The sequence below is a fragment of the Lemur catta genome, chromosome 16 (assembly GCF_020740605.2).
Source record: "Lemur catta isolate mLemCat1 chromosome 16, mLemCat1.pri, whole genome shotgun sequence".
Lineage (NCBI taxonomy): Eukaryota > Metazoa > Chordata > Mammalia > Primates > Lemuridae > Lemur > Lemur catta.
In genome coordinates, this window is record NC_059143.1 from 56,309,438 (window position 1) to 56,381,526 (window position 72,089).

At 39.2% G+C, this 72,089-nt stretch overlaps 1 long non-coding RNA gene across 5 annotated transcripts; it reads left to right on the forward strand.

The window, feature by feature from the left end:
- The first annotated feature begins 2,814 nt into the window (after positions 1-2,814).
- Positions 2,815-31,632, forward strand: LOC123621787. 5 transcript variants are annotated; one of them, XR_006729254.1, is made up of 4 exons: positions 2,833-2,850; positions 14,577-14,772; positions 24,503-24,637; positions 31,460-31,632. It is a non-coding gene; the product is annotated as an uncharacterized LOC123621787 (long non-coding RNA). The 5 variants fall into 5 exon arrangements; XR_006729255.1 differs by lacking the exon at positions 14,577-14,772 and having other exon boundaries at positions 2,815-2,850; XR_006729257.1 differs by lacking the exons at positions 2,833-2,850; positions 14,577-14,772 and adding an exon at positions 22,340-22,360.
- Positions 31,633-72,089: the final 40,457 nt, after the last annotated feature.

The following is a 72,089-nucleotide window of genomic DNA, read 5'->3' on the forward strand; positions in this document are numbered from 1 at the left end:
GCAGTCTCCGGGCGCCATGGGTGGTGGGAGCCGCGGCGCAGGGTTGGGCCGAGGCCAGGCGGGGGTCCGTGCCTGTCCCGGGGGCTGCGGGCGATCCCGGGGGTGAGGCCGCCGCTGCCTCAACGGGTCCTCGCAGGCCTCCGGGACTGTCCCGTGGGGTCCGCCGCCATCCTCCCGCCGGAGCTCTGGGGAGAAGCTGCCGGGCCGCGCTGGGACGAGGGGGCTCCTTGGGGACGGCCGGGCCGCGAACTGTCCTTTGCTCTGTCCTCCCTCGCGGTTTTCTTCAGAGCCAGGCTGTGGAGGCGCTTTGCGGTGTGTGCACAGCACCTGGTGTTTTACACGACGTCCTATGCGGGGTTGTATGTGGTGTGTACTCAGAGTCATGCTGTGTGTACACGGCATCCTTGTCCTTAAGCTGTGTATGCAGTACCGAGTGTCATATAGGGTACTACATAGTACCCAGTGCCATATACAGTGTGTTCATAGTACCTAGTGTTCTGTACTGTGTGTACACACTGTCCTTGTCACGCTGTGTATGCAAGCGCTACCGGTTGTCTCATACAGTGTATACGAAGTACTTGGTGTCATATACAACAGTGTATACATAGTTCCGCATGTCATACATGGTGTGTAGGGAGTATTCTCGTCACTTATGCTGTGCATACGGTACTCAGTGTCATAAATAGAGTATATACATAGTACTTGGTATCATGGGGTATGTACATAGTACCAAGTGTCATATAACGTGTAGATGGTATCCCTGTCATGCTGAGTACGCAGTATACAATGTATCGTATATAGCATATACATAGGACTGCTGTGTATGCAGTATCTTTGTCATGCTGGGTACACAGTACTCGGTGTCATATACATTATATACATAGCATCTGGCATCACATACAATGTGTACATAGTACTTGGTGTTATATACAGTGTGTACACAGTATCCTTGTCACTTTTGCTGTGTACCCAGTTCCCATTGTCATATACGGTGTGTATGCAGGACCCACTATTCTATACATTGTATATGTAATAAGTGTTGTCATATATGGTGTGTACCCTGTGTACATAACCAGTGTTATATACAGTGTATGTGCAGCATCTGGTGTTCTATGCTGTACACATACAGTACCAGTGTGCATGCAGTACCCAGTGTCATATACAGTGTGTATGCGGTACCTGATGCTCTATGCAGTGTGTACAAGGTACCCTGCTGTCATGTACAGTATGTATGCAATACTCAGTGTCATACAGTGTGTACCTAGCACAGTACCTGGTGTCACATATAGTGTGTCTGTAGTACCTGATGTCATATTTGGTGTGTATGTAGTATCCTTGTCACATAAGCTGTGTACCCAGCACCCACTGTCAGATGCAGTGTGTACACAGTCCCCAGTGTCCTATCCTGAGTATGTAGTACCCTATGTCATACAAAGTGTAAACATTGTCCCTGGTAATAAGGATGTTTGTGAGGTTGGAAGTGATGCCCAGGTGGCCCCCTCAAGGAGCGGGCATCCTACAGGCAGGCTGGGTTTTTAGGAAGGTCCTGGGTCCTTGCTCTGCCTCACTGTGGCATTCTGCACCCCACAGTCACTGTGTCTCATGAGGCAAGACAATTCTTAAAAATAATCTAATTTGTTTGTCCACAGGCAGAAAATTAATGTTTACTTGTTTACTTTTAAACTGAGAAGCACAGTAGTATCAGCTTACTAATAATGGAACATTTAAACTTTTCAGATTTTGGGGTCATTGGTTCTAATTAATGGTCTGAAGTTATCAGAGAGAGAATGTTGGTTGTACTTTAAAAGTTTAAAGGTTTGAGTGCTTTCTGGTAGGCAAGGTCATATTTGTAATTCTTCTGAATGTCTGATTTGTACATGCAGGAGATAAAATATGATTTTCTGTACAGGCATATTATTTTACTTGTCTTTGACTAATTGATGCAGATTACATTACAGTCATTATTTTTGGTTGACTCATCTTTATAAGATGAACAGGATACAGAATCAGATCAGAAGATATAGTTTGTAATTATGACAGAATCAAAATATTTTTCTTATTTAAGTATGAGATTAAGAGGATTTCTGTATTTTACAATGTCTTTGTTTTCTGTAGAAATTGCTGATGTGAAAACTGAATCTCCCTTTTACATTCTCTAAATTGGGCACCTTATTTTTGCAATTACCATTTGTGAGGTATTTAAATAAGCATACATGTCCTTCCAGCTTTACAAAGAAAAATCAATTAAAATGTTAAAATTTAGCTCTTTAGTTCATACTAAACATTCCTAGGATGTGGTTATGTTGGTGCTTTGAATAGATATCATCTTGCATGCTTCAGTAAATGACATATGTTTGTTTGAACTCTTACCGTTTTGTAACCCCCCCTTTTTTCTTTTTAGGGTTGCTCAGATAATGTATAATATGGGCATTCATACCCTTTGGCATACCTTAATTGAGACACTAATTGGAGCGAACTAAGAATTTTAACATTTGTAATAGAAGTATGAAATGCTGCTCTAACTTGCTTACTTAAAGCCCTAATGCTCTGATGTCAGATTGTCTTTGTCTTCCTTGTCCTTCAATTGAATTCTACACAGAGACCATCATTACATTTAAGCAAAGAGGCTGTGTCTTAAAAAAAAAAAAAAATGGAGAAAATAGTCTTATCCTTGATAGTTAAAAACTTTTCACTGTTTGCAAACCTTAACTTGGATTTACTATTTAATTTTTTTTACAGGGTGATAGGGGTTTTTTTGTTCGTTTGGCTTTTTTTTTTTTTTTTCCTTTGTCATTAGAGGTAGCATGGCAACATGATGAAGAGCACAGACTTTGAGACACAACAGCTCAGGTTTGAATCTCTCCTCTGTCCTTTACTAGCACAGTGACCTTGGGCAAATCACTTTAACTTGCCATGCCTTGTCTCAGTTTCCTTATATGAAAAACAAGGGGGATAGTAATTGCAGCAAACTCATAGGGTTATTGTGAAGATTAGATGAGGTACCATTTTTAAAGCACCTGAAACAGTGCCTGGCTCATAATGAGCACAGCAAAGATAGGTAAACACAAGTTGAGCTCCTTCTTACAATACATTAATTTCAAGTTGATTTAGGAAACACAGATCCTCAACCTGTAGTCTCAATAAAGGTATTTCCGTACTGTGTTCTGATATAGGCTGTCTTGTGTTCCCAGTGACAGTCTAACCTTAAGAATTCTTTCTAAATTTATTTGTTTTTTCTTCATTCTACTAGGAGAAGGAATATGTGTAATGCATGCCCGTCACTATTTTTTAAAAGCTGCCAGTATAAAAGTTGCCTATTAGAAATGGTAGTTTTAGTATTTGGAGCTCAAGTACCATGTACCTTAGGTTTTGAAACCTCATGTGCCCAAAGCATGGATTTAAATGAAATTCATAAATAACCTAAAACCTCATTCATCATTGATTTTGACTGTTGTTTCCTATGATAGAAGTTAGACAGTTTCTATGTTTAGTTTGCTTTGTTTCTGCTTTGCTTTTCCTAGTGTGCTCTTATTATTTTTTTATAAGTCATATTAAGAATAGAAGGAAGAAGAAAATGGACTGTCACATACATAGAAGGTACTCAACGTGGTTTATGAGTCAAATCTAATTCAGGAAAATAGTAATTAAACTAGTGTGGAAAGGGATGAGATCTGAAATTATGGTATGATATATTCACATACGATATGCCTTGTCTTATTAATTTGTATTTAACTCTCATGACATACATCTGAATCTCTGCTTTTGCACAGTAGTTATCTCAGAATGTTGGAAAATAAGCATTCCTTACACTCCTGAGGGCTTGTTTACCTGAAGCAATTTTAATGTTTTTTATCATGACTCAATCTTTGACGAATAATACAAATATCTGAAATACGCATTGTGAGAGTTCTTATTTTAACCATTAGTTTTAAATTAATATTTCCCCCCACATCTGTCACCCTGTCTGTAATTGTTTCAGGTTGTATGTTTTATATTTGTTTGAAACAGACTTTTTGAATAAAGAAAATCTTTGTCACCTCTTCATTTGATCGTCCTTAATCCCTTACCAACATTTTTACTAGGAATTTTCACAAGAAGTAAAAAGTAACTGATTTGAGTTCAGTGTCTACCTGTATCTGTCATGTAATAACTTTGAGTTAGTTACTTGCAGTACCACTGTCACATTTCAAAACAAGTATGAATCTGCTTTGGTGCAGAGACTTTGTGCAGAGGTTGCACTGCAGGTTATCAGTGTTTTGCCCCCCAGTAGTCTTGGTTTTTGAAATGTTTTGGTGTCTACAATTTTATAACACAGATGAGTTATAATGATATATATTAATATCATGTATTGTCCATCTACTGTATGTCAGCCACTGTGCAATTATTTACATACATTATCTCACTTAAAACCCTTATGTATTATCATCTTAAAAGCATAGCAGTCCTCCTTTAAGTTATGGAAGGTTCACCTTGTAGCACACCCCTCATCCCCTCCCATTGCAGGACAAACAGAAAAACACACAAGCAGAAGAGAAGTGGGTGAATCAGATGTTTTGAGAGAGAATGTGATCCATGTCACATGAAAGTTTGAGAATCCCTGGAATAAGAGGTAAATGATAGAAATGAAGATAATGGGAGGGACATAAGACTCTAAATCTAAATACTCAATAAAATAGTCTTTTTGAGTAATCACGGCTTAACTTTAATTTTTAAAACATACAGAAATGAATTATTGCTTTAAAGAAAGAGCTTATGTGTGTGTAGGTACCTGCTGTTATGTTTTTTCTGTAGGAAATTCATAAAAAGTTATTTAGTTTGTATTGTGAAAATGCTATATAAGCTTTAATATCAAAATTAGTTACAAATGGAAAGAAATAGTCTATAAAATAAAAATTATTTGGAATTTTTTTAGTACTTGTATAATCCATTACATATTTTAGCAGGGAAATTTAGCAAATTAGATATTTAACTCAATTCAACAAATTATTTAGATATTTAGTTAATCTTTGTTTTTTGTATATTTTCTATTTCAGAGTAGTATTCTGATTTTTAACACAGGTTTCTTTTAGGGGAAATTTAGCATCTTGGAATGTATTTTCACAATTAAGGTGCAGGGTAAGATCTTTTAAATGTGTTTGATCAGATAGCAGTAGAAATACCCTTATGTGCAAACACTGAAGTAATTTATTCACACTATTAAGTCATTGGAAAGTTACGTTTGCACTGGGTATGTGGCAGATTGCACTTAAAGTTGGTAACATCAGCAATTGTCCAGAGTGTTTGCTCCATAAATGGCTAAAAGTTTGTCTTTATGTAAAATTAAAAAGAGAAATGATGAGGGTAATAGAATACTGTTGCATCAGAGTTTTAAAGGAGTCATATAGACTCTTATCTATGTGTTCTTCAGAGATGAGAGTGATATATTTCCAGATCACATTATCTTATACATTAGTTGGAAAATGTGTTGCTGAAAACTTGTACACAAAGTTTTATTTTTTAAACTGAATAATAAGGCCGGGCGCGGTGGCTCACGCCTGTAATCCTAGCTCTGGGAGGCCGAGGCGGGTGGATCGCTCGAGGTCAGGAGTTCGAGACCAGCCTGAGCAAGAGTGAGACCCCGTCTCTACTAAAAATAGAAAGAAATTATCTGGCCAACTAAAAATATATATACAAAAAAAAAATTAGCCGGGCATGGTGGCTTATGCCTGTAGTCCCAGCTACTCGGGAGGCTGAGGCAGTAGGATCGCTTAAGCCCAGGAGTCTGAGGTTGCTGTGAGCTAGGCTGATGCCACGGCACTCACTCTAGCCCGGGCAACAGAGTGAGACTCTGTCTCAAAAAAAAAAAAAAAAACAAATAAACTGAATAATAAGTATAGTAGGTAAGCTAGTTTTATTTTAAATAAATGCTTTTATAGTTCAAGTTGCTTCATAATTAAATCTTTCATAAAATCACATTAAAAATTGCATTTTTGTACAAGTAGAATATATGCAATTTTAATGTCTTAACTTCATTTATTAATACATTGTTATTTATTGGAACTCTGCTATGTGCCATACACTTGCTAGGTGCTGAGGTGAACAAGATAAGAGAGTTCTTGCCATTGCAGAGTTTATAGTTCAGAGTAACACAATTACTGAAGGAAGCACAATAAAGTGTAACAAAAGAGAGTAAGTGCAGGGTACTGTGGAACAGAATCTGAAGTAAGATACATTGTATTTGAGTTAAGATTATTTGTGAGGTGTTACCACTGATGACTTAAAATTTATTCTAATTTGTAACTTTGAGATTTTACCGTATTAACCACCTGCGGGTTTTTTTGTTTTTTTTTTTTTTTTTTTTTTGAGACAGAGTCTCACTCTGTTGCCCGGGCTAGAGTGAGTGCCCGGGCGTCAGCCTAGCTCACAGCAACCTCAAACTCCTGGGCTTAAGCGATCCTACTGCCTCAGCCTCCCGAGTAGCTGGGACTACAGGCATGCGCCACCATGCCCGGCTAAATTTTTATATATATATTTTTAGTTGGCCAGATAATTTCTTTCAATTTTTAGTAGAGACGGGGGTCTCACTCTTGCTCAGGCTGGTCTCGAACTCCTGACCTTGAGCGATCCACCCGCCTCGGCCTCCAAGAGGGCTAGGATTACAGGCGTGAGCCACCGTGCCCGGCCCACTTGCGGGTTTTTAAAAGCAACTTTCTTTCTTTCTTTTTTTTTTTTTTTTTTTTTGAGACAGAGTGTCACTCTGTTGCCCTGGCTACAGTGTTCTGGCATCAGCCTGGCTCACAGCAACCTCAAACTCCTGGGCTCAAGCAAACCTACTGCTTTAGCCTCCCAAGGAGGTGGGGCTGCAGGCATGTGCCACCATGCCCAGCTAATTTTTTCTATATATTTTTAGTTATCCAGATCATTTCTTTCTATTTTTAGTAGATCCGGGGTCTCGCTCTTGCTCAGGGTGGTCTCGAACTCCTGACCTCTAGCAGTCCATCTATCTCAGCCTCCCAGAGTGCTAGGATTACAGGCATGAGCCACCACTTCAAGCCTAAAAGCAACTTTCTTATGTTAATTTTTTACAGTACTCTGTTAAAAAGTAGACCTGTATTAAATATCAAACATATGTTCTCCAGATATTATCTGAGCATTTAAGTGAAACATAGACCCATTTAAAAGTTTTAGTGCTTTTTTTTCCAGTTTGGTCAGCTTGTATGTTAAATAAATTTAAAATATAATTCAAAGAATGTAGGATCTTCTTTCTTAGTTTAAGCATTTATCATATGGACATAAAAGCAAGATATACAAATATTTTTCAATGGATTTCTGTTGAGAGTTTGTCACATTCTCATAAGTGGAATTAAAAATACTATTTAAAAAAATTCAGTTAGATACGATGGTTTATAGCAAGAGAATCTGACTTATATACATTTTAATTTGACCATGCACATTAGATCACTTTGCAAGTCCACTTTGCAAGCAGTTTCTAGCAAGCTAAGTTTTATCACAAACAGTGCCTGTGGCACTACGGTCTTTTTTTAAAGATGTCCATCATTGAGCATCTTCCATACTAGGCAATGTATATTTTCCATTTAGTCTTCACAACAGCATCATGAAGGGAATGTTGTTACAATGATTTTACAATAAGGGAAGAGACACAGTTAAATTGCTGGCACCCAAGTTCACACAGAGATAATCAAATTGGTTTCAATCCATGTGTATGATGACTACCAAACCTGTAGTATGTTATGCTACTCTGTCTCCCTAAAACCCATCAACCTCTTGGGTCTTTGTACTGATATGCCTTCATCTTCCCAATGTATCTTTATAAGTCTGCAAAAGTATGTAATATTAACAAAATGTAAAAACTATGCTCATTCTACCTACAGAAGCAGAAGGTGGAAAGGCAGGGATATTAGGAAACTCCTGATAATCAAAACATTCCTCACATAAAATTCTGGTTAATTCCAGTTTCACTGGTGATGATAGCTGGCAATCTAAGAACAAGTGTGGGTAATTGGCTCATTTTCTTGCTGTCACTATGGTAGCTCATGTTATAAAGATAACTTGAGGCAGGAGCAGTGGAAGTGGGGAGACCTATGATCTTTATTTTAATACTTATGTAATGGAGAAAAATGTTTGAAAACACTTGGAATTAACTCCAACATTAAAGCATTCTTGTCTTCAAAGGGGAAGTCATTGTCTTGAGGAATCTTTTAACATGCCTTCTACTGGATAAGTTCAATTTAGATTGAAATAGCTAATTTCTTGAAAGCTGCGGTAAATGCTAAGGCTTCAGAATTCCATTAGGTGTGCACTGTCATCTAAAATAAAATACCCTTTCATGAGAAGCATGTGGTGAAGAGAGTAACAGACCAAGTGAGTTATAGCATCCACAGATCCAGAGCATCCTGACAGCCATCAATAGCAATGTTCCAGTGGGTTATTAAATGATTTTCTCATATTTGATAGCTATGGAAAGATTTTTAAAAAGAAATTTTTTAACAAAGGCTAAGTATAGAGAAGCTCTCTGAACTTGAAAGCTATTATGAATTTTTTACTTTTCTCTTTTTGTAGATTCTTGATTTACTTGCTTATTGTTTGTTTTTTGTATCTCAAAAGTGCATCTGAAAAATGCTGTTTGAGAGAGCAAGTCCTTAATTTTCAAATGAATTTTGACATGGGGCACTTCCCCAATTAATATAAAATATGCCTGTTTTAACTTTCCAGTCAAAAAATAAGAATAATTTATTTGGGGTTTCCATTGATGGCAAATTTAATAGGTTTTGGGAGGAGGTGTATTTACCATTAGAGATGTTGTCTTTTTAAATTATAGACAATATAAAGTCTAAAGTAATTTTTTTCTACTGTACTTATAATTTATCATTTCTCTTATATGTTTGGAAATACCAAGTTTAATATCACTTAATATCAACATACCTGAAATGTTTCTTTTGAAATACCTACTTATTTACCACTCTTCACATATATGTTCTACACAATCTTAAGAAGCCTCTTACTTGTGATTAATATTCATGTTGGTTTGTTTCAGGCAAGAAACTGCCATTTCAATCATTTGAAAGTTAAATTTTATTTTTTTTAAGGACTATTCAAATAAAATTAGTTTTAGTCCTAGTTACTTTGTTTTTTTTGTTTGTTGTTTTTTTTTTTTTTTTTTGAGACAGAGTCTCACTTTGTTGCCCAGGCTAGAGTGAGTGCCCTGGCGTCAGCCTAGCTCACAGCAACCTCAAACTCCTGGGCTTAAGCGATCCTACTGCCTCAGCCTCCTGAGTAGCTGGGACTACAGGCATGTGCCACCATGCCAGGCTAATTTTTTTTCTATATATATTTTTAGTTGTCCAGATAATTTTTATTTCTATTTTTAGTAGAGACGAGGTCTCACTCAGGCTGGTCTCGAACTCCTGACCTTGAACAATCCACCCTCCTTGGCCTCCCAGAGGCCTAGGATTACAGGTGTGAGCCACCACGCCCGGCCAGTCCCAGTTACTTTCAAGTGACTTAAAAGCCAAACGACCAGCACTCTAACATAAAGTTGGACTTTCTCTCGGTTCATCTGCATTTTTAGACAAATGCTGATTAAAAATGTACTATTGTAAGCCTTAGTTACAGTAGTATTTGTACCATATTGTTTTAAATGAATTCTTTGGGATTTTAGGTGACAGTGCTACACAAGTCACATTAGGAAGAAACAATATTTAGCATGCTGGTTCTCAATCATGAGTAAGCATCTAAATTGCTTTTTAAATTTTGTTTTATAAAAACATTAAACCAGAATCTCTGGGGATGGATCTAAGCTCTAAGTTTTAAAAGTTACACTTTTTTAAACGTTTACATTTCAAATTTTTTATTTTTCTAAGTGGTATTCATGCTTTCTTTTTAAATATTTCTTTTTGGAATAGATTATAGAAAATGGTGTACCCTGGGACCTTTAGCTCTAAATCTCAGAAATTCTCTTTCAAGAATCAGATCAATTAAGTTTCCTAGGGAAAAAAAGACGATAATCAAAACAACCTGGGGGGAAAAAACACAACCTGAAAAATAAGTGCATCCTGGAAGAAAGCCTTAAGTCTTTTCAGGTTCCTCGGAAATGCTACTGTGTTGCTAGGTAAGATGGATAGCAAAAGTATCATTGACTGATGTTCCTTGATGGGCTCAGATATAGCTATAATCACAGGTAAATACGTACCATATCTTGAGGTAGGTAATATTCAGGAGATAGGCTGACATCCAGTTTGAATGTCTGGGCATTCCAGTAATTGGACTGAAAAGCAGCAGTGTGGTGTTCCTGCCCCTTCTGCCTCAGTGCTCTGGATTCCTCATAATCCTGTACGAAAATCAGAAAAGCTTGAAAGCCTTTCCCTAGGGCAGTCAGACCAGCCGTCTTGGGGTCACATCTGCAGTCCATGATGAGACAACCTCAGAAAGTTTTGCAGGCTCTGCCCTGCTCTCTGGCTAGCCCCCTCTTTTCCCTGGCATTTGTCTGGGTTTCAGATGATTCTTCCTGTCCCTTCAGGTTGGGGGTGGCATTTCCACCTACAGGTGGTTCAGTGGGTATGGCCATCCAGAGGAGGAGACTCAAAGTCTTTCAGCTGAGCTCTAGAAGATTACTTACTTCCTTTGCCCTGGGAAGAAGTCCTTGAGCTGCAAGACTTACTGTGGCTTCAGCCACTACTGGACAATATCTGTGTTCACTCCTCACTAACTGTATTTCTCATACAAGCATTTTGAGGCTTCATAGTGATCCTAGGACCTAGACAGTTGTGATAATTTCCACAGGTTTCTTTAATTCCTCTTTAATATAGGTTCATAATTCTCCACCAGTTTCACAAAGTCAAGGTGCATGGCAGATGGGTTTTAAAGGAGGAGGGACATCTGGGAAGTGACAGGGAAGCCTCCCTGGGCTGGCACTGTTGACAGGGTGTTCAGCAGAGTCTGGTCCGTGTTCTTTATTTGCTTCTCCCACTGCATGACATGGCCCTTCCCCAGGTGGCTGGATTCCCAGTGGTGTTAGTGTTCTGTCTTCTCAGTTTGCCTCGGGGATAACACACAAAGTTCTGTGTTTTTAAAGTGTGTTCAGTCAAATTTTCTAAATACACATCATTTTCTCAGTCTCAGATTATCAGATACAGTCAAGAATTATATTCTTAATTGCTGCTGTTAGAATTACATTTTAAAGAGAATATTTTTATAAAATTTGATCTTGAACAGAGTAGAAAATGTTAGGTGGCTATACTATTGTGAGTCAGTATTCTTAAGTAGGTACCATTTCATAGAATTATCCTAAATATTGTAAATAATAGGAAAGCAAAAGACTCTGAAGTATTAATCATAGAAAATAATTGGCTTTGAAAAATCTGAATTCTCTGAAAAAAGGCTAAACTGAAAATTGGCCACTTCAGTCTCTGGTCTCTGTCTCTGCAACTCAGTCCTCAGACTCCTTTTGGATTCTCTGTCCCTGCACTGTGGCCTGAGAACTGCTTCAAGGCAGTAAACTGGTTATTATTTTAAAAATATAGTTTACATTTGGAAGAGCAACACACTAGTAAAGTATAACTAAATATATTCGGTTACCTTGCATTTTAAATATTTGTACTCTACATTCTGGGTATGTTTTAGTGTATATGGGGATGGATTTTATACTTTATCAAGCCTTACCCTTTAACTAGACATTATATCACTTAGGAGAATGGCACTTTATTGTGAGAAAGGACAAAAGCTGAAACAGTCTAACGACGTGCATTGTTTTCACTCTTTCACTTCCTTTTTTATGGAACCCTGCTCCTTAGGTGATGTAATGGTCACTAGTTACCTTGCCCATCCTATCTTCAAAGATAGTGAAGGGGAAATTTGAGAAATGTCATTGTGAGTGAAGGAAATAGTTTGCCAGAATTCACCCAAAGTTAGCCTGAAAGTGTTACATGACTGGCCCAGCACCATCCTGGCAGGTTTGAGTGATTAGCCATGCCTCAGGCTATGGCCTGGGTCTTGGCAATTTCAGGAAAATAATTTAGATTTAAAATACATGGCACATGTTAATGAACTATTGTAGCACAAAAGGCTTATATAATTCTCTCTACTTTTGTATGCTTGAAAAATGTCCATAACAGATACTTTTAAAAGTTAATAGTAACAGTAACAATGATGAAAACTTTCCTAGAGGGTGGGGGAAAGTCGCAAAGGAAGGGGAGACACATGGAAAAATCAGGAATCATTGAAAATTCTTTGTAAATTGATAATTTTAAATAGAAGCTACAAAAATAATCCTCTGCTGACTCCCCACTTGAACAAAGTGACATGTGAATTGGCTCCAGTGACTTTTTTCTTTAAATATACAGTTCAGTGGTTTCTAGTATATTTACAAGGTTTTGCAGCTGTTACTAGTATCTGATTTTAGAACATTTTCACTGCCGCCAAAAGAAACCCCAGATGCAATATCAGTCGTCTCCCATTCTCTTCTCATCCCAGCCCCTGGCACTCACTGTTCTACTATTTGTCTCTGGATTTGTCTATTCTGGACATTTTATATGTGTGAAATCATATAATATATGACCTTTTGTGTCTGGTTTCTTTTACTTAGAACGTTTTCAAGGTTCATCCATGTTGTAGCATGTATCACTATTTCATTCCTTTTTATGGCCAAATAATGTTTCATTGTGTCAATAATATTCCATCTGATGTAACACATTTTGTTTATCCATTCATCAGTTGATGGACATTTGAGTTTTTCCCACTTTTTGGCTATTATGAATAATAATGCTGTGAATATACATGTACCTGTTTCTGTGTGGAAATATATTTTCAGTTCTTTTGGGCATATATATAGAAGTGGAATTGCTGTGGTCACGTGTCAACTCTGTTTTCTTTTTGAGGAACTGCTGAACTGCTTTTGAAAGCAGCTGTACCATTTTACATTCCTACCAGCAATGTATGAGAATACCAGTTTCTCCTCATCTTTGTCAGCACTTGTTATTGTCCGGATTTCCTGACTATAGCTACCCTGGTGGTTGGGAATGGCATCTCATTGTGATTTTCATTTGCATTTCTCTAATGACTAATGATGTTGAGCATCCTTGTGCTTATTGGCTGTTTGTTGATCTTCTTTGAATAAATGTCTGTTCACATCGTTTGTCCATGTTTTAGTTGGGTTGTCTTTATATTGAATTGTAAAAACCTTTTATGTGTTTTGAGTAGAAGTCTTTTATCAGATGTAGGATTTGCAGGTCTTTTTGACCATTCTGTGGCTGTCACTTTCTTGATGGTGTCCTTTGAAGCACAAAAGTTTTTAATATTGACGTAGCCCATTTTATCCATTAAATTTTTTCTTTGGTTGCCTTTTGACATGATATGATCTCTTTTTTCTAGTTTGTTTGCATTCCACTGTGTAGATGCCTTGCACTGTATTCCACCAGTTCCTTGTGGATTTACTATTACAAATACTGCCATAAGACATGCATGTGTATGTATATCATTTTGTGATTTTGCCAGTGGGATTGCTGGGTCAAAGAGAAAATGCATATGTAATTTTGGTGGTTATTGCCACATTCCCCTCCATAAACATTGGGACATTTTCTGTTCCCACCACTGCTATATGAGAATCCCTGTTTATAGTTTTGCTAGTCTGATAGGTATTAAATAGAAATGCTATATTAGATGTAGTTTAGAAATTGGTCTTCTCTAAGAGAAATTGTCTTTCCATAACTTGACCTTTTGTGTTGTGTTTTCTGTTTGTCTGTATCTTTTGCTCATTTTTTTCATTGGGTTTTTGGGGCTTTTTCTGAAATTTTAGAGGTTTCTTTTTTTTTTTTTTTTAACATACCAAGGATACTAACCCTTAATTCATAATTTAATTTGCAAAAATTTCTTTTACTTTTACCTATCCCATTTGTCATGCATATTTTTACCTTGTTTATGGTGTATTTTGGACATGTAAAAGGTTTTAATTTTGCTTGTTTGTTTTTAGGTTTTGTGGGGTTTTTTTGTGTTTTTGTGTGTATGTGGTGGTAGTCCCATTTTTCAGCCTTTCGCTTGCTTTGTTTCTGGATTTTGAGTCATAGGAAAGGGTGAAGCAGGAGGATCTCTTGAGGTCAGGAGTTTAAGACCAGCCTCAGCCACTTAGCAAGACCCTGTCTCTATAAAAAATAGAAAAATTATCTGGGTGGGGTGGCATGTGCCTGTAGTCTAAGCTACTTAACAGGCTAAGGCAGGAGGATGGCTTGAGCCCAGGAGTTTGAGGTTGCAGTGAGCTATGATGATGTTGCTACACTCTAGCTCAGGAAAGAGTGCAAGACCCTGTCTCCAAAAAAAAAAAAAAACTGGAGTCTGTCTTCTCAATCCCTGCTACTGCTTTATCAATTAAATTTATTAAATCCTTTGTTGTCATTTAAATGATGTTCACTGTATCTTCACCAGGAGTAGATTCTATTTCAAGAAACCACTTTCTTTGCTCATTCATAAGAAGCAACTTCTCATGTGTTAAAGTTTTATCCTGTGATTGTGGCAATTGAGTCACATCTTCATCTTCCACTTCTGTTTTTTTTTTTTTAATTTAAAAGGCATTCTCCATGATTTTCTAGCTTCCAGGTTGCTACTGAGAAATCTGATACCAGTTTGTTTTATGACCTCTCCTGTCACCCACCCTGCGGAGCCTTTCACCTCCTCTTCGTACCACCAGTGTTTGACTTTCCAGGTGGATGTGCTTTGCGCTTCCTTCCATTCATATGCTGGGCATTTCATGGTCTTTGTCCATTTGCAGATGCCTATTTTTCATTGGTAGGTACTTTTCTTGAATAATTTTTCCCGTTTTCATTCTGTAACTCTTGTTATTCAGATATTGTATCGCAAAGTTTTTTTCTCTTATCTCCTATTTGTGTATTTCTTGTCTTTTGTTTCTACTTTGTGCAAGATTGCCTCAATTTTATTTTCTAACCCTTTTACTGAATTTGTTTATCATATTTAAAGTTTTTTGAATATTTCTATTTAGAGTATCCTATTTATGGTTTATACGTGCAATTCCATTTCTTACTTTTCCATGATATCAATTATATGTATTCTGTTTGCTCCATGTGGCCTCTTTCTCTCTTTTGTGGAGAAGCTGGTCTCAAATGTCTGGTGATTCCTGGCTGTCTGTTTGTATTTATGAGTGAGACATTGGGAAGCTAGTTGGACATTCTTTGTGTGGGTTTTACTGTTGGGATGTCAGGTGGTCAGATGGCTTTTTCTTTAGGTTCCTTCAAATGTCAGTGTCTGAAAATTCTTTCTCTGGGATCATTTAATTTCTCCAGAAAGGTACTGTTTGGTCTCTTGTCTGCGCCTGAGATCAGGCAACTGGAATTTGGTGGTAGAAAGGGACTTTACCTGTTCATGATTCATTAGGTAGCTTTTCCCTTAAAAGCCCCCCGATGCCCATCCCACCCACTCCAGCTTAAAATCCCCACCTTGCTCACCTATCGAAATGGTATTAAGCCCAAGCTGCCCACAGTCTGCCTTCAATCCTGCGTGGCCTGATCTGAGTACAGTTCTCCACCTCCTTCATACTGATTCTCCTTATTCGCCACACTCCCGCCACTGTCCTTTCTCAGTTATGTCTTTGCATGTGTTTTCCCCTTGGTGTGTCTAGCTCTTTTTCATCATTTAAGTTTTACTTCATTTATGATCTCCCTAACTTTCTATGATAGGCAGGATTGGTTAGGTTGTGCTCCAAAACAAGCAACCTCAAACCTCAGTCGTCCAAAAAATGGGTCATGCTCATTCTACCCATCCATCATGGGTTAGTGGGAGCTCTGCCTCGAATGGTCCTCATTCTGGTAGGAGGCTGACAGCAGCCACCATTGGGGCATTGCCACTGCCTGTGGTATATAGAAAAAGCATAGCAAATCAGAGTAAGATTCATGAATCTTCAAATGCCAAGTGTCATAAATCACTTTTTTAGGGTTGTGGGGAAGTGTGACAACCCAAATAGGTGGCCAGGCAAAGATCTCAATCAGTGGAGGGTTACGAAGCCAAAGTTCAAGGACAAACCACAGAAGCACCTGTGCTATCTGAAGAGGGATTTGGAAACTCAGTATTTAAAGAGTGAGGGCATATAGAAAGAAAAAAGGGGAGAGGGTGGGCCATGATGCAAATGGTGACATTCTTGTGTTAGTGCCAGGAAATCTTCATTTTACACAAGATTAGGTAAATGTTTGAAGAGAAAAGGGAGTAAAGGAAGAATCGGTTATGCAGATGTCCCTGGGTAGCTGGAAGAAAAAATGGTCTTGTCTCTGTTCTGCACTTGGGAAGATAAACTTGTAATCCACATTATTAGTGTGGAATCAAAGTGGACTTTAGTTTTAGGAGCTAGAGTTAGCCTGCAGACCTGGAAGTTACAATTTGCATGTCCTCATTGATGGGCAGCCAGCAAACAGTGTCCTTATGGATGATCTGTGGGAACTGTCCATGTAGATGCCTGAAGCCTTTTACCTTTCTGTGGCAATCTGGCTAGTAGTGTTAGTAACAGCTGTTCATTTGCAAGAGGGTGTTGCATGACTCAGCATCTGGGCTTGACCTTCCCTTTTGGCATAAGGAGTTGGAGGGTCCTGAGGTTTTGATTTTCCTTTACAAGTGCAATACTGCTGTTGCTTAGGACAACTAGAAGTATTTAGTGAACAACACTGATGACCACCACAGCAATCTTGACCACCCAATCTAAAGTGGCACTCCCCATTGCCTGCTGTTTTTTTCCTTTTCTTTTCTTTTTTTCACAGGACTTGTCACTATCTGAAATCATCTTTTTGTTTTCACATTTATTGTCTGTTCCCCCAATAGCCTCAAATATTAACACTAAGCCATATAAGTATAGGAACCTTTCTGAATCATTCACCACTATATCCTGAGTACCTAGAGCAGTGCTTAGCAAATAGTAGGTGCTCAAAAACATTGGATGAATGATTCTAGGTTAATTTTTGAAATAAGCAAAATTTTACACTTCCCACTAACGGGAATACGCACTTTAATAGAACTGGGCCCTTTTCCTATTTTCTTTAATGTCCATTAAACAAAATTAGGTGTGCTTTTGATATGAATTGCTATAGACAACTGAGAGTAATTTTCTTTGATAGTAATAGTTATTTTTTAAGTATTCAAAAACATTTTAGGAAAAGTCTTTAGAAATCACCATCATTAATCAATACAAACCAGAAAGTTATCGCAAAAATACAATGTATTATGCTTATAATTCCATAAACTTCCAATTGCAGTATTGATTTAGATCACTGGTAAAAAACTTCACTGGCCCAACAACGTGGAGTGCAAAATGATGCAAAATTAGTAGTGTTGTGTAACAGCAAATATTTTCAGCTCTTAGCTATATTTTTATGAGAATACTTGTTTATCTTTGCTGAATAGGGAGATATTTATGTTATATTTAATCATAATTTTACATGACAAGATGTAAAAAAAAAACCACCTTTTAACTTCCTTCTAGTTCTTTCTGTCCCTGCAGAAATGAATAGTCACTAATAATTATTACTCCCTTTTGCTTGTAAATGACATTCTTCCTTATGAAAGAGTTTTTCCTTCCTGTGAATAAAGAATTTTTTACATTTTGAAATTTTAGCTTTATATACTTATAGGCTGCTTTCTATTAGAAGTGTAAAATATTAGAGTTTTTAATGGAGGAAGTTTGTAACTTAATATTTGTTAGGTTTGGACACATAACCCACTTTGGATAAAACCAAAATAATTTATAGCAAGTAGAGAAACTAACAGCCTAGGTTTCATAATGTAGTTCTAAAATTTTTAGATTAACGTGATATACCCATCTTTTTAATGTAGTAAATTGTTGATAAGCTATTACAACTCAAATCTCTTCCATAATTTATGATTTTTTGTAGACTTCCATTTTTATGGAGAAATGTGTAGACAGCAAACTGCTTTAGGTCATTTTTGTATGTGATAGTGTTTTTGACATGTTCAGAATGCAAAAATTTGGCTCACACCTGTAATCTTTGCACTCTGGGAGGCTGAGGTGGGAGAATTGTTTGAGGCCAGGAGTTCAAGACCATCCTGAGAAAGAGCGAGATCCTGTCTCTACAAAAAATAGAAAAATTAGCCAGGTGTAGTGGTACACGCCTGTAGTCCCAGCGACTCAGGAGGCTGGGGCAGGAGAATCGCTGGAGGCCAGTAGTCTGAGGTTGCAGTGGGCTGTGATGACACCACTGTACACTGGCCCAGGCCACATAGTGAGACTCTGTTTCAAAAAAAAAGCAAGCAAAAATTTGAATTATGCAATCTGCACCCAAAATTTCTGTTTATATAGATTTATTTGCTTCCCCAGGATACAGTGTTGTACAGTGTTTTGGAATTATTAAATTCAGACTTTTCCATGTTAAGCTTGGATCCCATGCTGAATGGTGTAGGGTCTCTGTCCCACAGAATGTAAAGAAAGTGTCAAAACAAACTAACTCTTATGGGAACTGTGCTGTGCTCTGGCAGGTACAGTGCAGGTTGTATAGGTACATAGGACATTTTTATGCATCAAATACTTGAGGCTAACAGAGAAGCCCTTTATAGTTCCCCACTCTTTATGATTAAGCAGGAGAAAATTGAATACTTTCTTTTCACTATTCTTTTATATTGATTTCAATAATTTTATGGCATATTCCTGAATTTCTATTTAGGAGAAGATAATTATTTTCCTTAGGATTCTTTAGATTTATAAATATTAATAAATTTTTTCAAATATGGCCAAAGTTATTAATTTGCATGTGATATACTTTTTTTGTTCTTATTAAAAACTATGTTTTCTCTGGCTTGAATTTGATCTTCTGGCTTTAAAAAAAGTTTATGTATGTCTTTTCTCTCTTATATAGTCAACCTCATCCTCTCAACTGAATCTTTTTATAGGATCTCAAGCATTTTGAAGCCTTTAGTATTTGAAATGAATCCTTTGTTGAAACATGATTAACTGAATGTGCATTCTTTCCTGAAACCCTATTGAAATGAGTGTTGGGGTGTGTGTGTGTGTGAATCCATATATAGAGACAAAAAGAATGAGATAGACTAGAGTGTAGAAAAGATGACATTTTGGAAACTGGAAAGAAAGTGGTGGAAGTGTCTTTTGATTTAGCAGGAAAGGTAAGTGCCTGAGAGGGAAGGTCAAGGAACATGCCAGTTTGAGCCTCAAAACCATGGAAATCTCAAGAATTAGAGGCACCAGGTCCCTCTGGGGGTGGGGAAGTGAAGGGCCTGAGAATGGGGTGATTTCTCCCAGTCTGTGGTAGTTACATGCGCAGAGTCCTTCCCTAGCACCTGCAGCCAGCTCGCTACCTTTTTCTATACTGCAAAAGCCTTGAGGTGTGTTTTCTGAAAAGGGCAAATGAGAACAGTTCTCATTTAGACTGTCTTGAAAGTGGGTGATGCCCTTCTAGAAACAGGGGTACTAGGAAACAGTCTAGACTTCTACTTCTGGCCATGGCAGAGCAACTGCTAATGGACTTACATTCCCACCATCCATGATGAAACTGGGTAAAATACACGAGGCTATTGTTTTCCGGCACTGGGCAATAGGCAGTATAAGACTGCAGTCCCGAGAGGAAGTAAATAGAGGAGATGAGCCCACAGTTGCCCTGCTCTGTGTCTGGGAAAATGTCTTGACTGGGTCTTGGGGCACTGGAGATGCGATAAGAGTTCAGAGCAGTTGTGAGTGTCAGCACGTAGTCCTGGTAATTAAAACAGTGAATGCTGGGCCGGGTGCGGTGGCTCACGCCTGTAATCCCAGCCCTCTGGGAGGCCGAGGCAGGTGGATCACTCAAGGTCAGGAGTTCGAGACCGGCCTGAGCAAGAGCGAGACCCCCATCTCTACTAAAAATAGAAATAAATGATCTGGCCAACTAAAAATATATATATAAAAATTAGCTGGGCATGGTGGCGCATGCCTGTAGTCCCAGCTGCTCGGGAGGCTGAGGCAGTAGGATCGCTTAAGCCCAGGAGTTTGAGGTTGCTGTGAGCTAGGCTGACACCAGGGCACTCACTCTAGCCCGGGCAACAAAGCGAGACTCTGTCAATAAATAAATAAATAAATGAATGAATGAATGATAAATAAAAACAGTGAATGCTGGTTTAATTAGAAAGTCGGGTATGACTTTATTGAGAAGATAAGAGGAAGGATAGTGTATGTGCATTTTTGTTGGGGGTGGGTGTATGTGGAAGAGATTAATTGACTTGAGGTAGGACGTCAGTAGGTAAGGGTAGGGCTTATAAATACAGAGGTAAGTACCAAAAAACAAAACTAAAATAGAGGGCAGGGATTGCCGTAGGGTAGCAGCAATAGAGGTACAGGGTTTGGGATTGTTTGATTTTTGAAAAATCATATGTACGTATTTGAATTAAAATGAGGATAAAATTTGCATAACCATAGACCTTCCTGTGCCTTCTCATCTCTTTCCAGGTCCTTTCCCATCTGCCTCCTCCCTTTGTTCAGTCTGTCTTCTGGGAAGAGCTCTATTTCTGTTTCAGTTTGGGCACCTGTCACTCACTCCTTAACCCACCCTGATCTGATTTGGAACAATATTATTTCAACAAAATAATATTACTCTTGCTAAAGTCACCAGTGACCAACAGTTTGCTAAATCTAGTGGACTTTTCAGTTCCTTTTGCTTTTTGACTTTTCAGTGATACTCTGCACTTTTTGAAACCCTATCTTCACTGGATTTCTATAGGATAGCTCTCCTGGATTTGCTCTTAGTTCTTGGGGCCTAGGTCTCTTTCTGCCATATTCTATCCTAGGGAAGTCAAATCTGCATTTATGGTTTTGGTTACTATTCTTGGGTGTCTCACAGATCTTCATCATGTGCTCTCCTGAACTCCCCAGCTGTATCTCCACATAGCTGCTTGGCATCTTCCCTTGGATTTCTAAAAGGCATCTGAACTTGGTCTGCCCCAAACTGAACTCAGCACACACACGCACACACCACTGCCTTCTGCAAACTTAGTCTTCATCCCACAGTCCTTACTTCAGTACCCCGTGTAAGCCAGAAATGGAAGCTTTGTCCTTGAGACTTGCCTCTCCCTCATTCCCTGTCCAAAATTAAGTCCTGGTGATGTTTTCTCTAGGCTTTTTTTTTTTTTTTTTTTTTGTAAGGCAAGCATGGAAATGAGGTTTATTGAGGAGAGAAAGATAGGATTATAGGGCAAGAGCAAGATACAGGTTTACAGAGTGTGATACATATGCCACAGATGACAACCAGACCCATTGTCACAGCAGAAAAAGAGAGCTAGGCTTTTTTTTGCTTGACTTGTTTTATGACGAAATTAAATAAAAACCTTATATGAGTTAACTCCAGAAGAACTCTCTGATACATAATCCTCTTGGGATCATTGTACTTTATTCTTGATCCTAATATAAAAATATATGAAGAAAAGACCTCTTAGGACTTTTCTGGCCCCCCATGGCTCTTTAACAGTAAAATTTAGTATGTAATTAAAAAATAGCGTCCAAGATTCATAGGTCTTAATATATTTAGTAACTCTTATCTATCTTTATAAATTCTCTTCCTTTGTGCATGACTTATTTCTTATTAGCTTCATGCTCTTATTTTATACTGACCTTGAATTAAATTGCTGAAGGGGATGTTACAATAGGGTTATTAAAAATATTTCAAAACTGTTAAAGTGGAAATAATTAAACTCTTCAAAACAGTTTCAAGAACAGTACAAAGATATCCTGTGTTCCCTCAGCCTGATTTCCCAGTTGTTAGAAATTTACCATATCTGCCTTATCACTCTCTCTTTCTCTGTAGATACAAGCCATTTTTTTTGGAACCATTTGACAGTAAGTCACAGATATGATGTCACAGGACCCCTCAATACTTCAATGTCTGTTTCCTAAAAAATAGAGACACTTTTCTACATGAATCACATTATGCCCATCAAAATCAGGAAATTAATACAATAGCACATTCTAATCCACAAACCTCATTCAAATTTTACTGATTTTCTCCAATAAAGTCTTTTATAGATCCAGAATCCAATATAGGATCACATGTTGCATTTAACTGTCATGTCTCATTAGTTTCCTTCTATCTTGAACAGTTCTGAGTCTCTCCTTCCTTTCATGACCTTCATATTTTGGAGAGGACAGGCCAATTACTTTGCAGAATGTCTATCAGTATGTGTTTGCCTGATGTTTCCTCATGACTGGATTTAGGACATGCATTTTGAAAGGCAGCTGTGCTCACCACTATACCACCAATGTACTCAGGACATACATTTTTGGCAGGAATACCACAGAAGTGATGCTGTGTTCTTCTCAATGCATCTTATCAGAAGGCACATGATGTTGATTTGTCCCATTGCTGATGACATTTACTTTTATCATTTGGTAAGATGATATCTGCCAGACTTTGCAATGGAAAGTTAATGAATAAATATTGTCTGGAGATATTTTGAGACTATGTAAAAATCCTGTTCCTGATCACACTTTCACCCATTTATATTAGTATCCAGTTTTGCTCCTTGACCAAAACAATTATTATAAGGGTTACCAAATGGTAATCATCCCTTCCATCATCGTTCTACATTTATTAGTTGACCTTGTATTGTAAGGGAAAGCTTTCCTGCCTCTGTATCCACCCCCCATTTATTTATTAATTGATATCAGTATGGGCTCCTAGGTTCCTATTTTATTCAATGGGTTATAGACAATTGCTCTCATTATATCATTTCTTTGATGTTCAAATTGTCCCAGATTTAGCCAGTGGGAGCCCCTTGGTTAGCTCCAGTGTCATTTTGACATATCTCCATGATCTTTTGGGAATTTCCATACTTTATGGCACATGATGTTCTAGGCTTATTCAATACTTTCCCTGCCTGAGCCCTGAAATTAGCCATTTCTCTGGTTCCTTTTGAGGAGAATAGTATTTAGAAACCAAAGTCTGGATGTCTGGCATGCTCATTGCTGCTGGTATACTCATCTTTGTGTTTATGTGTATATGTATGTATGTGTGTGCATGTATACATACATACATACATATACATTTGTTCCTTGTTCCTTAGTGGGGGATTCGGTCCAGGACCTCCTATAGGTACCAAAATCCATGGATGCTCAAGTCCCTGATATAAAATGGTGTAGTATTTGCATATAACCTATGCACATCCTCTTATCTACTTTAAATCATATCTAGATTACTTATAATACCTATAATACCTAATGCAATGTAAATGTTATGCAAATAGTTGTTACATGGTTTAGGGAATAATGACAAGAGGAGAAAGTCTGTACATGTCCAGTACAGATACAATTTTTTTCTCAAATATTTTTGATCTACAGTTGGTTGAACTGTGGGGTTTACTTGGGTTTGTCAAGGAAAGGGAGGACTGAGGGGGCTGTGAAAGGAAGTGTGGAGGTGGGGAAAGAGGAGATTCACAGGGCTCAGTTGCAATCATGGAATACAGTGAAGTGCTGAGAATGAGCTTCCCTCACTCATTCTCTTCCCTTATGGGACGGGAAAGGTCCGGGCAAGGAGATTTTAGGAATCCCAGAAGCTTTAATGTTTACTGTATTTTTAAGGCCTAGAATTTAAACAGTATTATAATCTGTAAGATTTAGAGATATGTTTCAGTTGTTCCCAAATGCTGGGGCTCATGATCTAACACAAGGTTCGTGGTGAAGGTTTCCTAGGCTCATGCTGTTCCTAACAGACGAGTCCCTCCAAGCTGAGTCAGGAGAGGCCTCTTCTGTGAAACCCTCAGTCATCAGACACCCGAGTGTAGCCCCAGGGTTTTCCCCAGTCTTGCCAGGCACAGGTGGAAAATCATCTGGAGGTCGGGTGACTGTTTTCTTCTGTTAATCCAGAATACTGAAATTTGAATAAAATAGCAATGTTGTTTCTTAATAATGTAATAAATACCCCTGAAACTAACATCTATTCAAGAATATGATTGTTCCTAATAATTTGTGGCCCTCTGGTATCCTGTTTGCCAGCTTTTCCCATCTTACCCCAGAAGTAACTATTAATACTTTTTGCATTTTCTGTTCATGGTTTTATTTTATTGAAATGCTTTCATTTATCAATATATGCATATACAATTGGGTTTTTTAAGCCATGATTATAATAAACCAAAGTACAAACAATTAGGGCATTTAAATTCCATTTTCTATTGATCAAATTACAAACAATGCATTATTGATAAATGTTGTCTTGTAATATTTCTGTGCATTAGAATAAAACTTAAATTTATTTAAAAAAACATGTTGGCATAAGATAGCCATTTGTTCTCCTTGGGAAAACCTTAACGCTTTCATTTTTAGACTCTCACTTTTTATGAAGTAATGAAGCAAATGGTAACTTGTATGAAGAAAGTGGTGAGGCAGATGGTAGGGAATGAGGCAGAAAGTTGGCAGAGCTACCTGCTACCTTGGTATGATCAGTAGTCAAGAGGCACTGATGATGTTACTCGCTTGTGTTAATAATAATTCAATTTGTAATCTTTTTTTCCCTTATGTTTTTATGTATTACTACAGCTAAAGAAGTAAACAGCTCATGGCACGTTTAACAAAAAGATGACAGGCGGATACAAAAGCTATCCAGCATCTTTGGGCAGCCATTGAGATTACACGGAACCAGAAGCAAATTGCCAACATTGACCGTATTACCAAGTAAGTAAATTTAAACAAACAAACAAAAAAATCCTTGTAAAATTTCATGTGAGACCTTGGGGGAAAAGTCCAAAAATACTTTATTATGCTAATCAACATATATTACAAAGGACTGAAGTCACTTTCTTTGCAGGAGTATATAGTTGTTAGAAAAACAAATATAGAAACATACACAAGCAACTTGTGTTTATAAAATAATTATTAGATAAGTAAAATATCAGTATGTACTATTTATAATAGTTTTGCAGTTATCAGAATTTTTAACTCTTGGTAACTTTATTTAGGTCTTTTATTAAAATGGATTTTAGTTAATCATTTGCTTTTATGTAGTGAAGCTGTCTAAAAATAGTATACTGTTCATTACTCATTGTAATACAGCACAAGCATGGTATGCGCAGTAAGTAAATAACATCTTGGCTGTGTGCTCACGCTTGTAATACTAGCACTTTGGGAGGCTGAGGCAGGAGGATATCACCTTAGCCCAGGAGTTGGAGGCTGCAGTGAGCTATGATGATGGCACTGTACTCTAACTGGGGCCACAGAGCCCCTCAAAGACCCTCAAAAGAAAACAAAGCAAAATTGTATTAGGTCAAAGCCCACTGACAGCATTTTTAACAATTTCATTCTATATTTTAGAAATTATTAAATAAACCACTCGGTTTTGGTTTTTTTGTTTTTTGAGACAGAGTCTCACTCTGCTGCCCAGGCTAGAGTGCCGTGGCATCAGCCTAGCTCACAGCAACCTCAAACTCCTGGGCTCAAAGCAATCCTTCTGCCTCAGCCTCCCAAGTAGCTGGGACTACAGGCATGCACCACCATGCCCGGCTAATTTTTCTATATATATTTTTAGTTGTCCATATGATTTCTTTCTATTTTAGTAGAGATGGGTCTCGCTCTTGCTCAGGCTGGTCTCGAACTCCTGAGCTCAAACAATCCACCCGCCTCGGCCTCCCAGAGTGCTGGGATTACAGGCATGAGCCACTGCGCCTGGCCAAACCACTCAGTTTTTAAAAAGAAATTTCCTCCCCACCCTAGTTTGTAATGCTATTTATATTGGTAGACAAAGATTCAGGATACAAAAAAAAAAAATCAAACTAATTCATGACTCTTCTATTTACTTGTTATATACTAATTATAAGGATGTCTTAAAATAAGAACTTGGTTTTATTTTGTTTCTCTGGGTATTTTTAAAGGAATAAAGCCAAACTTATCCTAGCACTCTGGGAGGCCGAGGTGGGCAGATTGTTTGAGCTCAGGAGTTTGAGACCAGCCTGAGCAAGAGCAAGACCTGTCTCTACTAAAAATAGAAAGAAATTATATGGACAGCTAAATATATATATAGAAAAAATTAGCCGGACACGGCGGTGCATGCCTGTAGTCCCAGCTACTCAGGAGGCTGAGGCAGGAGGATTGTTTGAGCCCAGGAGTTTGAGGTTGCTGTGAGCTAGGCTGATGCCATGGCACTCTAGCCCGGGCAGCAGAGTGAGACTCTGTCTCAAAAAAAAAAAGTCAAATTTATCTTTTTAAATGTTTGGAGGTTGGTTTTTTTGTTGTTGTTGTTAATTTAGATAAAATTTCTTTATACCTATTTCTCCATATTCTTTAAATGCTATTTGTAAAAATGGAAACAGATAATTTACAAAAGCTCACTTAAACACTTTTTGTTGGCTTTTGTTAATAAGTAACAAAATTGAATTCCATATATTTTTGTCCCTTCCCTGTATTCTGGTGAAGAAGATCATAAAATTACCTGCAAGGGAAGGAACAGAAGATGGAGAAAGGGTTCGGGCTCTGTGTGGCTCTGACTCTACGCTCACCCTCAGAATACTTTGACGCTGACCATGTTCAACTCTTAGCTCCTGTAGGTTAGTGGAAGGAACAAAATAATACTGTATGGAAAGTAAGAATAAAATAAATAGTACATTGTTTTTATTATTATAGTTTTAATTAAAGCAAATAATTTGAGGTGTGGTAGCTAAATACAAATTACAGAGAGGTGATGTTGATAATAAAAACATTTAAAGAAATCTCAAAGAATAAAAAGTATTTTCTTATGGTTGAGACTTTTAAGAAAACAGTTTTTGTATATCAAATTGCTCATAGAAGACCGCTGAAATAAAATACTGTTCTTTGGATTTGTTTTTAAAAATTAAAATCATGTAAGCTTGACTGAAACATTTCAGTTTTTCAGACTATTCCTTTTTCTCACGTGTAGCATCTTTCTAGATCTCACGTGTAGCATCCTTCTAGAAGCTCTAGGGATGTTCCCTAGGAAGCTGTCAGACTCTCCTAGTAAATATTGCTGTTAGATTGTGACCACCTGCTGTGTGGGAGTCAGAGAATTAACCCCACAGTGCCGGGTGCAGACGTCTGTTGGATTATCGCAACACTTATGTGTGTACGTGTGTGCGCAAGTTAAACTGTGACAAAAGATGGGAAGGTTGTTAAACAGGGTTGCACACACCTTCTCCTTTTGTATCGCGGCTTGTCGTTAAGTGTTCCTTTCTCTCCTTGCTTCATCGGTATAGCCTTAAATGATGCCAAGGCTTATTTTCCTTCATGTTGTGAGGTCCATAGTTCCTAATTAAATATCAATAAATTTATTTTACCTAGTAAATAGTCTTAGTTTTATTAGTGTCATCTAAAGATAGATGAAAAGAAAGGAAGAAAATCGGAGGTTAAGTGCTCAGGAGGGGTTCCCCGTGTGTCCTCTGCCTCGTCCCCTCTGAGAGCTGTGCGGTGTTTCCTCCCATCGCAGTGGCTCACGTCTCAGCGTTCTGTGCTTTTTTCCCAACATCAGTCACAGTCGTAACTATTTCCCTGCTGGACAGTTGGCTCCAGGGGGGACTGTGCAGAGAACTGCCTGACCCAGTGCCTTTGCTTCTTGGTTAACGCCAACTTTCTTGCCTGTTGCGCTTGCCTGAGGTCAGTTAGGAAGTGGCGTGGGATGAGGACAGGCACTCTGATCTTTTGCTGTAAAGCCTGATATGCCTATTCTGCACTCTCAAGCCTTGGATTCATTTTAAGTCAAGTTGTTCTGCTTATTTACAGGTAAGTCTCAACATAGAGGTGTCTTTTAAACTTTAGAAATGGCTGAAGTTACAGAAGGCTGCAGAAGAATTATTGTTAGGATTGCATATGTAGTCATTAAGTTTCACTCTTTATTTTGACTAGTGACTCCATTTTAAAAAAAATTGAAAGCTACATAGTTTTAGTCATGCATTCAAAGTTATGGGAGTTGGTGTGACTCCCTCTTAGGCTATCCTGCATCCTGCATCCTAAACATTATCATTTACTTTGGTATAATGGCTTCATTCTGCTTGTTTCTGTTTTGATCTGTGGATTTCTCATCCATCTTTTTTGTTGTGGCTTTCATTTGGGATTTATTGATTGGGGAAACTGGGTCATTTGGTTTCTCATAGTCTGGCTTTTGAGGATCGCAGCTCTGTGGTCCAGTTTGACCTGCTGCTCAGTCCTCTGTATTTCCCGGAAACTGATGGTTGTTCCAGAGGCTGTGGGGTGGGTCGAGGCTGTTGCACAGGCTGCGGAAAGTTGTGTTTTCAGGAGGCACACGTGTCAGTTATCTCGTTTTGTGATATATGTAGCTATTGATGCTAGATCCAGTAATTCATTAAGAATTGCAAAATGGTGGTAATCTAATTTTCTTTCCTTTGCTAACTGGAATGCCTCTGTAAGGACATAGGCTTCCCATTATCTGCTATTTGGTTATGCTGTGGTATGGTTCACATGGGAAAAGTAGGAGAAGTGTTTAATTCCTTCTCTTTATGTATTTACCAGTTTTCAAAATAGCATCCTTCAGTGGTAACCAGCTAGGTTTTTTCTTTCAGTTGTCATTTTTTGACAAAATCCTTTCTGATGCTGAGGTTTTCCCATCTTTGACCAGTGGGGGCCTCTGTGTTGGATCCCAAAGTTTGTTCCTGCTTTCTCGGGTGACAAGGTTTAAGGCCCATTTTGTACACATCCTAAACCACTGCTTTCTTCCAAGGGCTCCGGTTTCTTTTAGTTTGAAATTGTATTTCAAGAGTACTTTCTGGCCACTCCATGTTGCTACTGTGTTGTCTCTCTAGGCCTTGGAATGGACAGAGTTAGGAAATCAATATACTTTTAAAAGATAAAAACACCTCATTAATTCATACTGATATTTTCCATTGAAATTTATGGCTACTGGGTTTTATGTATCTCTTCTATCTAAAATCTTACCTCCTCTCTGACATGGTGAGAATTGTGGATATCATGAACAATAAAATTTTAGAATATCATATAATTAGTCAATATTTTATGCAACATTATATACACAGCTATCTGAGAATAAGAAACAAAATTATATATAGTTAAGATTATATTACTATTATATATATTTAGTTTATATTATTTGAGGCCTGTCTTAGTGTGTTCAGTCTTCTTTTCCTGTCTTCTGTTTGTAATTTTCAATTGAATTCTTTTCATCTTTTTTCTTTTTGATTTTTAATTTTTTCATTCTTTGCAACTTATGTTTATCTGATATTATCTGCTGTATAATCACTCTTGTGTAGCTTCTAGTTTAGACTTCACTTCTGAAGTGATTTCTTTTCCATTTACTTCAAATGTTTAACCCATTCCTGAGTTTTTCTAATTCTGATTTACAGCATTCCTATTATATCATTTTCTTAATGTCTTTTCTCATTTCTTGAAACAGTAGATCCTGGTTTTCTTCTGTTTTGCAGACATATCTTTCTGACATGCCTTCATCTAAGGGTGTCACTCTGTCCTGTGAGCCGCAGTCCTTCCTGTTGTCATTCTGGTGTGAAAATCTGTTTTCCCAAACTTGTAGCAGGTAGAAGTGGGTCTGAATCCTTTTACTAGATTTATGGCTCTAATGCTCTTCTTATGCCAGTTTTGTGAAGTGCTAAAAATATGGCCTCATATTTCTTGAGATTTCCTAGGTTTTTCTCTATCTTTCCCCCATTTTTCCTTGAACCACCCTTTCTTATACTAAAGGTCTTTTTAACTGACTCCAGTAGTATTTGATATTTTAGTTCCTCACACTTATCTATAATGTGGGGCTTTGTCCTGGAAGGGAGCTTTGCCTAATTTTGGGTGTTCAGAGGACTGTCGTGCTCCAGCTCCTGAGGACTGTACCATGGATCCATGCGTTGCTGTGAATCATCTCACGTGAGGATGTCTCACCCTGTCCATTGCAGCTGCAAGGTTGGTCCTCCTGTGCTCAGCTCCCCTAGATTCCCCACTGTGTCCCTCCTTGTCCTCCGTAGCTGTCAGTACTGATTGCAACTGTAGCTCTTGCAGATTTGTCCTGACTGCTCAAATTTTGGGATTCACAGGACTCCTTATCACTTAATTTTTGTGGTACTGTATATGTTGTCCCAGGGCCTTTTGCTTTGTTTTGTTTGCTTCTCTTCCAGTAACTCTGTCTAGGAGGTTCAGGGGTGAGTTTAAAACTGTTACCTCCACCATCTTCCCAGCTGACAACAATCTTGTGATTTATCTTTAAAAAAAAAAATTTGTTGCTAAAGGCACTGGATATTTTCTGGAGTTCAAAAGCAGAGCTAAAAGCAATAAAAAAAAAATCCCTTTTAGCAGAAACAAACCCAAGGCATGTTCTTCATGTTTGTATATAACACTGGACACCTCAAAATCCACAGCAATCTCATCATCAAATACAGGATCCTGAATGTTGTAAGACTTACATTGCAATTTTAAAAGGAAATTCCATGAGTAGAATTTGTGGCCTTTTAAAGTAGTTAAGCCTCAGATCCTCATAATTGATTGAACTCTTAGGAACTAATAATAATCTTTTTGTTTTTTTTTTTTTTTTGAGACAGAGTCTCGCTGTGTTGCCTGGGCTAGAGTGAGTGCCGTGGTATCAGCCTAGCTCACAGCAACCTCAAACTCCTGGGCTTAAGCAATCCTACTGCCTCAGCTTCCCGAGTAGCTGGGACTACAGACATGCGCCACCATGCCCGGCTAATTGGAACTAATAATAATCTTCTTATCTCAATAAAAAAATAGGAGAATGTATCTGTGTTCATTCTAGATGTTTATTCCACCTAAGTATGATGATATCCAACATTCAGAGTTCATAGCAGTACCTGTCCATGATACCTCCCCAGGAAAGAGTGTTCTGAGTCCTTTTTACCATTTTCTTTTAATTTTCCTTTTTTAAAAGAACTGCTAGTGCTGTATCCAAGAAAGTAGGAAAGGTGCTTTAAGTTACAGAATCACTGCTGAGATTTATTCAATAATTCAAATCTTTAAAAATATATACCTAAGGGAAACTTCTTTCACAAGTTTTATTATTTTGCTATGGAAAGTATTTTTACTAAAAAGATCAATCTGACCTCAAAACACATATCTGGGATTAAGTCTGATGTTTTGATTAATGGTGAAGCTGTCCCTCTGATTTACAGCTCATGTTTATAAATTAATAATAACATAAATTCTATAGATGACTTCATTTGGGAACTAAATAAGCATGAATTTTGGCCTCTCAGTAAAAACGTTTTACATTTCTAGAAATGGATGTCTTCTAATGTTTAATCATCGCAAAATTGACACAATTGAGTCATTTTATTATTAAAAAAGGAAATACAGTAGTCAGTTGAGGGTTGTATGAAGATACGCATGATAATAGTAGTCCTCTTTTCAGTTTAAATGTCTGTAAACACTATAGTTGTCACATGAATTCATCACTTTTATGTAATTTGGATAGGTGTCATTAAAGCTTTGAAATACTCAGTTACTTAACATTTCTATTAAATATTTATAAAATATTTTTATGCTTCAGATGATGCCCTTGTTTTACAGATTTCCAATCAAGATGTAAAGGGTGAAGAATCAAAGAACAAAGAATCAGTAACAAGTGAAATTTAAGCCTTCAGTCATGCAGATTCCTAATATGATTCATAACTCATTGTCATGTTATTTCTCTAAATGCCATGTATAGTTTAATGTCCAATAAAATCAAGTTACATATATCACTTGCTTTTCTTTAAACCAAACAAATTATGCACATCTAATTTGGGTAATTATAACATGGCATTAGAAGTTTATCATTATTTTAAGTAATAGTTATAGTTTAAAGACATGCTTTTGAAACAGATATGGATTTTTTACTAGTCTCTGCTGGCATTATTAGCTAGGCAGTGTGATTGGGGAGGTTAACTTATTTTTTATTGACTGCTGGGAAAAAGCAATCAAAATAGTCAACCTATGTGTTTCCTTTCTGTCTTGAGTAACTTTGACTTTGTGTTTTTAGAGGTGATCACATTGTGACTAGCATGATTAGACTAACAGCAGATTGGTAGACTAGTCCCAATCAAGTTAATGTTTCAGAATAGGGCATCGATTAATTACATGTATTGCTTACTTTAGGGTCAAACCCAAGTTAGAAAAATGTGACCTCTGACCTCTTGTGACATGTTTGGCATTGAAATTTCTGAGTTCTCCTGGAGTTCTTCCTGTTGCTACAGATATACATAAGCCCAAACTGTAAGTCCTCTTCATGTGTAGCTTGACTTTGAAGTTGCAACTAGGTACATATTATTTCTTTTTTTATGTATTATAATTTCACTTGTTGAAGCCCAATTTCCAGAAACTGTTTATTTAAGTTAAAGTTTGCTATGTCTCTCTCTCAGAATTATTAGAGAGGAGGAGAATGGCCATTCCTAAGTTACTTCTTTGTAAATAAGTTAGTTTGAAAAACTACCTGTTATTATGCTGTTCATGTAATTCCAAGGATTCTGCATGGAATTACTCATTGTATTCTCCTTTCAATCTATATGGATTTATTCTTCTTATGTATCTTATTGTGAAAGTGGATTGGCAGGTATACTTTACCACTGTTATCATTACTATTTTATTTTACCTGATAGCCTTACAGAAGAAGTAGCTAATTCTGAATAACCAAAGTCCATGGTGAGTTTTTTCCAGGAAGCCAAAATCTTCTGACATTCATCTTGCCTTGGATTGTCTAGCTGTGTTCATGTGCTTGACATTTCTTTGCAGTTCTATGAAGGAAACATACAGACAAGGCACATAGAAATGTAAATAGCTGTTAAAGAATCAGACAGTAGTACCTAGTAATAGGAGAGGGTCGTTACCACATGATGAGGGTTTATTAATTTACAACACTGGAGGCTTTGTTTGAGGGGAGAGGCACCAGGAGAGCTCGGAAGGCCTTGTGGGTGGCATGGAATTAGTCAGGCCTCAGTCGTCGGATGGGGTTTGACATGGCAGAGAGGACAGTCCAAGTAGAGGGACCGTGGGGTATAAGGAAAGTGGATAAAAAGGCAGAGAGGTCAGACTAGGAAGGCCTTGAACGCTAGCGTTGACATTTTAATCCATAGGTAGAGGGGAATAGTGAGTGCTTTTTGAATAGAAAAATGGTAAAAATAGAACATACTCATTTTTTTCCCTCCCAGGCTAGACTGAATGGTCCCCTCAAATGTCTCTTGAGTCCATCTGCTCTTCCCTCTTCTGGGCTGAGTTTTCACTCTTGTGATTTCCTGCCTGTTCCTCCAGCCCCTGTTTTTCCACAACGTCATCTCAGATCGCTCTACCATCGCAGGCCTTTCTCTCTTGCCCTCAAAGCCCACATTCCTGGGCAAAGGTGTCGCTGTCTTGGCCCGTGTCTTCCACATCACCTCCGCCGCCCCCACTCTGCTACGCTCCAGAAGCCGGAGATGTGCTTGGCAGGTCCTCAGGTCTGTGTCTCCCACACGCCACATCGGATGACCTTCCCAGACTCTTCTTCCAAATGTCATCCCTGGGAAGTCTTTCCTGACACTGTTAAGCCAACCTAATTTTACCAGTTATTTTTCTAAATTTTAGGTCTGATTGTGTTCTTAAATCCTCTTTTGATTTCCCTATTGTGCATAAAGTCCAAATAATGGAGCAAGGCATTTTTATAAAGCTCTTCACAATTAGATCATAATATTTCTTCTTTTTACAGCCAGCCTTTCCCCTCTCAGTGTTCCATCTGATGAGACAAGTCTCAATGGTCTGAGCACTCTATAGATTTTTTTTTTTAAGAGATGAGATCTCGCTAGGTTGCCCAGCCTGGACTTGAACTCTTGGATTCAAATGATCCTCCCACCTCACCCTCCTGAGTAGCTGGGATTACAAGCATGTGCCATCATGCCTGGCTTAGATTTTTAATTTTGTATTTTTCCTTCATTAATGGACAAAATCATACCCAGTCTTTCAAGATCCAACTAAAATATCATCTCCTTTGAGATTTTGATACATTCCTCATTGTAACCAATCCTGTTCCCCTTTGTCTTTATTCTCATAGTAATAGATATAAAATTTGATTTTATTAGTTATTAAAGTCTCCTATGATCTTTGAAATATATTTCCATTTCTTTTATTGACTGTGAGAACCTTAAGAGTAGGGAATATCTCTTTTCTATTTTTGTATCTTAATGTGAAACAGTGATTGAGACATTAATAATAATATTCAGTTTTATTAACTGCAGAAGTGGTTTTAAGGAGGATTATAATAATTGGTAACATTAAATGAGCCATTATTTTGTGACAAGTACTGTGCTATATATAAGTTACTTATCTCATTTAATTTTCACAGCAACGCAGGCATGTGGTCATTACCCCCACACTGCTGAGAAGGTACTGTAGTGAGAAGGTGAAGTAGTTGCCCAAAGTCATCCAGGTTGTTGGTGGCAGAGCTAAAATTTGAAAATAGGTCCATCTAATGTTGGAGTTCAAGCTACTAAACATTTAAAATTTTTTCTTCTGGTATTTAATGGGTTTATATTTATATCTTTGCAAATTTTGAAGTTTTCAAAACATGATCATCTCCATGGTACTTACATATTATCTCATTTCATCCTCACAACTGTGAGTTAAAACTAGCCGCACTTTATAGGTGAAGAATGCAGCTCTCAGTAAATTATTTGTCCCAGGTTAAGTGTTAGAATTAAGAAGAACCCAGTGCTTCAGAATATATTCTAGAATTTTAAAATTAACTCCATTTGATACAGAATCTATAAAGATGCTGTTTAGGTTTTGAAGTTTAACACTTTTTGTTCAATGCAATTTTAAAGTAAAATATTTGTTTGCCATGAAATATTACATTTCTAAACGTAACATAACCATATAATAGGATACTTGGAAAATAGAAAAACAGAAAAATAACCACCTGTAATTTCTCTACCCAAATTCAACTAAGGTACTCATTTTGATGTTGTTCTTTCTAGTCATTTTCTGTATATGTATGTGTTGTCTCAGCATGGCTGAGTCGTCCTCCATGTTGTCGCGTGGCCACCGCAACATGTGATGGTGGCACGGGGCTCCCCCTGGTAAGACGGCACCTCCCCATACCTGGGAGGGAGGAGAAGCGAGGTGAACAAGCACTTGTTATGAGGTTTGCATTATCTCATTTACCCGCAACACAGCCACATGGCACTGGCTTTAATGATTGTCTAGGTGCGCAGGTGGAGATGCGGGCGGAGTGAGGGCTTCTCCTGCCGTACAGCGGCCGCTGTGCACAGGGGACCCGCAGACTCCAGAGGCCTCGCCTCCCCCAGGCGCTCACGTGGCCGCTGCATCTTCTATTAAGTTCTCGTAACAAAGCTCCGTGCTCCAGCTGCACAAATAAATAGTGGGGTGAAAGCTCAGAGGGGTAACCTATACCAAGGAGCGGGAATTACTTTTGTAGGACTAAGGGCAAGGGACTGGGCACTTTACATGCATTACCTCATCTGGCTCTGTCTACAACCCTGAGGTGAGTGTCCTCTGCCTTTTTCATCAAGGTGCCGTCACCGTCGCATGCTAGGATAACCTGGGTGTTTTCACCATGCTCCGTGTCCCCTCGCATCATACCCTTGCCTCGTGCTTTGAATTATTTCCCTACTGTGGACACGCAGGCGAGTGTCTCTGGCTTCCTTCCAGCAGAGATAACTGTGCATTGCCCCAGCTCTTCACGGCCACTCACTGGGATGTAGGTCCAGAAAGAATTCCTCCGTGGTGATGCCATACTCATATGGGTACTTAATTTGACTAAGCTCTTAAGAAAGGATGCCTCAGTCTACAAGTTCGGTAGCACTGTGCACATTGGGTTTTGTTTTCCTGTACATCTGCATATACTGGACGTTCACTTGCCCAAATTTTGTCATTCAGAGGGATGTTTTAATTTGCATTTCTGTATTTGGTTTAGGCAGCTCATTGTGTTCTTATATGGTTCTGGGCTTCCTTTGCTGCAGGTGCCTGTTACTGCCTTCTGCCCATTTCCCACTGGGATTGCTGTCTTTTCCTGTTGACTTCCAGAAGCTCTTGTTACACTGGACAATAATTCCTTTATAGGTTTTATGGTTTGTAAATCTTTGTCATCTGTTTATTAATTTTTTCCATAGTTTTCTTTACTGAACAGAAACTTCTAATTTGGATGTGATCAAATTCAGTCTAGTTTGCCTACTGTTTTATGCTTTTGAAATTTTATTTAAGAAGTCCTTAAGGCAACAACAATATTCCCTACATTTTCCTTTACTAACTTTATAGTTTTACCTTTCATAGGTCTTTAAACCATCTGTAGTTATCTTTTTATGTGTTAGGTAAGGATCTACCTTACTTTATTGTTTGTTGTGAGTCTACCTTCTTCTTTAGACTTTAAACTTAAAAGTCTTAAGAACTCTTGTGGGAGATACTTTAGGGGCCCCTGTAGCAGACCATGTGGTTGAATTGCTTGTTGGCAGTGCCATAGTGTTCTTTGGCCTCTGCCGTGAAACCTCTTCCCACCGGTGTGTGGTCTCTGTGAGGCAGGGGTCTCTGTCGCGTGTGGCTGGCATGTGGCCCTCACCCAGCTGTCTCCAGCAGTGTTTGTTACATGCTGGGTGCACGTGAGCTCTTTTCCTGCAGCCAGTTTGTCCTTCTGAGAGAAAGCTTGAAAATGTTAATAGACCGAGACTAATGCTAATATTGCTCTCCTATTAACTGGCTGTGTTTTCTCGAGGAAGTCATTTTTCTTACTTTGTCTGTAAATCGGTGCCTCTGTGTCACCACCGTCTCATTCAAGATACAGGAAGTTCCCTGTGCTCCTGTGTGGCCAGCCCACCCTGCCCTCCAGCCCCACTCCATCACCAATTGGCTGTCACAGTGATGAGCTTTGCCTGCTTTGGAATTTTATATAAGGGGAATTATACAATGTATTACTTTTCATGATTGGCTTTTTTGATCAACATGTTTTGAGATTCATCTGCTTAAGGATGTTAGTGGTTCATTCTTTTTCATTGCTGAGTAGTAGTCCATTGTGTGCGTATATATATATATATATATATATATATATATATATATATATATATATATATACCATGATTTTTTAAATCCGTTTAGCTGCTGAAGGGACATTTGGGGGTTATTATGACATAAGATAGAGTGTGCTTTTATGTACAGGTATAGGCGTGTATTGGGATAAATATCTAAGAGTGGAATCACTAGGCCATATGATAAATGTATGTTTAGCTTTATTAGAAACAGCACAACTGTTATCCAAAGTGAAGAGTTTACATTTCCACCAGCAGTATATGAGAATTCCAAGTTTTCTACACCTGGTATTGTCCATCTTATAAAATTTGTGTCATTCCAGTGGGTTTGTTAGTGGCATCTCACAAAGTTTAAGTTTGCATTTTCCTGATGTAAGCACCTTTTAATGTGCCTATTGACCAATGATATCTTCTTTCACAAAGTGTCTGTTCAGTTCCTTTGCCCATTTCTTAGTGAGTTGGTTTATTTCAGCATTCTTACTGAAGTGTTATAGAGTTCTTCATATGTGCTGGATACGAGTTCACTGACAGATCTATATATCTGTGGTTCTAGAAGGAGATAATAGAGGAAATGAGGAAGAATCACTATTTATAGAGATATTGGGTAAAAGATACTAGTACTCAATCCAGGAAGCCCAGTGCAGAACAAATCAAAAGGATATCCATCCACATTTAGCCATATTATAGTGAAAACTGCAGAATTTACTAGAGGGAAAGAGAAAACCTTAAATACAGACAATAGATTTTTGAAAAGACATCATTTATAAAGGTGTGGTAGTTAGACTCATGACTGACTTCTTAACTGCAGCACTGGAATTCAAATGACTGGAACAATAGCTTCAATATGTCTTGAGAGATATTAACTCTCAGCCTAGAATTACTTACCTTTCAAGTAAGAAATTGAAATAAAGGCTTTTTTAGACAAAGTCTGAGAGAAAAGAAATTCTTAATGGTTTACATTAGGTAGAAAAAAAATGATCCCAAATGAAAGTTCTGAAATGTAAGAATGAATAAGGAGCAAAGTTGATAAGTGTGGTTAAAATTAAAGCATGAACTATAAAATATAAAAATAACATTCAATTTGTGAAAAATAATTAGGCCAGAGCAACTGTAACACCAGCAGCAGAATATAGAAACAACAAAGGATCATTAGCAGCAGAACAGATAGTCATATGTTTATATAAAAGGCTATTACACTACAATAAAAATAAACTGTCGCCTCACACATCAATATGGATTAATTGCAAAAATGTAATGTCAAAGAAAGGAATCAAATTACCAAAGAATACTTGGAGAATGACTCCATTTCTGTAAAGCTCAAAAACCGGCAGCACAGAGCAAAGTGTTTTTAAGGAATGCACATACACAGGACCCAACGGTATGAAGACAAAAACGGGGAGATGGTTACCACAGGATTAAGGACACTGGTGGTGGTGGCGGGAGCCAGCAGGAGGGGCCTATCCAAGGAGCTTCTGCTCTTTCTGAGGCGAGGTGGTGGTTTCTCTGGTGTTTCTTTTATTCTTCAAACTGCACATATTTTAAAATACTTCCTTGTATGAGTAATTTCTAAATGAAAAATTTTAAAGGAGGAGTAAGTGGATGGCACAGAAGCCTGTTGGGGAACGTGGATGATAAACAGGGGTCAGGAGGTGGGATATGTAATGAAAGGATTGATTATCCTGCCTGGTCGGATCACTGTTGTGTTGCCAGCAGAGCTTTCCTTCTGTTCCCAGATGTGCACATCTCAGTCACATTCAGGCATTGACAGCCTATTCCACTATGTTTTAGGGAACCGGTTCATTCAGTAGTAATCATCATCATTTAAGTCAACTGTTTCTTTTTAGGTATTTCTCTTTTCTTCCACTAAAGACTTTTCTATGCGAGATTATCAAACTGAAAATGATATCCTAATTACATGGAAACTACATTATTTGAATGCTGTGTGTTTTTGAACACTTGGCACTATAGAAAGAAGTGTATTTGGCTGAGTGTTGTGAGTAGAATTCTATCAAGTGTTATCAAGAGAAATTTCATACAGAATTGAAAAAGAAGGCCTAGTATTTACCATTAATTATTTTTCTCTGACAAATGGACAAAGCATATAATTTTATTGTGACCTTTTTTTTAGTTTTTATTTCAATAGATTTAGGGAGTACAAGTATTTTGGGTTATATGGATGAATTATATCATGCTGAGGTTAGGGCTTTTCAGGTACAATGTACATTATTATGATAATATTTTATAATTGAGTTTAAAATGAAAATAGAAGTTTTAAAAATGTATATGATTTAAAAAGATGTAATTACATAATTTATTTTGAAAGAAAATCCATTCAATAAAATTAGTAGGTTATACATCATAAAGTTTGCTAATCATTGAAAGTTTGTCTTAGAGTTCTGTTAAAATAGATTGTGTACTAAGTGTACAAAATACAGTTAGATTTGGTTTAGGGCTAGTAAATGTATATAATAAGAAAAACATATAACAAATATTTTCAATGGTGGAATTGAGCTTTAATGTAACATTTTGAAACATCCCATTTCGAGACATTGATTAATTCCTATTCTAAACTGCTGAGGAATGGAGAAACAAAAGAGATGGGAATGTTTGCCACTGGCCAAGAGTGAGACTGGTGCTGTCACCAGTGCTGTCGGTGCAAGACGCAAGCCACACAGCGCAGGAAGCAGGGTCCCCATCATCCTGAAGGAAGAATAAAATTCGGTTGGCTTTTAATCCATGTGTGTGCATGTGTGCACATTGTCCTCATGTGTATCAATCAGTATACACGGTATATTTTATTAGAGCTTTTGTTCCAAAAATATTTTGAGGACAATTAGAAAAGAAGATACAGAGTAAGGCTATATATATTAGAAGGGGATGAGAAGGATGAGGAAAAGAGAAATGAAGTTTAGGATCTAAAATAGAGCCAGGAGGAAACCTAATACGAGAAAGTCTTCCATGAATTCCTACAGCTTGTTAAGGATGTGTCACAAATTTGGGTTTTGGTATAAAAGGGCAAGCTCAACATTTTAGTGATGGCCATAAAGCAAATTTGTTGCCCAGGTGAACCGTAGCTATTATTCACAATGCTAAAACCAGAAAGAAATTTATCCTGAGGGTTTTCAGAAAGGTAACCATTTTCTAATTGATGGCAGAGCATAGCTAGTCAAGGTTGGGCTTTCAGGTGCGATTTTGACTAAACTGTCACTGGTTGTGTGATGAAGAGTGTCCCAGGACAGTCCTCTGCTGTTGCCTGTGCTCTTTTTCCCAACTACCAAGGAAATGGACTGTACAACTTACAGTATATTTTAGGCCTGGTGCAGTGACTTGTGCCTATAATCCTAACACTTTGGGAAGCCAAGGAGGGAGGACTGATTGAGGCCAGGAGTTCAAGACCAGTCTGAGCAAGAGCGAAACCCCATCTCTACTAAAATGGGAGGGGGGGAGAAAAGCCAGGTGTGGTGGCATGTGCCTGTAGTCCCAGCTACTGGAGAGCCTGAGGCAGAAGGAACACTTGAGCCTAGGAATTTGAAGTTGCAGTGAGCTGTGGTAGTAACACTGTACTGTATCCCAGGTAACAGAGTGAGCTGTGGTAGTAACACTGTACTGTATCCCAGGTAACAGAGCAAGACCTTGTCTCCAAAAAAAGAAAAAAGAAAAAGACACTTCCCCTCCCCAAATTTACAATGTTTAATCTTCAGATATGAAACAAGTACATTATTCTTGAACCTATGGTGAGTTTTGCATCGTTACACATATATGCCATTTTCATCAGTTGTGTCATTGTTATAGACTGGTAAGTTTTTAAAAAGTTGGTAAAACTTGGGGCTAGGTCTAATTTAATTGTGTAAAAAGGTTAGAGCAAGCTATAAAATGTACAATTCATCATTACTGAAATCACAACTTAGAATTAAAAATACTTTTTATAAAATGGAACCAATGTTAATAATGTAAGTAGTGTATGTGTCACAGTAAAAACGGTTTATTTCTCCCAAATGAAAACTCTGCCTGTTATGGAAGGGATAGTTAAGTCTCTACTAGCTTTAAGATAAATAAATGTTTTACTTTTCTACTTTTAATTAATGTCACTGCATAAATAAGAGGTCAAAATCTAATGTAATTATTTGCAGTGTAACCTTTGGGACAATCATAATAGAGAAACTTTTTACAGAGAAAGTATTTGTAATGCCTTCACTATTCATGAAAGATATAATGGAAAGAAAAGGGATTTTATTGGTTAGTTAATCCCCATAAAATCTACATAATCTTTCACATATATTTTTATTTCTCTTGGGTATACACCTAAGCGTGGGAATGCTGGGTCCTACGGGAGGTAAACACTTAACTTTTTAAGACATTGCCCAACTGTTTTCCAAAGTGGTGGTTCCATTTTACATTCCTACCAGCGGTGTATGAGAGCCCCACTTTCCCCCATCCTTGCTAACATGTGGAGTCGAGACTGGCTATATAATTTGCTGGGTCTGGGGCAAAATGAAAACGCCGGGCTCCCTGTTCTAAGATCATTAAGGATTTCAAGATGAAAACAGGAGGGCATGAAACAAGGCGCAGGGCCCTCCGTGCAGGGGCTCTGTGTCACTGCACAGGTCACAGGCCTGCAAAGCCAGCCCTGCGTGGCCTGCCAGTCTCTTTCAGCCACTCGGGCAGGTGCGCAGCAATTCTCACTGTGGTGTAAGTCGCAGTTCCCCCACAACTAATAACATTGAGCATACTTACTTGTCTTCTGAGCATCTTCTTTGGTGAAGTATCTAGCCAAATTTTTTGCTCATTTTGTTATTGGGTTATTTACTTTTTATTACTGAGTTTGAGACCTATTTACATATTCCGGATACAAGTCCTTTGTCAGGTACAGGCTTTGCAAATATTTCCTGCCAGTCTATGGTTGGTATTTTCACTCTAACAGTGTCTTTGGAAGAATATAAGTTTAAAATCTTGATAAAATTCTGCGTGCTCTTTCGGAAAACCATGCTTCAGGTGTTATATTTAAGATGTCTTTGCCTAGCCCAAGATCACAAACATGTTCTATTTTCTTCTGGAAGTTTATAGTTTTACATTTATATTGATGGCCCAATTCGTATATGTATGAGATGTGGAATGAGTTAAATTTTTTTTTTGGATACACGAGTAGCCACATTTTCCTGCACACTTTATTGAAAAGACAATCCTACAGATGGCCTTTGCTCATCTGTAACACATCTGTTTTCCATGCATGAGTGAGTCTATTTCTTTTCCTTTTTTTTTTTTTTTTTTTTGAGACAGAGGCTTGTTCAAGTTGCTGGGCTAGAGTGACATGGTGTCTGCCTAGCTCCCTGCAGCCTCTAGCTCCTGGGCTTGAGTGATCCTCCTGCCCCAGCCTCCTGAGTAGCTGGGACTGCGGATGCCACCACCACACCTGGCTAATTTTTTTTCTATTTTTAGTAGAGACGGGGTCTCACTCTTGCTTAGGCTGGTCTCGAACTCCTGACCCCGAGTGATCCTCCCTCCTTGGCCTCCCAGAGTGCCGGGATTGCAGGAGTGAGCCACTGCGCCCGGCCGTGAGTCTGTTTCTGAACTCTCTATTTCGTTCTATTGATCTATTTGTCTTTATACCACTGTCTTGATTACCATAGCTTTATTAAAAATCCTGAAATTGAGTGGTATTAGTCCTCGAACTTTGTTCTTTTTTTTTTTTTCTGGAGGACTTATTCTATGTCATTTGCATGTCCACATGAATATTAGAATCAGCTTGACAATTTCTACAACAGAGAACACTTAGATGTTGACTGGGCTTGTGCTGAATCTGCAGATCAATTTGGTCAGAACTGATGTCTGAGTGTTTTTCTGACCTGCGAAGAAAGAGTATCTCTCCCTTTGCTAAGGTCTCCTTTATTTTTACTCTGCAATGTTTACAGTTTTTATAGTACAGGTCTTTTGTAGTTTTGTCAGATTTACCTGTAAATATTTCTTTTTAAATGCTATGACAATCTAATGCCACCAGTGGTATGACAAGAGGTGGAGCCCACATGGCAATGTGAGCGATGGTTTCCCCCAGAGCAAATGTTCCAAGAGACAGACAGTGGAAGCTGCTGGTTTCATGAGTCCTGGGCCTGGAAGCTGATACCATGTCATTTCCACCATGTTCCATTCACCAAACATGTCCTGTACGTTTTCTCTTCATCTCATCAGCTCTTTGCTCTGTTTTCTTTTATGACTTCATTTGCATTGAGTATTTTTTCATTCTTATTTCCTTTGTGGCCCATTAGCTATAACTTTTTGTTTTACGGTTTTAGTTATTTAGCTTTAGGGCATGGTTTAGTTCTTTGTGTGGGCACCTGTCCTGTGCAGCATAGGATACGAAACAATACCGTTGGTTTCTACCTTCCAGTGATATGACACCACTTTCTGTGCCGCGTAAGAGCCATACAGAATGCTCCACACTTCCATCGCTTCCCCTCGGGTCTCTATGGTATTGTCATACATGTTACTTACACATGTGTTATACACCGCAATTTCATTATTGTTATTTTTGTTTAAAGAGTCAATTATCTTTTAAAGACGTTTTAAAAAGAAAAAAGTCACATACTACCCATTTGGTTACCATGGGCAGATCTCTAAACATAATCTCATCTGGTATCATTTTTCTCCCGCCTAAAGTACGTCTAACATTTCTTGCCTTTTAAGAGTGTGTTGCTGATTGATTCTTTCAGCTTTTATGTATCTTAAAAAGTATTTCACTTTAAACCTATTTTTCTTCTGATATACACAATTTGCCACTGTAACCATTTGTAAGTGTAGTTCACTGGCATTAAGTAAATTCACAATGCTGTGCAACCATCATCATTATATATATATTTCCAATTTTCTCATCATACCAACCGGAAGCTCTGTAACCATTAGGCGATAACTCCCATTTCCCCTGCCCTCAGCCCCGGGTAACCTCTAACATACTTTGTCTGTATGAATCTGCCTATTCTAGATATTTCAAAGAAGTGGTATTTGTCCTTTTATGCCTGGCTTATTTCATTTATCATGATGCTTCCAAGATTCACCCATGCTGTAGCAGGTGTCATATAACTCCATTCCTTTTCATGGCTGAGTAATATTCCTCTGTGTGTACTTGCCACATTTTCTTTATCCATTTATCATCTGTTGATGGACATTTAGGTTGTTTCTGCCTTTTGGTTAGCATGAATACAGTTGCTATGAACATTAGTATGCAAATGTAAGTTTGAATCTCTGTTCTGAATTCTTTTGGTTACACACCTGTAATTGGACTTGCTGGGACATACGGTAATTCTATGCTTAACCTTTTGAGGAACCACCAAAGTGTTTCAACAATAGCTGCACCATTTTTCACTCTCATCAGCATTATATGCGGTTTCCAGTTTCTCACAGGCGAGGGGGATGGAGGGATGGGATGGAAGATGCCTGGGCTGGGAGTCGGTACCCAGTGTTCCCTCCTGGTCTTAGATCAGGCTCCTAATCTTCTTGGCCATCGGAGCAGGGCTGCTCCCCATACCCACTATGGCAGTCCCCTGGAGTCCCCCAGGCTTCACCAAGCAGCGCCCAGGTGACAGGTCCCCAACAACCCCCTTGGACACGCTCAGACACTCGGGGCCTTCAACAATTAGAAGCCTGCCCTCTTCCGGCTGCTCAGTGACACGGACCCCAGGACCCAGCAACAGAAACAGGAACGCGCAGGCGCGGCTCTAGCGAGGCGGAGTCTGCGCTCCACTGCCGGTTGGGGCGGAGCTTCCGCTCCACTGCCGGCTGTGGTCGCGGCACTTCCGGCTTCTGAGGGAAAGAGGCTGAGGTGGGGGCCCCAGCGCTGGCTCAGCCTGGGGACAGGCTCCGGTCCGGCCACCGCCGCACCCGGGGCAGAGGCTGCGCCCGAGGATCGGGCCGGCTCAACCACGGTGAGGGAGCAGGGCCCGCCCAAGCTGCCGCCGCCGCCGCCCCCGCGTGCCTGTCGCTCCCTGGCTCAGGCATCCCCCTCAGGCTCCTGCCTTATCCCAGAGCCCCTTGCTACCACCCGCTCGGTGTCCAGTTCCCCCTTCCCCATGCAGCCCATTCACCTGCTGGGGTAAAGCCCTGTAGGTGGCGCCGCCTTAACCTCCCTTCTTCCCAGTGACAGCCTTTCCACGTTCTCTTTGCCACCGTCTCCCCGTCCTTTAACCCTGACCCTTTCTTCTTTTTCTCTTCCATTTTATCTTTCTCTCTCTTCTGTGATCCTCACTCCTTTCTCCCTCTTTTTTTGCTCTTCCTTCTCATCCCCCTCACTGTTTTATCTCCGTTGACCCCTCCTCTCCATATCCCTTCTCGCGTCTGTCCCCTCATTGGACGTCCTTCCTCACCCGCTGCCACACTTGTCCCCATCTCCTTGTCCAGGCTTCAGGGGTCTAAGCAGGAACAATTTGAGGACTGTCTCTTCCCAGGAACTGCAGGGTGGGCAGATGGGGATTTGTAGTTTTCGTCTTACTTTTGTGTTTGGAGAAAGGGGAGCTTGGAGGCGTTGAAGAGAGCCTGGAAGCCTTGTTACCTACTGTCACGGCAAAACCCAAGAGATGGTGTGTTACAGCGTGATAAAGAGAGGGCCGACATGCATATTGAGACCTTACAAAATATTTAGCTTTTTGACAAAAGTAGCTAAAAAATATTTTGATTTATTTTTTTTTAATTTTGAGCATCTTTTAGTGGGGAGATACAGCTTCGGAAATTTAAAAATATTTATTTACAGGCTTGACTATTGTAACTTAGAAAAAAAAAGATTTTTTTTTTTCTTGGAGGCAGAGACCAAGGGCACTTGAGAACTGACAATGACCTTGCTTTGCAGTCAGATTATGACAGCCTCTTTAATACCTTCCAAAGGGTGCGTATGTTTTGCCTTCTCTGCTTTAGCTGGGAAAACCTTATATTTGCAAATTTTCTCCTTCCTGTTTCAAAATCACTTGAGATTTCAGTTGGTTTTTTTTTTCATTGAGTTGGATTACACGTGGTTTGCTGTACATTTATTAAAAACATTGCTCCATAATATGCAACAAGCTAAATGTTGGTCTCCTAGAGAGACATTCTAGTCAATAATCATATTCTCATAGAATGTTAGTCATTTCCTATTTTCCCTCCATCTGTTCTTTAGGAAAATAGATCACTATAAAATCGTTTAATCTATGAACTTTCCCTAACTCACTGGCTCCTGCATTTTTAGGTTGTCATTTTCCTGTGTCTGTCTCCTTGGCTTTCACAGCCCATCACCCTGTTACTGTGTGCTGACCTCTTTCTCTTTGTGGAATATGAGTTCCTATAGGCAGCAGCTGTGCCTTAGTCCTCCTATTCCTAGTGCTGAGGCCAACTAGGTGATTGAATGATTTACTTTATGGTCTCATTTTCCCTCCTGACAAGTATAATCTTAAACTGAAATTTGAGGCAACTGGACTACTCAGAGTGAGTTTGAGAATCTTATTTTTGGTGCAAAAAGAAATTTTAGTGAGATATAATGATACTCTATTCAGAATAACAAGCCATCCTCCCTAAGACATGAACTAGCTAGGTTTTTGAAGTGTAAGCCCTTTGGTTTTTAATAAAAGTATAAGTAATGAGGGAGGAGTTACGTTACTCCTATTTGGGTATTTAGGGCCCCAAAGTGTCATTTGGGCTGGGCCTGAAAGACAAATACGATTTATCTAGATCATTTTGGGAAGAGAAAGAATGCTGCATTGTGAATGTGAGTACAAAGTGCTAAGGAATTAGGATGCATTGTAGGAAGCAGGATTACCATTACATAGCATGGAAGGATGCACGAAAAGAAGATATATACTAGGAAATGAAGCTAGAAAGATACTATCTTAGTCCATTTAGGCTATGGTAGCAAATGCCATAAAATCCTTGTAAACAAAAGAAACTTAATTTTAGGATAAAAAAACAAGGGAGAAGACCCTTTAGGATGCACCTCCAAATCTAAGTTAGGATCCCAAACAACAATTCCTAGGAAAAGAACCAGCTCAGAACCATCAACCAAAAACGGTGCTCGGGACGACCCACCAGTCCCACCAGAGAAGAAGCTCGGAGTCAGAAGGTCCAAAGGGGCCATGCCGGTACTCGGTGCCGACTTCGGGCTACTGAGTCTTCGGTGGTCCTGACTCTTCCCTGAGCCCCGAGCCCCACGCCCGGGCATCAATCTCGTCAACGGAAAACAAACCAAACTCTGTAACATAATATGAAAGAGATTTAATCTGAGCCAAATTTGAGGCTCATGACCCGGAACCATGCCCAAGAGGCCTTGAGCAAGTGGACTCGCTGTGGCCGGTATGTTCTACTTTGGTTTTATACATTTCAGGGAGAACAGGGGTCATAGGTAAAGTCATAAATCAATATGTGGGAGGCACACATCGGTTTGGCCCAAAGAGGTGGGCCATCTGGAAGTGGGCGGGAGCTCACAGGTTATAGGCGGCGGCAGCGGTGTGTGTGTGGGGGGGGGGTGAGCCTCAAAACTTTATTTTAGTTCACAAGTCCCCCCCTTTTGGCCAAGATACATCAGAGAGATGGCATCTATGGCAAAACCTTTATGACCTTTAACTTTCACATCCACTTAATTTTTAATGACCATTGACATATTGAAGTTTAGTTTCAAAGATCAGTGAATTAGACAAAATCATCTTTTCAGAAAATACTTATATCTTATGATATTTTCATTAAAAAATTTTGTATGGAATTATTTTCCTTTCATCTACAAGTTTTAATTACATACATATACAGATGATCACGTCAACTCTTAGAAAAACCTAGAAAGTTAAAGTAACTTTGAAGTGTTAATGTCGCCCATTTTATTGGCATTCCTAAATACAAAGATAACAAGGTATAAGCTTTAAACTTATGTTTAAGAACTAATGTTGTAGTATTTTACCTTATAAACGATCCAAACATTTTATGATTATCTCTTTTAAATTAACATAATGACTTTAAGATTCTCAATTATAGGAAAATTTTATTCATTTGTATTTACCTACTTTATCTTATCTATTCATTTACCTTAGCGGTTTACGTAGATTCTAGCTATTCATTTAAGTTACTTTTCTGTTTGCCATTTTTGTACCCTGTAAATTAGATCTGTAACACAGAACAGGGATTAAAATATAGTTTAAGTTATTGGCTTTTCAATCTTAAACTCGCAAATCTTACCAAAAAAAGCAAGTAAGTCCTTAAGACTTAGTAAACAAATATGACATCACTTTTAAATGCTATAAATGTAGTAGATGTTTTAGAACATCCCATTAGTTCATTAGATCCTTCCAAAATGTCACGTCCCGAAACAGAATTTATTGACATCAAAGTGTCTCTGGTCCCCAAAGTCTGGGAACAAATGCCCCCAAAATGTCCCCGTGAAGACCTGTTGAGAATTTACTGCCGAGAAGGTTACTAGGAGAAAGGAATGAAACTTATGCGTGCACACCTTCAGAACGAACACTCAAAGGTGCAGGGGAAACTGTCCATTATTTATGTTGAAAGCATGGACAGTGCAGTAGAAATGACTGGGCCAAAAGTGGGTGCGCTCATTTTAACAGGCCGAGTGGCAGAACCAGCAAGGCTTTTACATTTAGAATCTGCTTGGCCTCTGCCCTTTCTGGCATGGGGTTTTATGGTAAAACAAAGAAAGAACAAAGCAGGTCAGATAATTACTTCAGGGCCATTTTACATAGACTAAGTTTGGGTTTTAAGTCTAGCTTTTGAAGAACAGGAGTTGTTTAAAAAAAAAAAAGTGTGCTCTCCTTGATTCTAACGGATGCTAATTGCTTCTGTAAATATGGCTTGCTGACCTAGCTTAAGTGAAGCCGAGATGGACTTGACAGGCCAGGGGGAGAAACTGTAAGTTACTTCCTGATAAAGGGATGGAGAGTCCCTGGGCCTTCCAACCAATTAACCAGATAAGAAGGGCAAGGTGTAATCAGAAGCCGGTCCTGCAACTTAAAAACCAACCAATCAAACGCCAGTCCCACGGCTTGAAAACCAACCAATCAGGAGCCAAGACAATCAGCCACTTTTGAAGGAGCAAATGAATTAAGGGAGGGAGGGGGGATGGTATACCCCGTGCATGTAATCTGCTGAAAAGTACAAAAGACATTCACCCCCCCCTGAGCAGGGTCCCTGCCCAGGGAAAGAGACCACTGCATTGGTGCTCAGGGCTTGGACCCCAGCTCAAGCTAGTCAATAAAACACCTTTGCCTTTTTGCAGCCTCAGTGACTCTTTCTGTTCCTGGGGATGAGGGGAACCAGCTTTAACACTTTCAAAAAAAAGGGGTTCTGGTTTTTTATGGCCAGCTTCAGGGAGGGATTGGTATAAGAGGCAAGCACACGAGCCAAGGTCAGAACATTTTTGCTGCTGAAGCATTCGTTTTAAGTTTTCTGAATCCCATATCAACATAAGATCACCTGAGTGTAGACTGAGAGAGAGGGAAAAAAAAAAAATTCTCAGTGCCAGTCCCCAGCACCTCAAACAATGCTACAAAGAAGTAGCATGCTTTTTCCATGAGGATCAAGATTAAGTTGTCTGGAAAAGAATCCAAATGGTCTCAGAACAATTCTTTTTTGGGGGGGGGTGTACTTGAGTACCCGCAATATTTATAAAGAGTAAGACTGTTTTCAGATCCTCTGGATTGTAATCATCATTCACTTTTCATCTTAAAATAAATGACTACACAAAAATTAATAATTCACAAACATTTTCCCCAGGCACAAACCTTGTTACAGCCACATAATGTACACATAACTGGCTCGCTTGTAAACAGTGGGAAAAAAATGGACGAGACCAAGGGAAAACCGAAGCTTTCAATTTAAGCTCTTCTAACCACAACTTGTAGGACAACTCTGAGTCCCTGAGGGTCCGGTTAACATTACATGACAGTGCGTTTACAAACACCTTCTGTGTACCTCTCTATAGACGCTGAATCAGTGGAGGTAAACTCTATCTGTCGTTAGGGTTAAAAGACGAAAACGGAAATATTTTCATACCCCTTTGACCAATAACTGGCATCAGGATCTCCACGTAGCCTTTCCATTGTAAATGCCGTAAAGAATGAGTTATCTGGACATCAACAGAAAAACTTAGCAGGGTTTAGAGTAGCCAGAAAAGAAGAGAGAGAAATAGCTCGAGACACTTCAACTCTATAGCGCAGTAGGTCGACCGTTTCAGCTCTGAATTTTCCTGGATGTCATTTGCCCTTTCGTAAAAACTTGTGCACAAGCATTAGCTATAACCAGCTGGAGCCCTACCAACACCTGGCATGCCTTCCACTCTTTTCATTTCCAGAACTCCTTGCAAGTAGAGGCACCACACACCAACTGCGGTGACAAGGGGGTCATTCTCCCTTGTCTTTCCTCGATTTTAAAGGATGTCCCATTTTTTCTTTAAAAGAAGCAACCGAACTGTAACACGGGGTTTGGTGTCGTGGATCAGAGTGTGCTGCTTGTGGGTGGGGCTCCTCAAGGTCTCACCACTGAGTGAGTCGCTCCCACCCTCTTAGGTGTCTCAGGTTTCTCTCTCGGAGGTCTAGCACCTCCGAGAGGGCTCCAAACGCCGAGTGATCAGCTCTTATATGCGTTTCCTGGAAGAGCCTTCTTTTAATTAACGTGTGTGGGGGTTCCCTATGGGGCCACTCGCGCCTCGGGGAATCGCCCCAGGCAACTCCCACCCGGGACCCCGGTCGCCCGGGTCTCCCAAGGCTGGGAGGAGTAAGGTTGCCCCTTCTCTTCAGAGCTGAGGAACTCAGTCTCTCATTTATCTACCAACAAGACAGTTCAGTTTCCTCTTTCAAAAATGCACAGCAAAGCCAATTGAGATTAATTTTAGGATAAAAAGACAAGGGAGAAGACCCTTTAGGATGCACCTCCAAATCTAAGTTAGGATCCCAAACAATTCCTAGGAAAAGAACCGGCTCAGAGTAAACCAAGAACATCAACCAAAAATGGCGCTCGGGACGACACACCAGTCCCCCACCAAAGGAGAAGCTCCGAGTCGGAGAGCCCAAAGGGGCCATGCCGGTACCCGGCGCCGCGTTCGGGCTGCTCCTTCGGTGGTCCTGAGTCTTCCCCGAGCCCCACGCCCAGGCGTCAATCTTGTCAATGGAAAAGAAACCAAACTCCATCACATAATTTGAAAGAGATTTAATCTGAGCCAAATTTGAGACTCATGACCTCGAACCACACCCAAGAGGCCTCTAGGTAAAGTCATAAATCAATACGTGGCAGGTACACATCCCTTTGGCCTGAAGAGGTGGGCCATCTGGAACAAGGGGCTTGCAGGTTATAGGCAGCGGCGGCAGTGTTGGGGGAGGGTGAGCCTCAAAATTTTATTTTAGTTCGCAAGTACCCCCTTTTGGCCAAGATATGTCAGAGAGATGTCATCTATGGCCAAACTTTTATGACCTTTAACTTTCACATCCACTTAATTTTTAATGACCATTGACATACTGAAGTTTAGTTTCAAAGATCAGTGAATTAGACAAAATCATCTTTTCACAAAATACTATATCTTATGATATTTTCATTAAAAAATTTTGTATGGAATTATTTTCCTTTCTTGTACAAGTTTTAATTACATACATATACAGATGATCACGTCAACTCTTAGAAAAACCTAGAAAGTTAAAGTAACTTTGAAGTGTTAGTCGCCCATTTTGAATGGGCCCATTGGCATTCCTAAATACAAAGATAACAAGGTATAAGCTTTAAGCTTATGTTTAAGAACCAATGTTGTAGTCTTTTACCTTATAAACGATCCAAACATTTTATGAGTATCTCTTTTACATTAACATAATGACTTCAAGATTTTAAAATATAGGAAAATTTTATTCATTTGTATTTACCTACTTTATCTTATCTATTCATTTACCTTAGCAGTTTACGTAGATTCCAGCTATTCGTTTAAGTTACTTTTCTGTTTGCCATTTTTGTACCCTGTAAATTAGATCTGTAACATGGAACAAGGAGACAAATATCATTTAAGTTACTGGCTTTTCAATCTTAAACTCGTAAATTTTACCGAGAAAAGCAAGTAAGTCCTTCAGTAAGAATTAGTAAACAAATATGACATCACTTTTAAATGTTATAAACGTAGTAGACGTTTTAGAACATCCCATCAGTTCGTTAGATCCTTCCAAAACGTCACATCCCAAAACAGAATTTATTGACATCACAGGGATCAAAGTGTCTCTGGTCCCCAAAGTCGGGGAGCAAGGCCCAAAAAGGTCCCCATGAAGACCTGTTGAGAATTTACTGCTGAGAAGGTTACTAGGAGAAAGGATTAAAACTTATGCATGCACACCTTCAGAACGTACACTCAAAGGTGCAGGGGAAACTGTCCATTATTTATGTGGAAAGCATGGACAGTGCAGTAGAAATGACTGGCCCAAAAGGGGGTACGCTCATTCTAACAGGCCGAGTGGCAGAAGCAGCAAGGCTTTTACATTTAGATTCTGCTCGGCCTCTCTCCAGTGTGCCTTCCTCCCTTCTGGGCAGCAAGGCCCTTTCTGGCACGGGGTTTTACAGTAAAACAAAGTAAGAACAAACCAGGTCAGATAATTACTTCATGGCCATTTTACATAGACTAAGTTTGGGTTTTGAGGCTATCTTTCAGAAAAATAGGGGTTCTGGGTTGTACGACCTGCCTTGGGTAGAAGGATTCTGGTTTTTATGGCTGGCTTCAGGGAGGGATTGGTACAAGAGGCAGGCAGACAAAGCAAGCTCAGAATGTTTTTGCTCCTGAAGCCTTCGTTTTAAGTTAAGTTTTCTGAATACCATATCAACATAAGATCACCTGAGTGTAGGCTCAGAGAGAGAGAGAGGGAAAAAAAAAAACTCAGGGCCAGTCCTCAGCAACTCAAACAATGACACAAAGAAGTAGCATGCTTTCTCCGTGAGGATCAAGATTAAGCTGTCTGGAAAATAATCTAAATGTTCTCCAAACAATTTTTTTGGGGGGGGGCTGTACACTTGAGTACACGCAATATTCATAAAGAGTAACACTGTTTTGAGATTCTCTGCATTGTAATCATCATTCACTTTTCATCTTAAAATAAATGACTACACAAAAATTAATAATTTACAAATGTTTTCCTCAGGCACAAACTTTGTCACACCCACATAATGTACACATAACCAGCTCGCTTGTAAAGAGTGGGACAAAAATGGACAAGACCAAGGGAAAACCGAAGCACTCACCTTAAGCTCTTCTAACCACAACTTCTAGGACAACTCTGAGTCCCTGAGGGTCCGGTTAACATTACATGACAGTGCGTTTACAAACACCTTCTGTGTACCTCTCTATAGACGCTGAATCAGTGGAGGTAAACTCTATCTGCCTTTAGGGTTAAAAGACCAAAACGGAAATATTTTCATACCCCTTTGACCAATAACTGGCATCAGGATCTCCACGTAGCCTTTCCATTGTAAATGCCGTAAACAGTGAGTTATCTGGACATCAACAGAAAAAGTTAGCAGGGTTTAGACTAGCCAGAAAAGAAGAGAGAGAAATAGCTCAAGACACTTCAACTCTATAGCGTGGTAGGTTGACCGTTTCGGCTCTGAATTTTCCTGGATGTCATTTGCCCTTTTGTAAAAACTTGTGCACAAGCATTAGCTATAACCAGCTGGAGCCCTACCAACACCTGGCATGCCTTCCACTCTTTTCATTTCCAGAACTACTTGCAAAGTAGAGGCACCACACACCAACTGCGGTGCCCCATGGGGGTCATTCTCCCTTGTCTTTCCTCAATTTTAAAGGATGTCCCATTTTTTCTTTAAAAGAAGCAACCGAACTGTAACACGGGGTTTGGTGTCGTGGATCAGAGTGTGCTGCTTGTGGGTGGGGCTCCTCAAGGTCTCACCACTGAGTCGCTCCCACCCTCTTAGGTGTCTCAGGTTTCTCTCTCGGAGATCTAGTACCTCCGAGAGGGCTCCAAACGCCGAGTGATCAGCTCTTATATGCGTTTCCTGGAAGAGCCTTCTTTTAATTAACGTGTGTGGGGGTTCCCTATGGGGCCACTCGCGCCTCGGGGAATCGCCCCAGGCAACTCCCACCAGGGACCCCGGTCACCCGGGTCTCCCAAGGCTGGGAGGAGTAAGGTTGCCCCTTCTCTTCGGAGCTGAGGAACTCAGTCTCTCATTTATCTACCAACAAGACAGTTCAGTTTCCTCTTTCAAAAATGCACAGCAAAGCCAATTGAGATTAATTTTAGGATAAAAAGACAAGGGAGAAGACCCTTTAGGATGCACCTCCAAATCTAAGTTAGGATCCCAAACAACAATTCCTAGGAAAAGAACCGGCTCAGAGTAAACCAAGAACATCAACCAAAAACGGCACGCAGGACGACCCACCAGCCCCACCAAAGGAGAAGCTCTGAGTTGGAAGGCCCCAAGGGGCCGTGCCAGTACCCGGCGCCGAGTTCGGGCTGCTCCTTTGGTGGTCCTGAGTCTTCTCCGAGCCCAGCGCCCGGGCGTCAATCTTGACAATGGAAAAGAAACCAAACTTCGTAACATAATTTGAAGGAGATTTAATCCGAGCCAAATTTGAGGCTCATGACCCCAAGCCACGCCCAAAGAGGCCTTGAGCAAGTGGACTCGCTGTGGCTGGTATGTTGTACTTTGGTTTTATACATTTCAGGGAGACAGGGGTCATAGGTAAAGTCATAAATCAATACGTGGGAGGCACATATCGATTTGGCCCAAAGAGGTGGGCCATCTCGAAGCGGGCAGGGGCTCGCAGATTATAGGTGGCCGCAGTGGTGTATGTGTGGGGGGGGAAGCCTCTAAATTTTATTTTAGTTCACAAGTCCCCCCCTTTTGGCCAAGACATGTCAGAGGGACAGCATATATGGCCAAACTTTTATGACCTTTAACTTTTATATCCACTTAATTTCCTATGACTACTGACATACTGAAGTTTAGTTTCAAAGATCAGTGAATTAGACAAAATCATCTTTTCACAAAATACTTGTATCTTATGGTATTTTCATTAAAAAGTTTTGTATGGAATTATTTTCCTTTCGTCTATAAGTTTTAATTACACACATATACAGATGATCACATCAACTCTTAGAAAAACCTAGGAAGTTAAAGTAACTTTGAAGCATTAGTCACCCATTTCATTGGCATTCCTAAATACAAAGATAACAGGGTATAAGCTTTAAACTTATGTTTAAGAACTAATGTTGTAGTCTTTTACCTTACAAACGAGCCAAACATTTTCTGATTATCTCTTTTATATTAACATAATGACTTTAAGATTTTCAATTATAGGAAAATTTTATTCATTTGTATTTACCTACTTTATCTTATCTATTCATTTACCTTAGCAGTTTACTTAGATTCCAGCTATTCGTTTAAATTACTTTACTGTTTGCCATTTTTGTACCCTGTAAATTAGATCTGTAACATGGAACAGGGATTAAAATATAGTTTAAGTTACTGGCCTTTCAATCTTTTTTTTTTTTTTGAGACAGAGTCTCACTTTGTTGCCCGGGCTAGAGTGAGTGCCGTGGCATCAGCCTAGCTAAGAGCAACCTCAAACTCCTGGGCTTAAGCGATCCTACTGCCTCAGCCTCCCGAGTAGCTGGGACTACAGGCATGTGCCACTATGCATGGCTAATTTTTTCTATATATATTTTTATTTGTTCAGATAATTTATTTCTATTTTTAGTAGAGACGGGGTCTCGCTCAGGCTGGTCTCCAACTCCTGACCTCAAGCAATCCACCCACCTCGGCCTCCCAGAGGGCTAGGATTACAGGCGTGAGCCACCGTGCCTGGCCTTGGCTTTTCAATCTTAAACTCGTAAATCTTACTGAGAAAAGCAAGTAAGTACTTCAATAAGACTTAGTAAACAAATAAGACATCACTTTTAAATGTTATGAACGTAGTAGACTTTTTAGAACATCCCATTAGTTCGTTAGATCCTTCCAAAACGTCACGTCCCCAAACAGAATTTATTGATATCACAGGGATCAAAGTGTCTCTGGTTCCCAAAGTCTGGGAGCAAAGGCCCCCAAAAGGTCCCCATGAAGACCTGTTGAGAATTTACTGCCGTGAAGATTAACTAGGACAAAGGATTAAAACTTATGCAAGGACACCTTCAGAACGAACACTCAAAGGTGCAGGGGAAACCGTCCATTATTTATGTTTAAAGCATGGACAGTGCAGTGGAAATGACTGGCCCAAAAGCGGGTGCACTCATTCTAACAGGCCGATCGGCAGAACCAGCAAGGCTTTTACATTAAGATTCTGCTTGGCCTCTCTCCAGTGTGCCTTCCTCCCTTCTGGGCTGCAGGGCGGCAAGGCCCTTTCTGGCACGGGGTTTTACGGTAAAACAAAGTAAGAACAAAGCAGGTCAGATAATTACTTCATGGCCATTTTACATAGACTAAGTTTGGGTTTTAAGGCTAGCTTTCAGAAAAAAAGGGGTTCTGGGCTGTATGACCTGCCTTGGGTAGAGGGATTCTGGTTTTTATGGCCGGCTTCAGGGAGGCATTGGTACAAGAGGCAGGCAGACAAAGCAAGGTCAGAACATTTTTGCTCCTGAAGGCTTCATTTTAAGTTTTCTGAATCCCATATCAACATAAGATCACCTGAGTGTAGACTGACAGAGAGAGAGACAGAGAGGGAGGGGGGAAAAAAAAAACCTCTCAGCGCCAGTCCTCAGCAACTCAAACAATGATGCAAAGAAGTAGCATGCTTTTTCCATGAGGATCAAGATTAAGCTGTCTGGAAAAGAATCCAAATGGTCTCAGAACAATTTTTTTTTGGGGGGGGTGTGTACATGAGTACAGGAAATATTTATAAAGAGTAAGACTGTTTTCAGATCCTCTGGATTGTAATCATCATTCACTTTTCATCTTAAAATAAATGACTACACAAAAATTAATAATTCACAAACATTTTCCCCAGGCACAGACTTTCTTACAGCCACATAATGTACACATAACCTGCTCGCTTGAAAAGAGTGGGATGAAAATGGACGAGACGAAGGGAAAACCGAAGCTTTCACCTTAAGCTCTTCTAACCACAACTTCTAGGACAACTCTGAGTCCCTGACACTCCGGTTAACATTACATGACAGTGCGTTTAGAAACACCTCCTGTGTACCTCTCTATACACAGTGAATCAGTGGAGGTAAACTCTGTCTGCCTTTAGGGTTAAGAGACCAAAATGGAAATATTTTCATACCCCTTTGACCAATAACTGGCATCAGGATCTCCACGTAGCCTTTCCATTGTAAATGCCGTAAAGAATGAGTTATCTGGACATCAACAGAAAAACTTAGCAGGGTTTAGAGTAGCCAGAAAAGAAGAGAGAGAAATAGCTCGAGACACTTCAACTCTATAGCGCGGTAGGTCGACCGGTTCAGCTCTGAATTTTCCTGGATGTCATTTGCCCTTTCGTAAAAACCTGTGCACAAGCATTAGCTATAACCAGCTGGAGCCCTAGCAGCACCTGGCATGCCTTCCACTCTTTTCATTTCCAGAACTACTTGCAAGTAGAGGCACCACACACCAACTGCGGTGACAAGGGGGTCATTCTCCCTTGTCTTTCCTCAATTTTAAAGGATGTCCCATTTTTTCTTTAAAAGAAGCAACCGAACTGTAACACGGGGTTTGGTGTCGTGGATCAGAGTGTGCTGCTTGTGGGTGGGGCTCCTCAAGGTCTCACCACTGAGTGAGTCGCTCCCACCCTCTTAGGTGTCTCAGGTTTCTCTCTCGGAGGTCTAGCACCTCCGAGAGGGCTCCAAACGCCGAGTGATCAGCTCTTATATGCATTTCCTGGAAGAGCCTTCTTTTAATTAACGTGTGTGGGGGTTCCCTATGGGGCCACTCGCACCTCGGGGAATCACCCCAGGCAACTCCCACCCGGGACCCCGGTCGCCCGGGTCTCCCAAGGCTGGGAGGAGTAAGGTTGCCCCTTCTCTTCAGAGCTGAGGAACTCAGTCTCTCATTTATCTACCAACAAGACAGTTCAGTTTCCTCTTTCAAAAATGCACAGCAAAGCCAATTGAGATTAATTTTAGGATAAAAAGACAAGGGAGAAGACCCTTTAGGATGCACCTCCAAATCTAAGTTAGGATCCCAAACAACAATTCCTAGGAAAAGAACCGGCTCAGAGTAAACCAAGAACATCAACCAAAAACGGCGCTCGGGACGAACCACCAGTCCCACCAAAGGAGAAGCTCGGTGTCGGAGGGCCCAAAGGGGCCGTGCCGGTACCCGGGGCCACGTTCGGGCTGCTCCTTCAGTGGTCCTGAGTCTTCCCTGAGCGCCACGCCCGGGCGTCAATCTTGTCAATGGAAAAGAAACCAAACTCCGTAACATAACTTGAAAGAGATTTAATCTGAGCCAAATTTGAGACTCATGACCTCGAACCACGCCCAAGAGGCCTCTAGGTAAAGTCATAAATCAATACGTGGCAGGTACACATCCTTTTGGCCTGAAGAGGTGGGCCATCTGGAAGCAGCGGCTTGCAGGTTATAGGCAGCTGCGGCACTATTGGGGGAGGGTGAGCCTCAAAATTTTACTTTAGTTCGCAAGTCCCCCCTTTTGGCCAAGATATGTCAGAGAGACGGCATCTATGGCCAAACTTTTATGACCTTTAACTTTCACATCCACTTAATTTTTAGTGACCATTGACATACTGAAGTTTACTTTCAAAGATCAGTGAATTAGACAAAATCATCTTTTCACAAAATACTTATATCTTATGATATTTTCATTAAAAAATTTTGTATGGAATTATTTTCCTTTCATCTACAAGTTTTAATTACACACATATACAGATGATCACGTCAACTCTTACAAAAACCTAAGAAGTTAAAGTAACTTTGAAGTGTTAGTCGCCCATTTTATTGGCATTCCTAAATACAAAGATAACAAGGTATAAGCTTTAAGCTTATGTTTAAGAACCAATGTTGTAGTCTTTTACCTTATAAATGATCCAAACATTTTATGAGTATCTCTTTTAAATTAACATAATGACTTCAAGATTTTAAAATATAGGAAAATTTTATTCATTTATATTTACCTACTTTATCTTATCTATTCATTTACCTTAGCAGTTTACGTAGATTCCAGCTATTCGTTTAAGTTACTTTTCTGTTTGCCATTTTTGTACCCTGTAAATTAGATCTGTAACATGGAACAGGGATTAAAATATCGTTTAAGTTACTGGCTTTTCAATGTTAAACTCGTAAATTTTACCGAGAAAAGCAAGTAAGTCGTTCAGTAAGACTTAGTCAGCAAATATGACATCACTTTTAAATGTTATAAATGTAGTAGACATTTTATAACATCCCATCAGTTCGTTAGATCCTTCCAAAACGTCACGTCCCAAAATAGAATTTATTGACATCACAGGGATCAAAGTCTCTCTGGTCCCCAAAGTCGGGGAGCAAAGGCCCAAAAAGGTCCCCGTGAAGACCTGTTGAGAATTTACTGCTGAGAAGGTTACTAGGAAAAAGGAATAAAACTTATGCATGGACACCTTCAGAACGAACACTCAAAGGTGCAGGGGAAACTGCCCATTATTTATGTTGAAAGCATGGCCAGTGCAGTAGAAATGACTGGCCCAAAAGGGGGTGCGCTCATTCTAACAGACCAAGTGGCAGAACCAGCAAGGCTTTTACATTTAGATTCTGCTCGGCCTCTCTCCAGTGTGCCTTCCTCCCTTCTGGGCCGCAGGGCGGCAAGGCCCTTTCTGGCATGGGGTTTTACAGTAAAACAAAGTAAGAACAAAGCAGGTCAGATAATTACTTCATGGCCATTTTACATAGACTAAGTTTGGGTTTTGAGGCTAGCTTTCAGAAAAACAGGGGTTCTGGGCTGTACGACCTGCCTTGGGTAGACGGATTCTGGTTTTTATGGCTGGCTTCAGGGAGCGGTTGGTACAAGATGCAGGCAGACGAGGCAAGGTCAGAACAGTTTTGCTCCTGAAGCCTTTGTTTTAAGTTAAGTTTTCTGAATCTGATATCAACATAAGATCACCTGAGTGTAGGCTCAGAGAGAGAGAGACAGAGAAAGGAAAAAAAAAAAAAAAACAACTCTAAGCGCCAGTCCTCAGCAACTCAAACAATGACACGAAAAAGTAGCATGCTTTTTCCATGAGGATCAAGATTAAGCTGTCTGGAAACAATCTAAATGTTCTCAGAACAATTTTTTTTGGGGGGGGCTGTACACTTGAGTACACGCAATATTCATAAAGAGTAAGACTGTTTTCAGATTCTCTGGATTGTAATCATCATTCACTTTTCAGCTTAAAATAAATTACTACACAAAAATTAATAATTCACAAACATTTTCCCCAGGCACAGACTTTCTTACAGCCACATAATGTACACATAACCTGCTCGCTTGAAAAGAGTGGGATGAAAATGGACGAGACGAAGGGAAAACCGAAGCTTTCACCTTAAGCTCTTCTAACCACAACTTCTAGGACAACTCTGAGTCCCTGACACTCCGGTTAACATTACATGACAGTGCGTTTAGAAACACCTCCTGTGTACCTCTCTACACACAGTGAATCAGTGGAGGTAAACTCTGTCTGCCTTTAGGGTTAAGAGACCAAAATGGAAATATTTTCATACCCCTTTGACCAATAACTGGCATCAGGATCTCCACGTAGCCTTTCCATTGTAAATGCCGTAAAGAATGAGTTATCTGGACATCAACAGAAAAACTTAGCAGGGTTTAGAGTAGCCAGAAAAGAAGAGAGAGAAATAGCTCGAGACACTTCAACTCTATAGCGCGGTAGGTTGACCGTTTCAGCTCTGAATTTTCCTGGATGTCATTTGCCCTTTCGTAAAAACTTGTGCACAAGCATTAGCTATAACCAGCTGGAGCCCTAGCAGCACCTGGCATGCCTTCCACTCTTTTCATTTCCAGAACTACTTGCAAGTAGAGGCACCACACACCAACTGCGGTGACAAGGGGGTCATTCTCCCTTGTCTTTCCTCAATTTTAAAGGATGTCCCATTTTTTCTTTAAAAGAAGCAACCGAACTGTAACACGGGGTTTGGTGTCGTGGATCAGAGTGTGCTGCTTGTGGGTGGGGCTCCTCAAGGTCTCACCACTGAGTGAGTCGCTCCCACCCTCTTAGGTGTATCAGGTTTCTCTCTCGGAGGTCTAGCACCTCCGAGAGGGCTCCAAACGCCGAGTGATCAGCTCTTATATGCGTTTCCTGGAAGAGCCTTCTTTTAATTAATGTGTGTGGGGGGGGTTCCCTATGGGGCCACTCGCGCCTCAGGGAATCGCCCCAGGCAACTCCCACCCGGGACCCTGGTCACCCGGGTCTCCCAAGGCTGGGAGGAGTAAGGTTGCCCCTTCTCTTCGGAGCTGAGGAACTCAGTCTCTCATTTATCTACCAACAAGACAGTTCAGTTTCCTCTTTCAAAAATGCACAGCAAAGCCAACTGAGATTAATTTTAGGATAAAAAGACAAGGGAGAAGACCCTTTAGGATGCACCTCCAAATCTAAGTTAGGATCCCAAACAACAATTCCTAGGAAAAGAACCGGCTCAGAGTAAACCAAGACCATCAACCAAAAACGGCACTCGGGACGACCCACCAGTCCAACCAAAGAAGCTCCGAGTCCGAGGGCCCAAAGGGGCCGTGCCAGTACCCGGCGCCGCGTTCGGGGTGCTCCTTTGGTGTTCCTCAAGCAAATTAATGTGTCAAACTGAAAATACTGTAGAGTCAGAATTCAGTAACACAAAGCCAAATGCGGGCAGAAAACTGTCATGTGCAGAGAGGAGGAGGAGAATGAACACACAGAGATGCAGAGGCAAGAAACCATATTAATTGGTACATGAGAAGGGAGAGGAGAAGCCACAGTTCCCAAACCTTCTGTTTAGGTCCCCATGTAACCTAATTGTACTTTGTTTCCTTCCTTCTTACTGTGGAAGGAAACAAAAAATTCACCCTACATGTGAAGTGTCACTGAGATGAGACGAAAAGAGTTTCCAGAAAGAAATGACTAATTTAAAGAGGCCAAGGAGTCACGAAGGCAGATGGGGAAAGACCATTGAAAACGTCACCAGTGACAATGGAAAGAGGAGTTCAAGTGAAATTGTAAAGACTGAGGACAGATTATTAGGACAAACGACAGAAGCAACCAAAGAAATTGAGACATTGGATATAAATCACTTCATTGAGAAGTCTGGCAATAAGAACACAAGACAGATAAGGATAGTAACGTCAAAGGAATGCAAAGTCAAGTGAAAATCCTGTCGGGATAAAGAAGGGCTATGCCTGACTGAGAGTAGAGACAAAGGTCTGTGAATGGAAATGGTAATGCTATAGAAAAGGAATGTGATAACTCCAGGAATTAGGAAAGGATTGGAAAACAGACAAAGTTGAAAGAGATCCCTTTAATCTTATTAAGGGAAAAATTTAGATTCATTTATTCAACGAATATTTTTCTTTCATCCATTTATTAAAAAGGGATTTGTGCTGATCTGTAAATTCAAAGTAACTCCAGTAAAAATCCAAGTAAGATTTTTGTTGTAGATAGACAAGTTGAATTATAAAATTTATATAGCAAGACAAAACAGACTAGAACAGCCACAATTTTAAAAAATAATAAAGTTAGAGGACTCATTCCACCTGATTTCAAGAGTTACTATAAAGCTACTGTAATCAAGGCCATGTAGTATGGGTGGAAAAATAGATAGAGTTAAATGGAACTGTCACAGTCTAGAAATAGATCCACACAAATGGGGCAACTGATATTTGGCCAAGGTGCAAAGGTAATTCAATGGACATTAGACAGTCTTCTCAACAGATGACACTGGCACAATTCCATATGCAAAATAGAAACAAATACAAAGAATCAAAACCACCACAATTCAACCTCAAACAATTTATAAAAATTAACTCAAAACCTTTGTGACCTTGAATTATGCTAAGAGCTCTTAGCTACAACACTAAAAAGTTACAAAAGCAAAATTGATAGTTTATACTTTATGAAAATTAAAAACCCCTGCTAAGAAAGACACTGTTAAGATGAAAAGACAAGGCACAAGCTGAGAAGAATTATTTGCAAATCACATATCTATCTGATAAAGAATTCAAAAGTCAGTAAGAAAATAACTGAAAAAAAATGAGGAATACTTGAACAGGAATGAAGTACTTACACACACAACAGCATGGATCAACCTCAAGTGCATTAAGCTAAGTAAAAGAAGCCAGACTACTGGGGATACATAGTATGGTTTCATTTACATGACATTCTGAAATAGGTAAAATTTTAAGAATAGGAAATATATCAGAGCATGAGAGAATTTTCTGGAATGAGGAAACTGTTCTGTATCTTGATTATGGTGGAGGTTACTTGCCCGTATGCCTTCATCTAAAGTCATGGACACCAAAATGTGCATTTTACTACATGTACATTGAAAAGAAAGGTCTGTGGATGCCTACGGGATCCCAGGCATTTTGCTGAGAAGTGGAAAGAGTGAACAAAGCAAACTTCCATCATTTTCCACATCATGTTTAAAATTTCAGTGAGGTAAAGATGAGGGCATAAAAAAATAAAATGACTGCATTTTATGGTTTCAACAATTATGAGATAACGTTAGCTACAAAAAGTGATGAAAGTATAATAATTAGTCACTTATAGAGTAGCACTATTCAAGAATAAAGAATTAAAAAAAGACTGTTAAAGCAGCAGTCCCCCACCTTTTTGGCATCATTCCTTTCACAGCCATCTTTACATCACTGTTTTTTTTTTTTTTTTGGAAAGCAAGAGATGCATATCTAAAATACAAAAGCAGAAAACCAAAAGATTTTTCATTAATGACTTTAAATTACCTCAAACTTAATTTTGTAACCACTGGCTCAAATATAGTTTTCAAAATAATAAATGCTCTTATAAAGTATGATATACTAAGCCGGGCAGGGTGGCTCACACCTGTAATCCTAGCACTCTGGGAGGCCAAGGCGGGTGGATCGTTCAAGGTCAGGAGTTCGAGACCAGCCTGAGCAAGAGCGAGACCTGTTTCTACTAAAAATAGAAAGAAATTATCTGCCCAACTAAAAATATATGTAGAAAAAATTAGCCAGGCATGGTGGCACACGCCTGTAATCCCAGCTACTCGGAAGGCTGAGGCAGTAGGATTGCTTAAGCCCAGGAGTTTGAGGTTGCTGTGAGCTAGACTGATTCCAGGGCACTCTAGCCCGGGCAACAGAGTGAGACTCTGTCTCCCAAAAAAAAAAATGGTTGATATACTTAGCTTGAAATCAGGAAGAATGTTTATTTAGGATAACTAAATAAAAACCAAATTAAAGATGAGAAATAAAAGATAGTAAGCATTTCTCATGAATTATCTCCTATTAATTTTATATTAAAATTTAACATAAAACATTTGCAAAGCTGATGTATGATAAAGTTGCAGAGACTAGCAATATGGGGACTATTTATACTAAAAAAATTAAAATTAATTCCTATGTTCAAACATAACCTCCAGATGACCCAAAGGCCTGCAATGTGAAAGTCAAAATTTAAAACATTTACCAGAATATTTAAGAGAATATCTTTATGGCCTTGTTGTGGGGAAATCTGTAGACCAAAAAAAGAGCTGGAACATCTAATCAGAATTTTAGCCATATAATTGAGGCAGTCAAGCAAGAGCTATTCCTATAAAAGCACAGACCTAGACAGTGGCAGGATACGTACCAAATCTGAAAAGTGGTTGTTTTCAAATGATGCGACTATGGATAATTTTTTATAACCTCCTTGTATTTTTGCATTTAATTGTATTTCCTAAATTTCCACACAGTATGTATAATAATTAAGAAAAAAAACCCCACAGTTTGTTTTAAGGATTCAACAAGATATTGAAAGAATCTTTCACATCAGGTAATACTAGAATTATAATACTACTTTACTATAATGAAATGTATTAATACCACATTAATGAGTAAAATTTAAAAAGCACATACTCTTAGGTGACTCCATTAAATAAAATTAAACACCTATTTTTTAACAAATTTCAACCCCAACTACAAACAGGATTCTCTTAATTGATAAAGATTTTCATATTTGAAATGAACAGCCAGCACTTTTTATCAGAAGATAGTAAAGGTATTTCTATCACCACTGTGATTTGAATGATCTGAGAATGTCACAAAATAGAAAGTACCAATGTATATATTGGAAGAGATTATATATAGATGATGTAGCTATCTACCTAAAAAGTATAAAAGTGGGCCGGGCGCGGTGGCTCACGCCTGTAATCCTAGCTCTGGGAGGCCGAGGCGGGTGGATCGCTCGAGGTCAGGAGTTCGAGACCAGCCTGAGCAAGAGTGAGACCCCGTCTCTACCAAAAATAGAAAGAAATTATCTGGCCAACTAAAAATATATATACAAAAAAATTAGCCGGGCATGGTGGCTCATGCCTGTAGTCCCAGCTACTCGGGAGGCTGAGGCAGTAGGATTGCTTGAGCCCAGGAGTCTGAGGTTGCTGTGAGCTAGGCTGATGCCACGGCACTCACTCTAGCCTGGGCAACAAAGTGAGACTCTGTCTCAAAAAAAAAAAAAAAAAAGTATAAAAGTGTCATCTAAAAAGCAATTAAAATTAGAAATAATAGAATACAATTTTCTGCGCATCTACTATGTGCCAGGCTTTACTCCTAGTGCTTTACATATTTAACTCACAGTTTCACAACAACGCTATGACAGTACTATTAACCTCACTTTATAGACAAAGAGGAGGCTGAGGTACAAAAAGATTAAGTAAATTGCCCAAATTTATTCATAAAGTTGCTAACAGACCTGGGAATTGAGCCAAAGTTATCTATTTCTGGAGCCCATTCTCCTTAACTAAGGCACTCTAATGACAAGCTACAAAGTATAATCAAAGAAAGATCTGATTAAGAACAGCACAAACTAATGACTGCAGCTATTTGTCTATAATGACTGCAACTATTTGTCTACGTGTCCCCCTATACTAGCCTGGGACACTCCTGTGGGAATGGCCTTTGACTTTATCACCACTGTGGCTGATGTCTGCTACAGAACCTCTAGTGAACAGCAGGCACACAGTAATGCACATTTGACTGAATTTGGGAAACACACCTGTAATTAGTAGAAGAATCATAAATTGAAATTTCAGAAACTTGGTATTTCTGGAAATGAGACCTTCAATCAGCATAAAAAAAGAGAAATAACTTTGTGAAAAGTAGAAACACAACAAATGATCATAATATGAACAATTAACAAACTTAAAAATGAAGTTCAAAAAAGAAATCTTGGCATACCTCAGATACTGAAGGACAGAGACCACCAATATGTACCAAATAACCTTTATCTCTTCGTAAGGGTTCGGCATTCATTTCTGCTTGTAGAAAAACACAATATACCACAGAAATGATCATTATTGTATTGAGAAGTTTAAGAGAAAATGAAAAATTGCTAAATATTTCATGGTTTCTTTTTACTATCACAAAGCTTATTATAAAGTTATCAGCAAATATCAGCAAGACCAGACTAAAGACCAAAAGCCTGGAGTACAGTGCTAAGATTTCTGGGCCTTAATCATATCTTAAAAAATAAATGGGTTGGATTAGTTAATATTAAGTCTCTCATAGCTCAAATGAATAAATTACATCTAAAAGGAGTAATCAGTTACAGCTGTCCCTTGGTATCCCTGGGGGACTGGTTCTAGGACTCCCTGCAGATACCAAGATCTGAGGATGCTCAAATCCCTTATATAAAATCGCATAGTATTTGCATATAATCCACACCCATCTTCCTGTATACTTTAAATCATCTCTAGATTATTTATACTACCTAATACAATGTAAATTTTATGTAAATAATTGTTATGCTGCATTGTTTAGCAAATAATGACAAGAAAGTTGGTTGAATCCATGAATACAGAACCCATGGGCTGACTGTACATCACGACTAAAAAAGTCTGTCATTTGTCCTTGGTTCAGAGAAGTGCTATGAGAACACCGGATGTACACAGGATCTTAACTCCTTAGTGTCAGCACTGGCTAGAGCTAGTGTTTCAGAGACCTCTTTACACACATTCCTTTGCTGGGGAAATAGCACACCAAGAAAACCTTTCAATCAGACAAATATCAACAGCAGGTATTATAAAGCTTGTGATAATGTTAAGAGCACATACGAAAAAGAGACAAATTACTTGAGTTAAACAGTATGATTTTGGAAACCACAAATACGAGGATTATAGATAATTTTTTTCTTGCTTGACAAAAAAAATGGAAAATTCTTAGACTGCAATCTCATAGTCAATATTGTGAAGGGAACCTGGTCTGAAATCAAAAAAGATTCAGTAAATTGAGATTTGATGGCCGGGCGCGGTGGCTCACGCCTGTAATCCTAGCACTCTGGCAGGCCGAGGAGGGCAGATTGTTTGAGCTCAGGAGTTCGAGAGCAGCCTGAGGAAGAGCAAGACCCCGTCTCTACTAAAAACAGAAAGAAATGACTTGGACAGCTAAAAATCTATATAGAAAAAATTAGCCGGGCATGGTGGCGCATGCCTGCAGTCCCAGCTATTCGGGAGGCTGAGGCAGAAGGATTGCTTGAGCCCAGGAGTTTGAGGTTGCTGTGAGGTAGGCTGACACCACGGCACTCACTCTAGGCCGGGCAACAGAGTGAGACACTGTCTGAAAAAAAAAAAAAAAAAACATATCCACACAAAAAAACCCGTACATGAATTTTCATAGCAGCGTTGTTCATCATAGTTGTTTGGATTCACTCACTCACTATCTATTCATTAGTGCATACATAAGTCAAATGCTGTATATCCTACAATGGAATAATATTTAGCCATAAAAGAGAATGATGTACTATTGATATACACTGTCCAGATCACACTTGAAACATTATGCAAAGTGAAAAAAAGCCAGTTGGCCACACAGCATATAATTCCATTTATATCACATGTCCAAAGAGGCGAATCTAGAAAGATGAAATATGTTAGTGGTTGCCAGGGGCTGAGGAGAGGGAAGAACGGGGAACGACTACTAATTTCTTTTTTTTTGGGGGGGGGGTGATGAAAACATTGTAAAATTAGATAGTGGCAAGGGCTATATAACTCTGACTTATGTACTTTAAAAAGGTGTTTATGTTATGTGAATAATCTCAATAAGGCTGTTACAGTAAAAAAATTATTTCTCCCCTCACTCCCGCAAAACAGAAAAATCGGTTACTTAGGATGTACTCTCAGAAGTACTAAGTTCTGCTCTGTGACATTGCCAAAGTGCTTCTGCAACAGGTTCCACAGATCTGTACTCCCTCCAGCACTGCATTTAGCACCTGTGTCACTGTGCGCACATCTGAATCAGCACCATCTCTTAAATCTGATAAAAAAAATTTTATTATTGGTTTAACACTTTCTTCTCCTATTTTCATCATATATTTCTTTTCAAAGGGTCAGTTCTTAGCCTTTAAAATTTACCATCTTTATGCATACAGCACAAATGCTTCAATTTCTCAGGAAATGTAGAAATAGTTACTTTCTTACCATTTTGGTCAGCAATAATTAACTCATCCCAATGGGTTCCATTTCAGCTTTTAACAATAAAACCTGCCTTGAAGTCAAATATTTTGAACAGTTATAAGAACCACTCTGCTTCTCAGACAGGGAAATTAAGAGGGTCACTACAATATGAGTCCACCTGGGTTATGTCTATTTCCAGTTTCCTGACTGCAATTCACTTTCAAGTGAAATGTCCAAGTGGCTCCCAAGATATTTTAAAACCATAAGGTGTAGCAGAAAGGAAATGAAACATTTATCGGCACCTTCTACAAGCCAAGCGCTTTATGTGTATTACTTCATTTAATCTTAATAAGCCTATTACCCTCACTTAAATGAAAAGAAAAATAAAAATCACCAAGGGTAAGAACTTGCCATGCAGCAAATATGTGCCAGATTTAGGAATCAAACTGAGGTGTGTCTAACTCCAAAGTCCATATTCTTTCTGCCACTGTACAGCGCTTCCCAAGCTTACTGACTCTGAAAAATCAGAAAAGACTTCAAATGTGAGTTCTGCCACTTACTGTGTGACTAGTTTCTAAGCTTCTTTAGAACAGTTTACAAAAACAAAATAAATGTAAAAAGAGGAGGCTAAAAACTCACTGTGGAATGAAACTTTTTAAAAAATAACACTTTTTTAAAACAGCAAAATGTATGGAATAATTCTAAACACTTTTCTCGAATTTATCTCAAGATTCACTTTACCTTCCAACAAACAGAGACACCTGCATATCCATTCACAAACATAATGTGGATGAAAAACATTTTTTAGTGACTACACTGCCAGTCTCTAAACAAGAAATACATCATTTCTCAGTAAAAAAAATCCACATTGACTACACTGCTTTTTATTCTTCTTTACCATGTGAGAAGTGCTTTCCACAACACATGCACCGTCCAGGATATAGCATTGCGGGGTAAGAGAAATGGCTACTGAACAGAAAAAGACTACAAGAGCTTGCGAGCAAGCAGTAATACAACACAGAAAACGACATAGCTAAAAACAAGGCAAAACATCAACAGCCTACTTCTACCCTAGGTAACAGGTACCTTTCCTATGGCAAAGGAAAAAACATTTAAATTATAAAACCCTTAAAGGATATTTGATTGGCTTTAAAAATTGCTACTTCAGGCCCAGCACAGTGGCTGGTGCCTGTAAGCCTAGCACTCTGGGAGGCCGAAGGGGGAGAATCCCTTCAGCTCAGGAGTTCAAGACCAGCTTGAGCATGAGTGAGACCCCATCTCTACCACAAACAGAAAAAAGTAGCTGGGCACGGTGGCCCATGCCTGTAGTCCCAACTACTTGGGAGGCTGCGGCACGAGGATAACTTGAGCCGAGAAGTAGGAGGTTGCAGACAGATATAACGACTCCACCAGCACTCTAGCCCCAGCAACTGAGTAAGAGCTGTCTCAAAAAAAAATTGCTGGCCGGGCACGGTGGCTCACGCCTGTAATCCTGGCACTCTGGGAGGCCGAGGCGCACGGATCGTTTGAACTCAGGAGTTCGAGACCAGTCTGAGCAAGAGCAAGACCCCGTCTCTACTAAACATAGAAAGAACTTATACGGACAGCTAAAAATATATATAGAAAAATTAGCCGAGCATGGTGGTGTATGCCTGTAGTCCCAGCTACTCAAGAGGCTGAGGCAGGAGGATTGCCTGAGCCCAGGAGTCTGAGGTGGCTGTGAGCAAGGTTGACGCCACGGCACTCTAGCCCAGGCAACAGACTAAGACTCTGTCTCAAAAAAAAAAAAAAAATTGCTACCTTAAGACCTAAACAATTACTTGACAAGATTGGGACTGGTAATTTCCAAGAATGCAATACACCAATACATATCAGCAATTCTTCCACAAGAATTTTCAGTCATAAAACAAAAGTCAAATCAGACATTAACATAAGAATTCTTACATGCCAAATTTTCTTTTTCTAAAAACTCCCTCACTCTGACACATAAAAAGGGTAGCAATATCTAATAAAACTGTCATACTACACATAGATGAAGGATGTCAAAAAAACACATTTTTCTTCTAGAAGTTTTTAATATTAAGACATCAGTAGGACTTGGGCAGTCTAAAAAATATGAACATATTTACAGGCCCATATTTCACCATATGGCTATTTAAAATAATTCTACTTTACATAGAGTCAGGAACGGTTTTTGTTAGCTAGTATAAAACAATCAGGCTATTGTACAATGGTGAGAGAGCTCCTAAGAAAACAATTACTGCTTAAGTAATTCTCGTCTCCAGTTGACTCTGCCACATTCTGCTCTCCATAAACACCATTGTTTTTAATCACAACTTTACTGACAGCTTTACCCTTGTCAAACAAAATTTTCACTTTCCAATAAGACCCTTTCAAACTGAAGTAATAAAAAGCAATGCTTATATGATCATAACATTTGCTAAGGCAAAATGTTATAGAATAGTATGTATAATAAGATTCTACTTTTGTGAAAAAGCATATGTTCACTGATTTATCTGGAAGGACACTCAGCAAAATATTACCAGCGGTTGGTTATCTTGCGGTGGTAGGCGTAAAGGTTTCTTCTTTACCTTATATGTACTTTCTGATGCTCTATATTAAACACTTTTTTTTCATATGCACATAAGAGAACAATTTGAGTTAAAGGATAGGAAATGTGGGTGTCATATTTTATAACAATTCAATACCACCAGTTCAAATCCACTTATTCAGAATTAACATAAAGCAAATGTTGCTCAAGAAATACCAATAAATTCCCCTGAGCCAACAAAGTTCAATTTTCAAACAATAAACTTCCTCAGATAAGAAAATGATGCCTGTAATTTCATGTCTCTTTACTGGAGAGCTGGGGGGAGGGTTGGAAATGGGCTGGAATGTCCAGGTAACCACAGGAAAGATAACAGGAAAAAACTTGAGAAACAAGACAAAATCATTTCATTGATTTAGTGACATTTATTTGTAGAAGAAATCATGGAGTAGCAAAAGTAAATGATCAGAAAATGTAAGCAAGCGCTTCAAGAGTAATAATGGGCAAAAGAAGAAAAAAGCCAGAAAAAAAAAAAAAAAACAAAGAACTGAACTTGGACATATTTATGTAAATCATTCTGGGGGGAAAAAAAGGGTAGATAATGCCGTATCACTAACTGAATTGGATCTGCTTTCTTGACTAGAAAAGGAACACCTTTCAAAAGGCTTAGTTACTGCTCAGTAGCAAAACCAAGAACATTCTCAGAGGAATCTGAAGATCTTTCGTGCCTGCTTTGGAATAAGCTAAACTATTAGATATACAGTTAAATAACATACAAACATATAAATAGCTAATTTTATGCATTAAATAAATTTCAAGTAATCATCAGATGTGAAGGGAACATAATTTTGAAAAAGAAAGAAAGTAAAGCACTGAGGTAATTTCACTAACTCCTATGCAGAAATTATCTTTAAACCAAACCAACTAACTCTACTAGGTTAAAACATAAGAAATTGCCAATATTCAAGCAAAAACCAGCAATTTCACATGGGCCCACCCAGTGGTCTCCTGATAAATACTGAACCACCACCTCTTTTGAAAGACAGAGCCCTGATCTGCAGCTTTTGCCCACTCCCGTGTTGTAACTGTCCCCCCACGGCCAGTCCAAGCTGCAGACGAGG